Source organism: Bubalus bubalis, chromosome 18, assembly GCF_019923935.1.
Source record: "Bubalus bubalis isolate 160015118507 breed Murrah chromosome 18, NDDB_SH_1, whole genome shotgun sequence".
Lineage (NCBI taxonomy): Eukaryota > Metazoa > Chordata > Mammalia > Artiodactyla > Bovidae > Bubalus > Bubalus bubalis.
The window spans coordinates 45,475,805-45,543,247 of NC_059174.1; the positions used below are offsets into that span (position 1 = coordinate 45,475,805).

At 51.5% G+C, this 67,443-nt stretch overlaps 5 protein-coding genes and 1 long non-coding RNA gene across 27 annotated transcripts; 5 read left to right on the forward strand and 1 right to left on the reverse strand.

Annotated features, from left to right (window-relative positions):
- Positions 1-7,641: 7,641 nt before the first annotated feature.
- On the forward strand, positions 7,642-13,861 carry FXYD3 (FXYD domain containing ion transport regulator 3). Of its 2 annotated transcripts, none has more exons than XM_006065283.4 (8): positions 7,642-7,767; positions 10,797-10,859; positions 12,224-12,256; positions 12,364-12,387; positions 12,950-13,024; positions 13,111-13,147; positions 13,468-13,505; positions 13,658-13,861. In XM_006065283.4, exons 2-8 carry the CDS (start codon positions 10,820-10,822, stop codon positions 13,675-13,677), a joined length of 267 nt encoding a protein of 88 aa, XP_006065345.1. In that variant the 5' UTR covers positions 7,642-7,767; positions 10,797-10,819; the 3' UTR covers positions 13,678-13,861. The 2 variants fall into 2 exon arrangements, with proteins under 2 accessions (XP_006065345.1, XP_025125765.1); XM_025269980.3 differs by having other exon boundaries at positions 7,656-7,767; positions 10,667-10,859.
- Positions 13,862-14,867: 1,006 nt separating this feature from the next.
- Positions 14,868-28,245, reverse strand: LGI4 (leucine rich repeat LGI family member 4). 3 transcript variants are annotated; one of them, XM_025269892.3, is made up of 11 exons: positions 28,133-28,245; positions 25,258-25,287; positions 23,152-23,211; positions 22,673-22,865; positions 22,346-22,417; positions 20,910-20,981; positions 20,732-20,803; positions 20,339-20,508; positions 18,112-18,276; positions 17,523-18,028; positions 14,868-15,841 (listed from the first exon to the last, which is right to left on the reverse strand). In XM_025269892.3, coding segments are annotated over exons 2-11 (1,626 nt in total). In that variant the 5' UTR covers positions 25,259-25,287; positions 28,133-28,245; the 3' UTR covers positions 14,868-15,526. The 3 variants fall into 3 exon arrangements, with proteins under 3 accessions (XP_025125677.2, XP_025125676.2, XP_006065352.2); XM_025269891.3 differs by lacking the exon at positions 28,133-28,245 and having other exon boundaries at positions 25,258-25,603; XM_006065290.4 differs by lacking the exons at positions 25,258-25,287; positions 28,133-28,245 and having other exon boundaries at positions 22,673-22,744; positions 23,152-23,748.
- FXYD1 (FXYD domain containing ion transport regulator 1) lies at positions 25,744-31,988 on the forward strand. Of its 7 annotated transcripts, none has more exons than XM_006065286.3 (8): positions 25,744-25,886; positions 26,151-26,230; positions 28,852-28,916; positions 29,373-29,405; positions 29,960-30,034; positions 30,519-30,555; positions 31,459-31,508; positions 31,689-31,988. In XM_006065286.3, exons 3-8 carry the CDS (start codon positions 28,856-28,858, stop codon positions 31,709-31,711), a joined length of 279 nt encoding a protein of 92 aa, XP_006065348.1. In that variant the 5' UTR covers positions 25,744-25,886; positions 26,151-26,230; positions 28,852-28,855; the 3' UTR covers positions 31,712-31,988. The 7 variants fall into 7 exon arrangements, with proteins under 7 accessions (XP_006065348.1, XP_025125740.1, XP_006065349.1 ...); XM_006065287.3 differs by having other exon boundaries at positions 25,868-25,886; positions 26,092-26,230; XM_025269955.2 differs by lacking the exon at positions 28,852-28,916.
- Positions 31,989-32,108: 120 nt separating this feature from the next.
- Positions 32,109-41,144, forward strand: FXYD7 (FXYD domain containing ion transport regulator 7). Of its 6 annotated transcripts, none has more exons than XM_006065292.3 (7): positions 32,109-32,308; positions 36,827-36,856; positions 38,790-38,864; positions 39,006-39,039; positions 39,211-39,251; positions 39,493-39,583; positions 40,760-41,144. In XM_006065292.3, exons 1-6 carry the CDS (start codon positions 32,284-32,286, stop codon positions 39,576-39,578), a joined length of 291 nt encoding a protein of 96 aa, XP_006065354.1. In that variant the 5' UTR covers positions 32,109-32,283; the 3' UTR covers positions 39,579-39,583; positions 40,760-41,144. The 6 variants fall into 6 exon arrangements, 4 of the variants coding, with proteins under 4 accessions (XP_006065354.1, XP_006065353.1, XP_006065358.1 ...); XR_003104771.2 differs by having other exon boundaries at positions 32,110-32,308; positions 39,471-39,583; XM_006065291.3 differs by having other exon boundaries at positions 32,112-32,308; positions 39,006-39,048.
- A 390-nt stretch (positions 41,145-41,534) lies between these two features.
- FXYD5 (FXYD domain containing ion transport regulator 5) lies at positions 41,535-53,483 on the forward strand. Of its 8 annotated transcripts, none has more exons than XM_006065301.4 (9): positions 41,613-41,751; positions 42,297-42,347; positions 42,437-42,497; positions 44,472-44,564; positions 45,156-45,236; positions 48,745-48,858; positions 49,950-49,979; positions 50,059-50,133; positions 53,195-53,483. In XM_006065301.4, the coding sequence occupies exons 3-9, from the start codon at positions 42,437-42,439 to the stop codon at positions 53,242-53,244; spliced, it is 504 nt and encodes a 167-aa protein (XP_006065363.2). In that variant the 5' UTR covers positions 41,613-41,751; positions 42,297-42,347; the 3' UTR covers positions 53,245-53,483. The 8 variants fall into 8 exon arrangements, with proteins under 8 accessions (XP_045019393.1, XP_006065361.2, XP_006065360.2 ...); XM_044932225.2 differs by having other exon boundaries at positions 41,618-41,751; positions 42,228-42,347; XM_006065302.4 differs by having other exon boundaries at positions 41,624-41,692.
- Positions 53,484-60,308: 6,825 nt separating this feature from the next.
- Positions 60,309-62,354, forward strand: LOC112580398. Its single transcript, XR_006546436.2, has 3 exons — positions 60,309-60,397; positions 60,518-60,634; positions 60,885-62,354. It is a non-coding gene; the product is annotated as an uncharacterized LOC112580398 (long non-coding RNA).
- Positions 62,355-67,443: the final 5,089 nt, after the last annotated feature.

Sequence of the window (67,443 nt, forward strand, 5' to 3'; positions counted from 1 at the left end):
TAACATTACAGAAGTGGGAGGGAGAATAAATATAACCAATAAGTGTGTAATTATTCAGTATGGCAGGAGGTGACATATGCTAGTGCTACAGAAAAAAAAAAGAGAATAGGGTGGGGTGTGGTGGTTTCCAGATGGAAAAAGTAAGTGGTTTTAAATCAAGTAGCCACGGAAAGCTTCATGAAGATGGTGACATTTGAGCAAAGCTCTGAAGGAAGGAGGTGAGGGGAGCAACCCATGTGATATCCGTGAGAAGAATGAGTTTGGTAGTGAGAACGGCAAGTGCAAAGGTCCTGGGGCTGGAAAGGCGCCTAGTGGGTTGCAGGAGCAGCAGAGCTGTTAGCAGGAGTTAGACTGAAACCGCCCACCCTGGCCGGGCACCATAGTAACTACTCAGCAAGAGTTATTTTAAAACAGGAAGTCCTGGTAAGGAACTCGGAACTAATAAGCCACGACCAACTGGAAGAGTTTAGGAAAGGTCAAAAGAAGACCCCATGTGTCCTTCCACCTCCCAGAATCCTTCTCGTTGGCATCCTCTTGGCTGAGCAATGTGTGCACCACCAGGAAGGACCTTGAGTCAGAGTGATTGGCCAGAGGCAACCAGGAAACTCATCCTATCACCTTAAAACCTGAGACTGCAAGTCAGGTGGCAGAGCAGTTCTCCTGGGTTCCCTTACCCTCCTGCTCTCCCTGCCAGGCATCCCTTCCCAATAAAGTCACTTGCTTTATGAGCATGTATGTCTCCTCAGACAATTCATTTCCAAGCATTAGACAAAAGTCCACTCTCGGGCCCTGGAAGCAGCCCCCCTTCCTGCAATAGGGCAGCCAGTGGGACTGGAGCTGAGGAGTGAGTGAGTGAGTAAGTAAGGGGTTGAGGGGGAGGAGAGGTGATGGGGGGCCAGGTAGGGGAGTGACTTGTAAGTTGTGGGTCCTGGCGAGGATCTGGCTTTTGCCAGGAGAGATATGCAGCCAGAGGAGGGCTCTGAGCCGGGGGTCCCTGATCTGACTCAGGGGTTCACAGGTGCCCTTCTCTGAGTGTGGGGAGCAGGCTGTAGGGGTTGGGAGGGAGCAGGGAGACCAGGGAGGAGGCTGTATGATGGTCCAGGAGGGAGAGGATAGAGGCGGGGCCGGGGTGGGGAGTGGGGTTTGGTTCTGGCAATATTTTCTGGTGTCTAATTCCCTCTTCTAACCTGCTGTCTGTTCTTGGGACCCTCAAAGTTACGTGGGGCCCGTGGCCCTTTTGTCACCATTCCCCTGCCCAACACGCACAGGGTGTGGAGTCAACCTGCCTTGGAATCCTAACTCTGACCTTAAATGACTCGGGAGGTGACTGAACCCCTCTGCACTAGTTTTCTCCACCAGTAGAACAAGGCTTGCCCAGCAAGTGGTGAGTCCTGCAACCACACACACCGCAGCGTTGTTAGTTGACAATAGAGAGGCGGTTAGCAATAGTAGGTGATGACTCAGGGATGTACAGGGGCGTGCCCTTGGCTCTCCGCACTGCCTTCTTGGATGCCAAGGTGCAGGGGGAAGGGGGATGGGAAGGCTGAGATGTCAGGGCCCCTGGTTGCCAGCGGGCTGCCTGGTCAATGCCTTCCCAGGGCCGCAGGCACCGGCCAAGCTCTTAGAAGTGCAGACTCATTTCTCTGCATCTGCAGCCAAGCAGGAGCCTACCAGCCCTAGAATCTGCCTCAGAGCCTCAGGGGTCCCACCAGGCTGGGCTGGGCAGCCACTGCAGGGTGAGGCACCCACAGCTGGGGAGAGGCAGAGCAGGGTACCCACGAGTCAGGGAACTGATCCGAAAGAAGGAAAAGGCAGCTATTCGGGGAGGGCAAAAAATGAACACAGGCTTTTATCTAAAAGGGGAAAAATGTGTGTGTGTATATATATATATATAATGTATGTATTTTTATTATACATATATAAATGGACTTCCCTGGTGGCTCAGTGATAAAGAACCCACCTACGAATGCAGGAGAAGCAATCCCTGGGTTGGGAAGATCCCCTGGAGAAGGAAATGGCAACCCAATTCAGCAATTTTGCCTGGGAAATCCCATGGACAGAGGAGCCTGGCAGGCTACAGTCCATGGGGTCGCAAAAGAGTCGGACACGACTTAGCAACCAAACAAACAATGAACAAATATACATAAATACATGGCATCCAAAGTTCAATTAAATTCTGTTTGACACTTAGGTGACCCAATTCTGAATTTATTTTTTCCTCCATTCTTTTGCTGTTGTTTTTGACCTTGTGTTTTATTATTTTGTGTAAATGTTTATTTTAAAAAGTTTTTTTGCTGACTTCCCCCAACTTTTCTTTTGAATTATTTTTAACATAAACCAGTACAATGAACCCAAAAACCCTTCAGAGAGATTCACTAATTGTTAGTAGTTTGCCTCATTGCCCTTAGCTCTCCCTGTCTCTGCCTATGTTTATGATTTCTGCATCTCAGAAGTCCTCTCTGGCCCCTTCCACGTGCAGGCATTTCACAAGGCTCGGTTTCTTCCGATATTAGTTGCCTGTCAAAGGCTTTTCAGGAGGAAGTTACAAAACAAGACCAGGCTTTTTGCTAATCATGCCTTTTCCCCTGACAGCAGGCAAGCAGCCCTGGGGATCTTTCCGGCGTGATGGCTCCCATTACATTCCCCAGGGATCCACCACCTGGCCGTGAGTGACCACGGTCACTGCTGTAATAGTGGTCACGTAGGCAGAAGGCGGGTCTCAGATGGAAGGTGATAGGAGCAGGCCTGGGGCTGGAGCACACGTGGGTCACCCACTGCCTCTCTTCCTCCCATGGAACCTCCTATCAGGGGAAAATGGGGCCAGGGTCACCCCGAGAAGACAGACCTGTCCCTCCAACATCTAGTGCCAAGGAGGGATGCGGTTCAGTGAAGCCAGATCTTCCACGAGAAACCTAATGCGTAGCTTTACGTTGAAATATCCTGTTTAAATGTTCGCAGCTATAAATAGTTGCAATACTTTTGGAACTAAAGCACACACTGCAATAGTTGGGTTGGCCCAGGGGCCACCAATTTGAGATCCTCATTTCAGCGACTGAGACAGGCTGGGAGGAGGCTGTGGCGTGCCCCCCTTGAACACCTAGTCCCCTCTCACACTATAACTCCTACTCACACTCAGGACCTCTAGCCATCGGCCCACGCCCTCACCCCCAGAGATGAGGAAACTGATCCAGGCCCATCAGCAAATGTGGTCCGTCTGCTCACCTGCCTCCATTAAGCAGCTGTGCCCTCACCACCCCCGCCTCACACCAGAAAGACCTCTGAGATTGTGAGGGGAGTCATAAGAGTTCCTTTTTCTTATTATTTAAGAAATACTTCATGAGCACCACTATATGCCCTATGTATAATTCAGATGAAAATGTGGGGGGAGGAGCTGATGTGCCAGCAGGGGAGGCAGATAATCAAAAAAGCAAAGAGAAGGTTCCTAGAATATGCTTTGAAGATAGATAAGTCAAGAGGGAATAGAAGGACTTCCCTGGTAGCACAGTGGATAGAGTCTGCTTGCCAGTACAGGGGACATGGGTTTGATCCCTGGTCCGAGGAAGATTCCACATACCATGCAACAACTAAGCCCGTGAGTCCCAATTACTGAGCCTGTGCTCTAGAGCCCATGAGCTGAACTACTGAAGCCCAAGGGCCTGGAGATTGTGCTCCACAACTAGAGAAGCCACTACAATGAAAAGCTCACACACCACAACGAAGAGTAGTCCTCGTTTGCCACGACTATACAAAGCCCGCACAAAGCAATGAAGACCCAACACAGCCAAAAATAAATAAATGAATAAATAAATAAAGAAGGGAATAGAAAGCACAAAGGTGGAGACTTTCCTGGTGTTCCAGTGGTTGGAACTTCATCTTCCAACGCAGGGGGTGCAAGTTCAATCCCTAGTCAGGAAGCTAAGATCCCACATGCCTGTAGGCCAAAAAACTGAAAAGGTAAAACAGAAGCAATATTGTAACAAATTCAACAAAGACTTTAAAAATAGTCCACATTAAAAAAAAAAAACCTTAAAGAAAGGTGGCGAGAGGGTCAGGGAAGTCCACGTCTTCAGCCAGGATTTGAAGAAGGTATCAGAATGAGCTCCTACCTAGTGACAGACAGGAGAAGAATCCCAGGCAGAGGGAGCAGTTGTTGCAAAGGCCCTGAGGCAGAAACATGCTTGGGGAGGGAGACGGGGTGGCAGGTGGTGGTCCCTGACCCTTCCCCAGCTTGCCTAGTCCCTAAGATGGGGACTCACTCTAGTGACCGTAGGGCCTGATCCAACCTCGGACACATTTTACTTACTCCACAAAGTGTTAGGGAAATTAAAAGTCAGTTACCAACATTTAAAACTCAAGAGGTTTCATCCTAAAAATCAGTGTTTCCGGCTTCTTTTAGTGTGAGATGACATCCGAGAAACTCAGAGAAACTCTCTCTCTCTCTCTCTCTCACACACACACACAAGAGCACAAACCTCCAGGTAACAATATGTGTGTGTGTGCTCAGTTGTTCAGTCATATCTGATTCTTTGCAACCCCGTGGACTGTAGCCCGCCAGGCTCCTCTGTCCATGGGGATTCTCCAGGCAAGAATACTGGAGTGGGTTGCCATGCTCTTCTCCAGGAGATCTTCCCGACCCAGGGATCGAATACATCTCTCTTATGTCTCCTGCATCTCAGGCAGATTCTTTACCACTGAGCCACCAGGAAGCCCATGAGTCACCCTGTCTGGCACCTCACGTGACTCCTGGAGGCCAGGTAGACAGCAACATGCCCACAGCCACACCCCCAAAGTGGCAGGACAGGACCTGACAGTTCCCACTTTTCTCCCACAGGTGCTTAATTCTCATGTCACAGGGAGCAGCTCCACATAAGCCCCAGGAGGTGACATTCATCTGTCCATGGGTATCTCTGATCCCAGACTTCCCCCGTGACTCCGCGGTGAAAAAGTCCGCCTGCCAATGCAGTAGACTCAGGTTCGATCCCTGAGTTGGGAAGATCCACTGGAGAAGGGAATGGCAACCCACTCAAGTATTCTTGTCTGGGAAATCCCATAGACAGGGAAGCCTGCTGGGCTACAGCCCATAGGGTCACAAACACACACACATAAATGTATTTGTATATAATCATACATGCTTAATGCATACACATATATAAATAAGCAGACACACTTTAAATATGACTGAAGTCAAATCAACCTGGAAGACTAATCCCCAAAAAATTCAAACCCCAAAGGATGCAAGCGCTTACATGCACTCCACTCCCTGCAGACTTTCCCCAGGTTCTCAGTGTTCACATTTGTTCCAACCACACAGGGGTCTCAAGTCCTGCCTCTCCCCGCCCTAAGCCCCAGCCCCAGCCCAACACCCACTTGGATGGGGCACATTCTAGTCCAGCCTGCTTTGGGTATAGCCTTATAAACATCTGTCTATCCAAATGCAAGATTACGTGATTAAAGCTTCAGGGAACAAAGCTGGCAGAAGACTCTCACTGGTGGTCTCCTCAGGCTGCAACCAGCCCTTAAATATGTTTTGTCTAACCTGCATATTTTTTTTTAATGGGAGCTAACTTTTAATATAGAGAGTGCTGCATAAAGATCCAGGTTGCTGACATCTTTTGAAAGCATAGAAGCAATTAGCTAGAATTGTATACAGATTATCCTGAAATTCTTTTAACTAAACTCTTTTCCTCAATGTAGTACATTTGCAGGATATAAAATTCAGAAGGTACAAGAGGGTGTATGAGGATAAGGGAGTCTCCCTTCCCAGGCATCTCCCAGCTTCTGGGTCCTCCTTTTTAGAAGCAACCATGGGTGCCAATCTCCAAAGATACTTCATTCATTCATAAGTACATGGATATACATTCTTTCTCCCCCTTACAAATGGTAGCATACTCCTCAACACCTTGCTGTTTTTCCCCCATAACAAGATGTCTAGGAGATACTTCAGTTCTGTTCGCCAAGTTGCCATCGTGACTTGTAGTCTCACACTTGTCTTGCTTTACTTGTTCATGATTCTTGTCTGGCCCTTTTGGTAACTGAGCATGCAGACTCTGGCACAGGTAAAGGATGGCACATCCTTCCTAGCCACCCTGCACTGGTCCCCATTCAAGTTTGGATGCATGCAGTTCCCTGACTTCCCGGCAGAGGGAGACACCACTTCATTCCCAAGACCACCAAACGGGTCTTAAAAGGGACATGGCTATCTTGAAATGTCTGGGAAAGAGATGCTGTCTGCCCAGACACAAAGACCCCCTTAGCTGGGCTGGGATCCTCCCCAAATCAGGCCTCCCTTTCTCTGTTTCTAACTCCCTCTGAACCTCCTGCTTTGACTGAGCCACATCCTGACTGAGCCCCACTCTTTGTTGAGACTGGCCTCTCCTTGATGGGAATTGAGGGGAAACCCTGTCTTAGTCTAGGGCCTGGGATTGAGAATTTGCCCGAGGGACCCACATAAAGAATGTATATATCTGGGCGGGTATTCCTTGCCCCAACCTCGTCCTTCCCTGCTGAGGAGTGGGGGCCGGGGGCGGGGGGGGAGTCCTTTCTCCCTGCCCCCAGCAGACAGCCTCCAGCAGAGCCTTGACCTCGAAACCTCCTGTCCCTGTCCTGCCCTCCAACACTCGCCATGGCACCCTTTCTCTGGCCTGGCTCCGGCGGCCTTCTTCCCACCCCCGCAATGGTGTTGGGGGTCGCCTGGAGTCCAGCTGGTGGCCAGTGCAGAGCCACCCCTTTCCTGGCCCTGCCCCTCCCTGTGACCCCAATCCTCTGCCAGCCACTCAAAGGCGCCTTGTTCTCCATCCAGCCCCCAGACAAAAGTCCCTCTGTCTAAAAAGGAGGAATTGGGGGGAGGGGGCACCCCAACGGGAACCAAGTGGGGGCCTGCACAGACCCCAGCCGGAAGGAATGTCATGAGGAGGGCGGGGGGTGGGGGGGCGGGGAAGGAGGCCAGCACAGTGCAATGGTCTTATCCAGGGTAACAGGCAGCCCCCACCCCAACGCCCACTGCAGAGACATGTGGCTCCCAGCACCCTAGGGAAGAGCCCCGGCTGCGAAGGTCTGCCTTGAGCTGGGAACCTAGTGTCCAGCTCCCTAGGCCGTGATGGGCAGGATAGGGGAGAGGTCATGGTCTAAGGCCCAACAACCCCCACCCCACCCCCACCCTTACCCCTTGGGCATCCCACCCCCACCTCATGACCTTGGGCCTATTGGCCCATTTTGCTGACCCTCCAACTGTGTCAACAGCAACAAGTAGCCTGGAGGAGGACCTTAGATCTCCCACAATGGCCACCAATCCCTCCTCCAAGGACAACGCCCAGTCTAAGTAAGAAAGATTACATTATTACAACCAAAGCATGGCCTTCTCCCATCACCCCGCCAGGCAGCAGCTCTGCTATTAAAGACAGGAATATCTCCCTCTTCCCTGTTCTTTTCTGAAGGGCAGGAGATTGGAGAAAGCACCTTCCCTGCATGTGAGAGGCCGAGTTCCAGCCCTCATCCTGTTCTCCTTCTGCCCTGCCTAAGGTTGCTATAATCTTGGAGACCCCAGGGGAGTTCCCTGCCACTGGAAGTGGTGGCGGGGGGGATGAGTGGGAACTGTCTCTTTAAGAGCAGGCATGAGGTGAGAGAACCCCTGAGCTTTAGGGAGTCAGACTAGTTCTCTACCTGCCCAGGTTTGCTTAGGGCGTGGTGGCTGTGGATAAAGGCAGGACTCAGGCTAAGCAGCCCACTCTCCCGGAACCTGATCCTCCTCGCAGCCTGGGAAGCACGCAGGTGAGGGGCTGGGGCCCTCTCCCTCCAACTCCTTCTTGGCTCTGCCCCTCTCTCTACTGCTTTCTGTTAAAGACACCTAGGACCTTCCCACATCAAGGTCCTTCTATGGGGGAGCAGGTTAGAGAACGCCTTTCCTCCCCATCAGTCTCTGTACAGGGGGCTGAGTGAGCCAGCTGGGGTGAGGGTAAGGCCCACAGATGGGACAGAGTGTCCGGAAGACTGGTGGGTCTGGGTAGATCGGGGTGTCTGCATAGACCCCAGACTGGATTGGGGGATCAGAGGAGATGGGTGGATGACGATGGACTCAGGATGTCCTCATGTTGGGAATATGCGGGTCCTGAAGACCTCTAGGGAAAGGGGCTAGAGGCTTCCTGGGGAAGCTCTAAAACAGGGGGGTGGGGAGGAGATTTCAGGGACATGAGGGAGTCGTTTTGTTCATGCCTGAAGGGCCTGGCCACCATCATGGAGAAATAGAGAGACAGACAGTAGGGGGTGGATGGCGGAAACGGTCCTCCCACCACCACTGGGATCTCGGGTTGGGAGAGAGCAGAGAGGGGTGGGTTCAGCCTCCACTGCAGGCTGCCTTCCTTTCCAAGTCTTCACCCCGACCGCAGTCAGTTCTGGAACAGCCGGGGAGACCTCTTTCCACAACAGCCTGAACAGGGCAAGGGAGGGCACATGCCCAAATGCCAGCTCCCAGCGGCCAGCAGTGTGGGACAGTCAGCTGGCAACATGCAGGGGCTAGGGTGTGGCTGAGACCACCCATTATTGCCCCCTGTGCTGGGCATGCTGGGAGATCCCTGGAGATGGGGCCTATGGAGACCCCCACCAGCTAGGGGGGTTTGAAGGCTCCCATGGAAAGAAGCTTAAGCCCCGAGACTCTGAGTCTTGCAAGACAGTATAGAGCATTAAATTCAATTCACAGGGGTTCTAGGTTGTGACAGCAACGTGGGCTAATCATAGTGCCAATTTCATCAAGCTGCGAAGATTATACGCATGAATAAGTGCAAAGAGCTGAAAAGTGTGCCCGGCGTGGGGTAAACACTCAATCAGACCAGCTCTTATCACCAGCATTAGTGTTACCATGGGGGGACAAAGCCTAGTGTGTTCACTTTAGACAAGTGTCTTCCACAGACCTGAGCTGGGACCCCCTAAGCCGTCCTGCCCATACATCCACTCCAGCTCTGCCCCTGCCCCCTATTTGGCGGGGGGGGGGGGGGGGGGGGGGCAGGTCCTAAACCCCTTAATAATGTTTCCCAAAGCAACAGGCCCTTTCCTTGCAAGAAATGGATTTACAGACTGACATTGTGGGTCTGGTATACAGGATGAACGAGGAAGCTAAGAGGGCTTCCCAGGTGGTTCAGTGGTAAAGAACCCGCCTGCCAAAGCAGGTCACATGGATTCAATCCCTGGGCAGGGGAGATCCCCTGGAGGAGGAAATGGCAGCTCTCTCCGGTGTTCTTGCCTGGGAAATCCCATGGAGAGAGGAGCCTGGTGGGCTACTGTCATGAGGTTGCAGAGTCAGAGACGACTGAGAGACTGGGCACAGACACAAGGGCGCTAAGCAGGTTCCCAGGATCTGGGGTGGGCACAGAGAGATAAAGGCATCTGTAGAACATTTTGGAAACAGAAAAAGAAACTCAGGGTAGGGGTTCTATGGAGGCTAGAGGAAGTAGTGGGTGAGGGGGCTTCCCAGGTGGCTCATTGGTAAAAAATCTGCCTGCCAAGCAAGAGATACAGTTTCAATCCTTGGGTTGCAAAGATAACCTGGAGAAGGAAATGGCAACTCACTCCAGTATTCTTGCCTGGAAAATTCCATGGACTTAGGAGCCTGGCGAGCTACAGTCCATGGAGTAGCAGAGAGTCAGACACGACTGAACACACAGAGAGAGAGAGATAAACAGGGCGCTGTCTCCAGGTGTGCACAGCAGCAGAGCCGGGGATGCAATGGGCTTCCTGCCAGGCTCAGGGGAGGTGGGGGGTATGCTTTGCCATCTGTGAAATGGGGTCTCCAGGGTTCTTGGGAGGTTCCATGAGTAAAAACCCAGCAAGGTCATTTGGCGGAGCCCAGCAGCGGGTGGATCTAAGTGTTAGCTCTTGCTATCAAGATTGGGACAATCTATGCTGTGCTTTGGCAGTGGGGCAGGGGTAGGGGAGGGGACAGGGGGATGCACGGGGAACTGAACGTGACGAGGAAGGGAACAGTGGAGTGTTCTTCGTGCTGGGCAGACCGACCTGGGGAAAGAGGAAGTGTTTGCTGCCCCAGGAGCTTGGTGGGAGCAGAGGCAGGGACAGGGGTTGGGGCTGGGACTGGGGTAGAGACAGGACCCGAGGACCAGGGTGGGATGGGCGGGGGTGGGGCAGAAGCAGGATGGTGGGGTGCTGGCAGTGTGGGACAGAAGATAAGGCTGGGGCTGCAGCCAGGCAATTCTTTTCCAGGCCTGCGCCCCGCCCCTCCCTGAGTTCTCTCCACCCCACATCCTGCCCTGAGCAGCCCAGGCCCCAGCCCAGGCTCCAGCCCTGGCCCAGCAAAGTCTGGGCAGGGCGGGCAGGCTCCAAACTGTCTATGGGAGACACTCCTGGGGACCAGGCCTCCTGCCACCTGGCTCCCAACGCTCCATTTCCCACAACACCCCAAGGCCCTGAGAGAATCAGCCAGGTCTGGTCTAAATCCTGCCTTCTGGCAAGGTGACCTCAAACACCCACTTTCACCTCTGGAACCTCGATGTCCCCATCTGTAACATGGGGATAACAGTGGGCAGCACCTTCCTCATTTGGTTTCCAGGGTGATTCACTTAAAGCCTCCAGTCCACATCCAGTGAGTTATTATTGCTCCTCCCTCTTCCGGTCTGAGTTCTCACCCAGCCCCCACTGCACTTTCCCACTCCTTATCTCTCAGCCCAGTGAGTTTCAAGGCCAGGCTTTCTGCCCTGGGGTAAGCTGTGTACCCTGGGTGGGGAGCAGAGTAGCAGGAGATTGGGAACCGGAGGCCTCCGGGGGGCCCTGCTGAAGCTGGTCGCTCCCCCCAGACCCCACCAGGCCAGCAACCGACATGCAAGAGGTGGCCCTGAGCCTGCTCGTCCTCCTGGCAGGTGAGTGTCCACTCCTGGACTGCCTCTCCCCACATCCGCTCAGCTGGGTGGTGACCATGTGTGCATGTTACTCTCATGCTATCTGCCTCCCCCATGGGGTGGGGAGCTTCAGGACAGTATCTCCTAGAGGGTAGGGAGTGTCACACTGGTGATTTCAAGGAACACATAAAGGAGGACCTCTTACAGCCAAGGCTCACACAGCTCATCATCGTCTTGATGTCTCCTTGATGACATCTTGGAGAAGGCTCGGCCCTGGGCTACCGTATCTTTAACTCTCTTAAACACTTTATTACGAGTGGGAAGAGCTTCATGGTTATGTGGCAATTACTAAAACCCCCTGGGCCTCAGTTTCCTCATCTGGACAATAGCAGCACCTACTCAGAGAGTCACTATGAGCATTAAACGAGTTACAATTTGCAGACCACTAAGGGTAGTGCCTGGGACAGAATAAGCACCATGTGTCTATGCTTTAAATATAATTTTAAAAATATGAATATCCCTTTAACAAAGGGTGAATAGAGCTTAGGCCCAAAGCTAAACAGCCGACTGCTTCTAGCCAGAATTCAGTCCTAGTCTTTTGCTTTCATTGTCTTTGTTTTTATCCATTATATCAAGCAAGACTGGTATTCCAATAGGATAGTGATGTAAGTTCTTTTTTAAATAAAGTGTATTAATTTTATTAAGTTTAAGGTGTACGGAGTTTATTAAGCTCCAGTACTCTTGGCTACCTGATGCAAAGAAAAATCCTGAGGCTGGGAAAGATTGAGGTCAAGAGAAGAGGGTGACAGAGGATGAGATGGTGGGATGGCATCACTGACTTGATGGACATGAGTTTGAGCAAATTCAGGGAGATGGTGAAGGACAGGGAAGTCTGGCGTGCTGCAGTCCATGGGGTCGCAAAGAGTCGGACATGAGGTAGCAACTGAACAACAGATTAAGTTCATAATTAGTAAGTCACTTTCAGGGAAATGGGGGTTGGGATGTGGATGTGGCAGACCCAGGAGATGACGGCTGAGAACACCTGGGAGTGGAAGCCATCTGCCATCCCCACAAGACTCTCGCTCATTTCTACAGGGGGTGTGGGTCAGTCAGATGTCTGCAACATCAGGCCAAAGGCTGACTAGGTGATCGAAAGCCACCCAAATGGAAACCTACTTCGGGGTGGGGCTGAGTGGGGGAAACCCTCACTTTCAAGGTGGAATGTACAGAAATAACTAGTTTGGGGTTGAACCCCTGTGCCCTCAAGAGGAGGGGAACTGTCCATCAGGGGACCCTTTGCTGAGGCCAAGGGTTCCATGGCCTTGCTCCCAGCTTTGCCGAGGCCAGCACCTCCATCTCTCTCCTTCCCTGCTTCTCCCCACCAGGCCTGCCTGCCTTGGATGCCAACGACCCAGAAGGTGAGCCAGACTGACTCCTCCACCAGTCCACCTCTAAAGTCTCCCTGACGAGCCCTGCATCCCAGCTCTTGTCCTGGATTCATGTTCTTTATTTTTTTTCCTTGCAGATAAAAACAGTCCTTTCTACTATGGTGAGAGCCTCTGCCCCTCCCTTTGCATCCCCCACCCACCCCTCATACCTATTTTGTGCCAAGGGTCCCACACAGGTTGGATGAGGGTCTGATGGGGGTGACCTTGGGGGTGAGACTAATGGTATACTGTTCAGTGCCCCAGTTGAACAGTAAAAACAATGGATTAAGGGAATAAGATGTGCCAGTCTGGTCCTTGGGACTGCCCACATTTTCTTCCACATAGCCCTCCCTCTGCTTCTCAGGTCTCTATTCAAATGTGCCCTTTCGGAGGAGTCTTCCCTGGCCACTCTCCCTCAAAGAGCTCTCCTCTGACTTTCTGTCTCCTGGACCTGCTTATTTGTCTTCAGACCTTCTCTCTACCTAATACCACATTAAATCTCTGTTGCTTGCTGTGTGCAAACTGGAAAGTTAGCACAGGGGGATGGGGGAGCCGTCTGTTCTCTCCACTGCTATAACCCACATCAGAGGTGCCCAAGGGACATTGTCAAGTAGCTGGGGGCTCGGATGGGGAGGGCATGGGCTGGCATGCCATGCCCATGCAAACCCTCTGGGTTTCTCCTAGACTGGTACGGCCTCCGGATCGGCGGGCTCATCTTCGCAGGGATTCTGTGTGCCATGGGCATCATTGTCCTCATGAGTGAGTGCAGGGGCTGGCGGGGTGGCTGGCAGGGCAGGGCAGGGCTGGGGGTGTCCTTCCCTGACATCCTCCTCTCCCCCTAACAGGTGGGAAATGCAAATGCAAGTTCCGACAGAAGCCCAGGTAAGATGGGTTCCCAGTAGCGTGCCTGCCTCATGCTGGAGATGCTTTTCCAGGGCAAAGAGCTAAATCTCACAGGAAAAAGCCAGGCCTCTGGGCCCTGCCCTGGAAAATTCCTGCTCCTAAGATTTTTCCAGGTTCATTCTTCAGAGCCATGAATCTTCAGAGGGCCTCAAATCCGGAAATGCTTTTGGTCCCCTGGATGGTATAACCCTGTGAAAAAATAGCTAAGGAGCTATGTCAGGGCAAGCTGAGACTCCTCTAGCCATGAAGGAGAGGAGAAACAGGAAGGATCAGAGATCTCACCACTTTTCTTTCCCTAGCCACCGTTCAGGAGATGCCCCACCTCTCATCACCCCAGGTAAGACAGGGACAGAGTAGCGCTGAGAGGAACACGGTAGGGCTGGGCGGTGGGGGGGTGGGTGGAGATGGGGTGTGTGTGTGTGTATGGAGGCACCCTGGGGGGAAATAACTTGATCCACTCTCACAAGCTGACCCTGTCACCTCTCCCAGGTTCTGCCCAAAACTGTTGAGAATGGATCAGCAGAAAGAGCTCCAAGGACTACTCTTTCCCCAAGTCCTGGCTCTGCAAGGGAGCCTGAACTCCAGGATGGAATTCTCCACTCTCTCCTCAGACCGCCTGGCCAGGGCTCCATCTCACCTCTCCCTGGAGGGGTCTCTGTTCAATTTTTACTCTAAAATGATTTTTGTCTCATACCCAAGCAGCCTTGAGACTCCCTATATTTGCACTGGGGTTTGTGGTGGGAAGGGCAGAAGGTTGATGTGCATGGGGGCTGGCGCGGAAGGTGGCAGCTGAATCGCTTCACTGGGATGAGACCACAGGCCTGCTTCTGCATGACCTGGTGGATGGCATGGGGCCCGACCTCTGCCTCTGTGGCCATGGGAACCACACGTGCAATTTAAAATGCTCTACTTGGGGTATATTTTTGAGAGTGAAAGGAGCTCCAGCCAGATGAAACACTGAACCCTCAAGTGGACCCTGGGACCATCCCAGGAAAGCTAGGATGTGGAATGATCCTAGTACCCAGGAGTACCCAGATAGCTTGATTATAATAGTGAGGCCCTATGAACCTCCTAGAGAAGGAAATGGCACCCCACTCCAGTACTCTCGCCTAGAGAATCCCATGGACAGAGGAGCCTGGTGGGCTGCTGTCCATAGGGTTACACAGAGTGGGACACAACTGAAGCAACTTAGCCTGCATGCATGCATGGCCCTCCCACTCACCTCAGATCCCACTTCATTATAAAAGATGCTTCCTAACACCCAAATGTTCCTATGAGACCTTTAAATTATTCCCCACAATATAATGGCTACATGGTGTGAGAACCTCTAACCAGGCTTGAACTCCCTTACACAGTCTCCAATACCCAATGAGACTTTCAAAAAGTCCCCAAGAGCCACAAAAATGCCTTAAACCCTTCAAGACACCTCCAAATATCTCCTGGAATACACAGACCAACAATAACCCCATGATCTAACCCTCTAACAATGCCTTTATATCTCCTGCACACCCCACAAGGCCCCCCATATGAGCCCACACTCCTTAGAGACCTCGTGAAAGCTCACCAAGGGCAGCCAGCATGCACCCTGGCACACCTCCCCTCTCCTTAATACAGCTCCTGTAACACTCCTCCTCCTCCCTACCCCAACGCCATGCCACAGGAGACACGTTCTCCCAATAACCCCACAACAACCGGTGGGGCGGGTGCACAGCGCGTTTATTGAGCCCATGCACTTTCCGTCCGCGATCCTGTCACCGACCCGGGAGAGGCAACCCTGGCTCCCGGTTAAAACCCGCTCTTTCCCACCTATTCCTCGCGCACGCGCAAGAGGAACAACACGCTGGGCTTCCGCCTCGGCAGCAGGCGTGCGCACAAGCAGTAGAGGAAGTTAGCAGGCCCGGCAGGGAAAACTGCCCAGCGACTGATGATGTCATGAAGGCGTGCACTAAAAGCGATTGGCCGGATTGAGTTTAGAAGGAAAAGGCAAGCTATCGCCTTCTCAGTACTTTTACAGAGAACAGAAGGGGTGGGAGTGGGTTGAGGAGGACTTCTCCAGACCTCATGGAGCTCTTCACATTACTCTCCCACCATGATTTGTCTACCGGCTCCATGCAGCCGTCCCCCAGCCTGAGCCCCCAAGTCATCTTTGATGGGTGTCATCTGGGTGTCATCTCCCAGCCAAGATGTCGCTTAAGACTGAAAGGGCAGCTCTTGCCTTGAACTTGGCTTGTGGTCAGCATCTCACAGGACCAGCTGTCACTTCTGAATAGGGCCAAGAGGCCAGTAAAGGGGACATCCTGAGGCCCAGGAATCCCCATGCCAGCCCCCTGCCGGCCATGTCCAGCGTCCCTTCCAGCCTCAGGCACTGAGGTCTAACTCATGATGCTGGTAGATCTGTGTGGGGCCCTTGAAGCAAGCAGCGAAGAGGAAGCGTCTGCCGGCCATGGTGATGTGAGCAAAGGCCCGAGGGGCCACTATCGCCGGGGGCCCCAGCTCCTGCAGTGGTTCCAGGAGCCCCTTGTCAGGCTCAAGGTGGAAAACCTGGCTGAAGGCAAAGTCACTGCCCAGGATGGCCAGCTGGTCCTTGGCAATGAGCAGTGGCTGGAAGACGTGGGCCCCTCGAGAGGGAAGTTTCTGCAGCAGGCGAAACATGGAGCCATCCCAGCGCATGACCTGTGGGAAGGGGGCCGCTCATTAGGGCTGGGGTCCCCAGGGCCAGGCCTTCCGGTCAGTGGTCCCCTAGGTTCCAGAGGACTTGAAATAGCTCAGGAACAGAGGCCTGTAGGTCCACAAACTCCCACAGCTTTCTCATCTTCCTAAATGTCACCAACCAGCTGCTCAGCCCACAGACTTGGAGTCACTCTGGACCCTTCTCTGTCCTTCAGCCCCACATAGAATCAGTCAGCCCTGGAGTCAGTTAGTTTCACCTATGATGGTATGCACTTCTCCCATCTCCTCTGGCGGCACTCTGGCCCAACCACAGTCACCTGCCTCCTGGACAATCACATAACCTCCTCCCTGGTCTTCTTTGTCTCCTTGCTCTTGTCCCTGTGCCTACAGTCTGCTCCCCACGCAGACACCCTGTGAACCCCTGAGTCATATCAGTGCCTCTCAGGCTAAAAGCCCTGCCCGTGGCTATATCTCGCTCCAGAGAGTGCTAGAGGGAGTGGGCCATCAGCCCTGGGGGTTCAGGGTGTGGTGGCTGTGGTTAAATGTAAGTACTGGGGACTTCCCTGGTGGCAGAGTGGATAAGAATCCACCTGCCAAGGCAAGGGACATGGGTTTGACACCTGGTCCGGGAAGATTCCACACACTGTGGAGCAATTAAGCCTGCAAGCCACAACTACTGAGCCCACAAGCCACAAATATTAAGCGTGTGTGCCCCACTACTGAAGCCCACGCGCCTAGAGCCTGTGCTCTGCAACAGGAGGAGCCTCTGCAGTAAGAAGCCTGTGCACTGCAACGAAGACCAGCCCCTGTTCGCCACAACTAGAGAAAGCCTGAGCAAAAAGCAACGAAGACCCAGAACAACCATAAATAAAAATTTTTTTAAAAAATGTAGGTACTGGAGTGTGTCATTTTGGGAGTAGAATCAGAATCTTGGGGCCGGTGTCAGTGTAGGGAGATGGAGAGAGGTTTAGGGTCAAAGGTCCATCTAGTCAAAGCTATGGTTTTTCCAGTAGTCACGTATGGATTTGAGAGTTGGACCATAAAGAAGGCTGCTGCTGCTGCTGCTGCTAAGTCGCTTCAGTTGTGTGAGGCACCAAATAATTGATGCTTTCGAATTGTGGCACTGGAGAAGACTCTTGAGAGTCCCCTGCACAGCAAGATCAAACCGGTCCATCCTAAAGGAAATCAACCCTAAATACTCATTGGAAGGACTGATGCTGAAGCTGAAGCTCCAAAACTCTGGCCACCTGATTTGAAGAGCTGACTCATTGGAAAAGACCCTGATACTGGGAAAGATTGGGGGCAGGAGGAGAAGGGGATGACAGAGGATGAGATGGTTGGATGGCATCACCAAATCAATGGACGTGAGTTCGAGCGAACTCCAGGAGATAGTGAAGGACAGGGAAGCCTGGTGTGCTGCAGCCCATGGGGTCACAAAGAGTCAGATAAGGCTGAATAACCGAACAACAACAGTCTTAAGGGGTCACAGTCTTGGAGTTTGCGTTGGGATAGGGTCAGAGCTCAAAGATCAGCATATTAGGAAGGTCAGCTGTCAGGCAGTCAGCCTTCAGAGGCCAGCGTGTGAGGTTGGGTCAGTGCTTAAGAGGCCAGCCTGGAGTGGGAGTGAGCTGCTGCCAGTCAGGTGGGGCTTGTGCCCACCCCGCAGGACTGCGCCCAGCCTCACCATGGAGTCCCCGATGTAGCGTGTCAGGCACAGGAATACGTCCCCGCCGGCCTGGAAGTGGCGCGTGGCATAGACGTCCTCAGCCTCGGGGATATCCGTCCGCCGCTCGAAGCGGCCCCCGAACCAGTGGAAGAGCACGGGCCGCTGCGAGGCGGAGGCCAGCAGCAGATGGGGCCGGCCGTCCAGTTCGAGGGCCTCGACGTCCGTGTCCCGGTGCCAGGCATGCAGGCTCTGGCGCGGGTAGAAGCCGGGCCCGTCCCGGCACAGCAGTGTTGTGCTGCCCGCCTTGGAGGCGTCGGCCACCACGAAGCAGGGCTGCCCGTCCAGCCACAGGAGCTCGGCGTCATTGGGCCGCAGCAGCCGCCTTGGGGCCAGGGCCTGCAGTGGGGCTAGGCGCAGGTCGGGGCCGGGCCGGGCCCACAGCTGCGAGCCTCCCCACAGGCGGGCGGCCAGCATGAAGAGGCGGGGGCCCAGCACCAGCGGCTTGCAGGACACCACCGAGGGCGCTGTGGGGAGCAGGGGAGTAGGGGGCCCTGTTAGACCAGCTGGGCAGGCCACCCGGCAGGTGGGAGGATGGGAGGGGGCTTACCAGACAGCTCCTCCTCCTGACGGAAGCGCTGCAGGCTGTAGTCCCAGGCCAGGATCAGGCAGCGGCCGGCAAAGGGCTGTGCCAGGACAATGTAGGGCTCCTCCTGGTAGGAGAAAGCCTCTACGCCCAGCGCTGACTCTCCCACCGTCTGGAACCAGGACAGCTCTGGAGGTGGGGGGAGGGGAGAGAGTCAGACAGGCCAGGGGGACCCCCAAGGGTCCTCATCACCTAGCCTCAGCTTGCGCATCTTTGCAGTGAGGACCGCCATGGTGCTGACCTCATGGGGATACACAGTGGAATCTTTTTATCTATGGACGTATTAATTCACAACCACACGGTGATAGTCTATTTTCTAAACTGCGTGGCATCATCAGATAATTAGAAACAGCACTTTCATCATTCATTTAACTTCATAAGATCCCTGTGGGGTATATTCTGTTATTATATCCACTTTGCAGAGGAGGAAACTGAGGCACAGGGAGCCAGCCGTCCAGCCAAATCCATCCTTCCCGTTTTCCATCACACAGGGTTGCATCTGGCCCCAAAGCCACCCAATCAGAGGCCGTGAGCCCAGCACTGCCCCCACGCCACCTCCTGACATGTGGCCATGAACCAGAGCAGAGTGATGGTGCTAGTGCTCGCCTTGCGTCTAGGAGGACGGCTTATCCTGGACTAGGTCCCTTTCCCCTCCTCCTGTGAACTGCCAGGTGGATACGGTCACGACTTGATTTCAACCATGGAAAGCAGGAGAACACCCAGGGGCTACCCCACCGGCCTGAACTGCTCTCACCTCAGACCCTTCTGTTTTCTTTGTTTCATGGTATTTAGACCCTCTCTGTTACAGCAACTTAGCATTGATGGTAACAATGCACCCAGATTGTCCAGTGTGGTGGCGGTGGACTCCAGGTGACAATACGTCATTCTACATGCCAGGCCCTGCTTCTAGGGGCCCGGGTTGAATGAACGAACCAAACAGCTAAGGATGCCCATCCAAAGGGGATCTTTTAAAAAATGGCCATCAAATCATGTCACTCTGTGCTCAAAACCCTCCCTCTGTGGCTTCCCACAGTCCTCTGGATAAAGTCCACCTTCTCTGTGACTTTCGAAGTTCTGCAGAGTGAGGCCCTTGCAGGTGAGACACCTCATCTGTGTCCTTCTCTTCCTCACTCCTCCAGGCCAGACCTTCCTCCTTCCATCCTCAGTCAGGACAAGCTCTGTGCTGCCTTGGGGGGGTCACTGCACATGCTGACCCCGTCCTCTGTCCTCCACTTCGCTACAGCCACAGCTGGCGCTTCCTCTTTGGAGAAGCCTTCTCCAATGCCCCAGGAAAGGTAGGACCACCCCCTAAACTCCCTCATCATCCTCTGTGTTTATCACAATGGGTACCATGGATTTACTGTGCAATGTTTTATTTAATGCCTGACTCCCCACCTCCAGGACTGTGACCCCATGAGGCAAAGGCCCCGGGTTATCTTGGTCACCACAGTGTGCCCACTGCCTCTTACAGAGCTGGTCACCAAGTGGACCTCAGTAGGTGTTTGTTGAATAACTGAACCAAGAGTGACTAAGTTAAATTGCCTTGTTCTATGAATTCTGAAGACCAAACACTTGTCTTACATTTTGAGGAGGATGATGTTAGTAATGATCTTCAGGTCTGAACTCAAAGTTTCACTCCTTCCAGACCCTCCAGCTATGCCTGGGCCCCCACTCTGACTCAGGGCTCCCATATCTCCATGGGTTCTCTCCCCCAATCCTGGCCCTGACCCTTCTGTGCTACCCCCATCTCAGCCCTGGTCATTCTAGGCCAGCCCTCTCTGCTTGCCTCTGGCTGTGAGCCCTGTGAGGACAGACCCAGGGCTGGCTTCATCACTCCTGTGTTCTCTGCTTTGCCCAGTACCCATAAAGGTACCAGAATATATTTGCGGAAAAGCAAAGTGATCGGAGGAAATATTTTTTACGTGGTCAATTTCGTATTAATAACAACAACAATGAGAATGAACATTTATGAGGGCCTCCCCTCCCAGGCCTTGTGCCAAGTACATCACTGAACTCTCTTGCATGAGTCCTGTGTCATGGTGTATTACCCCTATTCACAGGTAAGAAAACTGAGGCTCGGGGAGATGCTTGCTCAGCAGACTCTCAGCCAGGAACTGGCAGGGCAGGGAGGTGAGCCCCTCAGCCCTGGCCGCCCCTGCTGTCCCTCCCACCCCTCCAGGAAAGCCCCCACCTATGGCTCTGCACTTGAACGTCTTGGGGTCCACGTGGCGGAGCTGCATGTGGGCCAGGGCGGCGGGGCCGGCGCAGGCCCCGGTCCCCACGCTGGCGTTCACGGTGGGGATCCACTGCAGCAGCCAGAGCACGCGGCAGTCACACTGGAACGGGTTCCCGCGGAGGTCCCTGGGGCAAGAGGCCGGGGAGGGGCTGCGACCCGGCTTCCAACCCGCTGGGGGCCACACTCCCCACCCCTTCCCAGGCTAGGTCCCCACCGTGGTGTGGAAACTATGTAAAAACCATCACAGTCATACTCACTTGTGCCAACCAGGAATGGGCACAGATGCCCCCTTCCCCCACCCACACGTTCCCCAATCACCCCAACCCTCCCATTCCCCTTGGGCCTCACACATGAGTCAGTGTCTCCAGGCCCCGGAACAGGAACCTGGGGAGGGTCTCGAGATGGTTATTGGCCAGGCTCCTGGTGGAGGGAGAGAAGGAGAAGCCATCAGCAGCTCCTAGGATGATGCCAGGGTGATGGGTGTGGGGTGCCTCCCAGGGTGGGCTGGGGCAGTGGAAACACGCACAGATGTGTGAGTGAGCGAAGTCCTCTGAGGGCGTTCTTAGAGATGGAACCAATCTCATTGTCCTCAATAAAGCTGTGGAGGGAAGATGCGGTCAGGGGGAGGTCCCCTGGTTCCCTGCTGTAGCCGCACAGTGGTTGGGGAACTCGCCCTGTTGCCACAGGCCATGGCAACATGTGAAATTCTCTCCCAACACCTTGCATCATCCCAGGGAAACACCTCCCAGGAGCCTCTCTCTTCACCAAGGTCTCAGCCTGCAATCCCAGGAGCCAAGAACCTGACCCTATGGTCCTTGCCAGCTTCACCAGGAACCATCACCACCACAGCCACCATGACCAACACCAGTACTAACACCAATATGACCACTCATACCTGCACCATCATCCGTTATGTCCAATGCCTCTACCACCATCATCAACCCCAGTACCCAAAACTGCCGTCGTCACCAACCCCATACCACGCCACCACCATCACCAACACCAACACCACCCGCTATTCCCATCATCAATACCAACATCAATAGCATAATCATCCAACCTCACAAAAGCAACACTGATAAGCATCACCAAGAACATGTCTTTCATAATCAACACCAAAACCACTGCCTCCATCGTCACCAACACTGCCACCATTATCACGAGCACCAGCACCGCCAGTCCCAACAGCATCACCCTCACGCTCACATCATCACCTGCCATCAGCGCCACTACTGCCGCAGTTTCTGCACGTATCTACCTTTACCGTCACCACCAAACCCAATGCCAACAGCATTGCATTACACCAACATCCTACCCCAAACCACCGCCACCACCAACACCAGTATCATAATCACCAATGTCCACAGCACTGATAATTATTGCTAACACCAACCCTTCAGACTTCATCATCAGTGTCCATCTGATGGTCCAAGAGCACCATCACCCTTGGGTCCACCATTTTTATCTAAATCATCCCCACTCCATCATCCGCAATAATGCCACCACTTCCCTGTGAGCACCATACCCATTACCATCACCACCAACATTACTGCTGGCGTTGTCATGCCGTCAACACCACCACCACCATCGTACCACCATCACCAACCAACTCAGAGTCGCTGCCCCTTAATTTGAAACATTTCCTCATATCTGGCCTCTTTGTACCCTCCCTGGTCTCCTGAAAGTCGGGTAGGACCAGAACCAATCATGGGTTACCCAGGACTTGGTGCATCTTGAAACAGAGAGGGCCGTGGAGGCAGGCTGAGATTACACAGCTGAGCAGGAGCCCCAACCCCACTCAAGAGGCCAGCCGTCTTGCCCCTCCGAGGCGATCCCTTGTCCAGACACTTCCTCCCCAGGGCAACAAGCTCCTCCCTTCCCCCCACTCTAGGAGCCATGGAGGGGCGCCTCCTTCCTCTCCCAGGCCCCCATTCCTGCCCCCCATCTCCTGGCCTCACTTACAGGTACTGCAGGTGGGATAGGCCTGCAAACGCATCATCCTCAATCACAGAGAAGGAGTTGGATGTGAAGAGGCTGGCAAGGAGGTAAGAGAGAAATTTTTCCAGAGTCACTGCTCCCCACCTGACATGTTAACCTTGGCTCCCCCCAACCCCAGCCCACGTGGGCATGATCACACACACAGGCATGCAGTATGAGGATGTGGATCATAAAGATACTTTCACAGACACGCACAAACACGTAAGTGTGCACACTCGCCCCACCCGCCACGTGCATGTGCATGGACAACCCCTCCCTCCGGTGGTCTTCACTCAGCCGGACCCCACTCACAGCAGGTGCAGTGACGGTACCCTCAGGAAACTGCCGGCCTTCAGCTGGGTGATTCGGGTCCTAACGAATGAGCTGGGGACGTGGGCAATGGTGGGTGAGGAGAAAACCGCTCCAGTGCGCCACTCCCATCCCAGAGCCGGCTCCTGTCCGAGGGGGGCAGGAGGGAACCTGATCCTGGGTGTGTGTATTTCCCCTGCATTCCAGGGGAGGCGGGCATTTGCCCTCCTCGCTTGGCAAGGATCCTGGCAGCACTCCGCACACCCCATGGTTCTCCCTCCCCCCAGGTTCTCCCCCCAAGATGCCCCTGTCCTCTGGAATTCCCATCCCCACCCCTGCTCCCTTTCAGATCCCAGTAGCCCCCTCCCAGGACTCCCAACATCCTTTGCTGCCCCCTCCCAAGATCCTGACGGGTCCTCCAGCCCCCCGGGGTCCCAGGACTCCCATCCCCAGCCTCAGGCCCCCAGAGGGCTGACACTCACAGCGACAGAAGGGTCGGGGAGAGGATCTCGGGCAGGTCCACGGAGCCCTCACACAGAGCACTGTCTTTGGAGCAGGAGCAACTCAGAGGACACTTTCCCTTTGGGGGTCTCCAGGCCTCCCCCACCCCCAGCCCAGCCAGCAGCAGCAGTAGCAGAATTCCCACCCCTCCCATGCCCCCTGACCCCCGCCGAGGCAGCGGCTTCTCTCTGCCCTCCCAGTTCGGCCCAGGTCTTGGCCACTACATCTCCCATGCCAGGCGACCCTCCATGCCGCCAGCTGGCACGCTCTGCCCCAGCTTCTCTCTCCTCTTTCTCAGTCTCTCTTCAGTCTGTCTTTCTTCCTCTATGTCTTCGGTGTCTAAATTTCCATTTATGTCTTTTCCCCTGTTTTTGTGTCTCTCTCCTTTTCTGTATTTCTGACTCTGTTAGTCTGTTTCCCACTCCCTATCTCTGTCTCTTTATCTGAGTTGTCTTTCTCTTTCTCTTTTTCTCTGTCTCTGTCTGTCTGTTGGCCTCTCCTTCTGTGTGTGTGTGTGTGTGTGTGTGTGTGTGTGTGTGTCTGTCTGGTGTCTTTATTTCTGTCCCTCTCCCCCCCCCCCCCGCCCCGCCACCCTTCCAGCTCCCTGGAAGTTTCTTCCCCTCCTCCCACGTCCCTTGTCCGGGAGGTTTGGGAAAGGGACTCTCTGGGCACTGGGCACTCAAGGCAAAGCAGGGAAAGGAGGCGGGGGTCAGAGGCCATAGGAAGAGCAGCCCCTGGGGAAGGGGCCAGAGGGCCCCATGGGAGGGGAGGGGCCACTGGGGGCTGAGCTGCCCTGGCTCCTCCCAGCCAGCCCCCTCCCCAGACACCCCACTCCACTCCACTCACGGAGGGTGAGAAGGATGTCACCAGGGTGGGGACCGGATGGCTCTGTCGGCAGGAGGGGGAGTGGAAGGAGAGACCACTAGGGGCTAGAGCCGTCCAGGCCACTCCCAGTCAGCCCCCTCCCCTGGCTCCAGGAGGGTGTGGTGGGTACTGCCCTGAGGCTTCAAGGGACCAGCTCAGGTCCAGCTGCTCCCTCTGGTGGCAATGCTCGGCAGGACAGCCACCCTGCTCCAAACCTGCAACCTTTCTTGCCCCTCCCGAAGTTAACCCCTTGAGTGCCCACCACCCACTAGGGGTAGGGAGTCAAACCGAGGGAAAAAAGGATGAGGATGCCACCCCTTTCTTTAATATTGACTCTGTACCACTCCCTGTCCTACCAGTTCATCTGTTAGCTCATGCTGCCTCACTACAACCCTCCGAGGCTGGGACGATCATACGGCTATTCTACAGATGGAAATACTGAGGAGAGGGTCCAGTCATTTGCGATCTAGGTTATCTAACTGGGGCAAAGCCAGGGAGCAAGCCCAGGCAGCTGGCTCTGTGGCTTCTCTTCCTTTGGAGGTCAGAACCTATGGATATTGGCTGTTTTCATTTTGGACCAAGCTTTTTAGCAGTCTGGATAGATTCTATCCATTAAATAACAAAAGGAAATAAATGACCCTTGTTACTCAACCATCAATGTGAAATAGCAGTAATAATGCTCATTGAGAGCTTGCTGTGCATCAGTCTTGACACAAATTTACTCGGCTCTCCCCTGTCCCCCCAACAGCCTGTGAGGTGGGTAGTATTACTAACTCCCACTTTACAGATGGGAAAACTAAGGCATGAGGAGAACACAGCCTCTGTTGGCACTGCTGCACACACCTAGAACCCTTGGAGGACAAGGGGCTTAGCAGCATCTGCTCTGGCGGGGCCACTCAGATCTGGGTCCCTAATCCTTAGTTTGCCCATCTGTCAAATGGGGCAATTGTGGCACCCACTTCTCAGATGTGTAGATAATTCAGGGAGAGGATAGAGAGGGTTTAGAGCAAAGTGGGTACCCAACAGGTTGGGGTGAATTTTGGACCAAGCGCTTATCCAGCACCTGAGGAGCTCTGTGATTTGAGCAAGGCCCTTAAAGTCTCTGGAACTTCAGATGTAAGGCAAGGATGAGAAACTTCTTTACAGGGTCTATGAAAAGCTAAATAAAGAACTTAGGGCCAGGGACACAGAGTAAAGACAGACAGGCTTAAATCCATACTCACTGAGTTCTCAGCACAGCTGGGTTCTTACTCCTGTTTACGATAAGAAGAATCACAAGGATGATGATGGTGAGAGCTTTTTTTTTTTTTTCTTTTTTGGATCACTTACTGTCTGCCAGACTTAACTGTGTTCTAAATGTTTTCCATGGGTCATTTCAGATAATCATCCGGACCTCCCTCTGAGTCGAATACACTTGTTATTTTCATTTTACAGAAGAAGAAACTGAGCCACAGAGAAATTAAGTCATTGGTACATCACCAGCTAGAAGGCAGCAGGGCCTCTCCTCTCTGGAGCAGCTGGTTCTGAAGGGGAGGAAACCAGGTGCTGGCTAAAGCTGGCCAGGTGTCCCCTCCCTCCTGTCCCCCTGACTCCTTACCACCCCTCCCCAAGGCTACGTAAACATTAGGGTTATCATTAACCGGGACTGCTGGTGACCCTGGGGTACAGGGCCATCGAGGGCAGAGGCTCAGGCAGATGGGGATGAGGGAGCTTTTTGAAGCTGCCAGGGTCCTGTGAGGCCACGTGCACATGCGCTCATGCATGCATGTGTGTATTTGTGTGTGTGTGAGGGCCGCTTGTGCCTGAGTGTGAGTACATCTACCTGCTGCTGATCTGTCTCCTACAGAGCCAGGTACCTGAGCCCAGGTCTCTTTCAGACAGGGGCAATTTCTACCCTTAACCACCAGAGGGACCTTGGGAGAAGGATCTCCACTTTGCTAATCCTTGGTTTGCAGATCTCTAAAATGGGGTTAATAATAAGACAAGATTGGGTTCAGAGACCTCTGAGCCCGGCCCAGAGTGATATGTGTGGCCTTAGTGACATCTCCTTTTTGTAGGATGGGAAACCGAGGCACGGAGTAGTCTCTTGGGCTGCTCAAGCTCTCTCACTCCACAGGGAATGGCAGAGTCCAGAGCTGATCCCCGATTTCTTGGTCACCAGAGCCTGTGAGCCCAGCCCGCCCGTGAGGATGCCAGGTGCGTTGTCCTCCACGGGGGTCTGGGGGGGCCACAGGATCTCAGGGACAGGGTGGTTTGGGGCTAAACAGATCAATGCAGGTTTGGTGGTGTCTCCGAGTGTGTGAACACAGTGTGTCAGCCTGTACATGTGTCACCGTGTGGCCAGCGGTGTGCCTGTTTGCCCATGTGTGAGGATGTGAACACAAGCATCTGTGTGTGTGTCTGTTTTTATGGTTATGAAACCACAGCGTGGCTGCTTATATGGCTGTGTCCTTGACAGTGTTTCTGCTTCTCTGTGAACCCACATAAATATGTGTGTGTGTGTGTGTGTGTGTACAAATGGACGCAGTTTGTGTTGCCTTCACATGCCTGAGATTGTGTAGGAGTGCTGACCTTAAGCCCGGTGACCTTAAGCCCAGGCTGGACCCAGTTCCTAGGAAGCAGCGCAGAAAATCATTGACACCCACCCTCTCACCCTAGTTCAGAAGCTGTAATATGGCTTTGAATATATTCAAGTGTAGTGTGTGCGCATTGGTTTATTTCTGTACAGAGAGTGTGTATCTTTGTGACCATTTGTAAGTGTGCTTAAAGCTGTGTGGCCAGCTGGGTCTTTGATTGTGTCTCCGTATGGGCACCGCCTTAGTGAATATGTATGTGTTGTGTGTGTATACAGATGTGTCTGTCCTGATATTTTGTGACTGGTGTAAGAAGTGCTGGTGTGTGTGTGTGTGTCTTTGGGCTTCTCCCTGGGTGTGTAATTCTGAATTTGTATTTATGTACATGCATGTATTTGTCTTGTTTTGTGCCTGTTTATCTGGGTCTTTGGGTTTCTGTGTGTGTGTGTACCCATGGGAGGCCTCATAGTCAGCAGCAGACAACTTACTCGCACACTGAAATGCCCCCCAGACAGCCCTGTGGTCCTGATGAGGGCCCTGCAGAGCACGGGGGTCAAGGGTCAGTGGATTCCTAAGCTCTTAGGCCAGGTGACCTTAAGCCCAGGCCGGGGCCCAGTTCCTAGGGAGCAGCACAGAAAATCATTGACACCCACCCTCTCATCCTAGCTCAGAAGCTCTCTGAGCAGTTTGTGAGGCTGGTGTGTGTGTGTGTGTGTGTGTGTGTGTGTGTGTGTGTGTGTGTGTGCATGCCTGCCTGAAATCCAGCCTGCCTGCCAGCACCTCCTCTCCCCAGCTTTCTCCACCGCTGACTGCCTACTGTTCCTCCCTCCGAGCTGAGAGAGTTAACCTAGCGGGCCAGGGCGGTCTGGGCTGGGGGCCGCCCCCTGGCCCCCCTCCAGCCCGGCTCCAGTTACAGCCTCGGGTTGGGGAGGGTAGGGGTGGGGTGGGGCTGGGAGGGGAGACCGCTGAGGGCAGCGCAGCCAGCTCTGGGCCAGGGGGTACAAAGTGCTCGGCCCCGGGGCACAGCCGGACGTTTGGGGGCCTTCTTTCGGCAGGGGACAGTCTGACTGGGGTGAGCGTCCCCCACCCCTCCCCTCCAGGGCCTCACCCCTGGCCTGGCTGGGCCGCCTATTTTGGGAGCAGGAGCCGCTTCCCAGGCAAGCCAGACCCAAGAGGAAGGGAGTGTGGTTGGGACGTTGGGGTTCCCTCAGGGGTGGAAGTGTGGGTGCAGCTCTACCCTGCCCCTGCTGTGGCGCGTGCACACTGGCTGGGTGTGGGTTTCGCACACTCATGTGTGTAGGTCGGTTGCCTCACTGATTGAGGGCACCGGAGGCCCAGATGGGGACTAATGTGTGCCTGTGTCTCCACCCCATGCCTTGCTCCAACCAGAAGTTTGGGGAGCAGGCGTCGTCCCCATTGCAGCCCCACTGTGCGTCTGTATGCATGTGCGCATGCGTGCATCGTCCCCACCCCTGGCATCTGTCTTCTATCTCAGCCCCACCGGCCTGAGCCTCATGTCACTCGCCTGGTGCTGTCCGCTGGTGAAAGATGTCACCCAGAGGCAGGCCAGGGGATGTTTTCCCTGTTCTCATTGCTTCCAGAAGAGGAGAAGTGGTGGCCTTTCCCACGGGGGCAGCTGGTGGCAGTGTGGCAGCCCGGCCTCACCCGGGCAGGGTTGTGCATGACCCCCAAGTGGGGGGAGGAAGGCTGTTGCCATGGTGGCCTGTGCGAGGCAAATTCCTCCAGGGTGAAGTGGGAGATATTTATACCCAGGGTCAGGCAGAGAGCAGGCCAGCGGCCGAGGGCAGGAGAGCCGGGCTGTTACGGACACAGCGAGGCCGTGGTGTGCGGGCAGGTGGCCCTTGGGCGTTTCCTGGCTGTCTCGTCCCTGGCAGTGTCTGTCTCTCCACCTGGGTGGGGTGAGGCATCTGCTCTCCCCTGCCAGGGTAGGTGCGGGGAACCTGGGGCCTACAGTGGGGGAGGCCCCGGCCTGCGGGAGATCCTTGTGGACTGTGTGTGCCTCACCCCGTCCTTGCTGCTGGATGACCCCCTTTGTGTGGGTTGTTTTGGTGACGCTGTTTCCTGATGAAGCAGGGGGCGCCTCTGTTTCTCAGGGTGACCAAGCCGGATGATAGATGCTTTTGGAATTAAGTCCCTGGACTGTCTCTGACTTAACCGCTTGGGTTCAGGCCCCAGTGGTGGGAGAATGAGGGCACGCATTTCCTGACCTTTGGTATTCCCCAGGACAATGGCATCTCTCAGCCACATCTTGGTTCTTTGTGTGGGTCTCCTTGCCATGGTCAACGCAGGTGAGTCTGGGGGAGGCAGCCCACTACCACCTCAGCCCCAGGGGTGGTAAGGGTAGAGGAAAATTCTGCAAGAGAAACAAGCTGGAGCCTCCAGTCTGAACTGAGTCTCAGTGGGGTCTCACGTGGGGTCCAGTCACAGGCTGGTATCTGGGGGAGGGGAGAGGATGCCCCAGGTTGGGCAAAGGGGGAGGGTGGGATGGAGGCCGGCTTCCCGTGAATGATGGAATCATAGACAACCTGGAATGAGATGGAGAGCTGAGGCAGTCAGGTGCCTCCTGCCCCATTCCGGACAGTGCAGAGAGGCAGCCAAGACCCAGAGAGGGTGGGCAGCCTACTCAGAGTCCAACAGTCCCCAGACTCCTGCCCCCAGAATGTAAAACTCCCACAGGGTCTCGTGATGCTGCTCTCTGTCCAGGGTCCCAGGAAGCATCCAACCCTGATTTCTTCTCTTTCCAGAAGCACCACAGGAACACGACCCATTCACCTACGGTGAGGGAGGGGCATCTTTCTCTGGGTGCTGGGCTTGGTTAGCCTGCCCTACCTCTCTCTGTTTCTGTCTCCATCATTCTCTAGACTCTCGGTGTTTACATCTTTGGCATTCTCATTCTTTATCTCTTGATTTGGCTCTCTGACTCTTTCGGTCTCGATCTCCCTTTGTCCCTGTCTCTCTGTGGGTCTCTGTCTCTCTATTTGGTCCCTCTCTGTCTCTCTGATTCTTTCTCCTTTTACCTCTTAGTATCCCACGGCTCCTCCTCTGTTGCCACCTGCCTTTCTCCCCTCCCTGCCCCCCTTTCCCTCTCCATCATCCTTCCTTACTCGATTGCTTCCTCCCTCCTCCTTGCCCTGTCCACCTCCTACCTTTTCTCCCTGATCCCCCTTCTCCCACATAGCTCCTTCCTCCTCCCACTGATGTCCTTTCTCTCCTCTTCCCCATCCTTCCTCTTTGCCCCTTCCTCCCCATTCTGCCCCTTTCCTATCCTTCCTCCTCCCCTCCCTGCATTCACCCTCCTCCCTGCATTCACCCGCCTCCCTGCTGCCCACAGACTACCAATCCCTGCGGATCGGAGGCCTTATAATCGCCGGGATTCTCTTCATCCTGGGCATACTCATCGTCTTGAGTGAGTCCCCCTACCTTGCCTTCAGTCGCTTCCGGTGTCTGCCCCAGCCCCGCCCAACCTCCCGCTCCGCCTTCAACCCCGCCCCATCTGTGCTCTTGGCCCCGCCTTTGTTTCTGTCCACCCCACTTTCCTCCCTGGGCCTTGCACCTGTTCTGCCCCTGCCCTCAGCCACGTCCCAGTTTCTGCCCTTCCCCCATTCCCGCCTCCGGCCCCGCCCCGTCCTTATCCTGCCTGCCCTCGGGCCCGCCCCGCCTCTATCCCCGCCCCGGCCCCGCCCCCACTTCTAGCCCCGCTCCCGGCCCCTCCCCGTTCCTATCCCCGCCCTGGACACGCCCCCCACTTCTATCCCCGCCCTCGGCCCCGCCCCTGCCCCACCCTTATCCTTAGCCACGCCAGCCCGGGCAAGCGAGATCTGTGGCTCGCTGTGCGCTGTGCGGCTTAGAGGAGAATCTCAGCGCACTCCTCTCCACGCCCCCATCCACAGGCAGAAGATGCCGGTGCAAATTCAACCAGCAGCAGAGGTAAGAAGCCTCTCTGGACCCTCATCTCCTCCCGCTCTAAAGGAACGTTGGGGGTGAGAAGAGAAGTCCACTCAATCCACAGCCAGACCCTTTGGCAAATATGTATTAAACACCTACTACGTGCCCAGCCCCAAGCCAGGCCTTGGCACCAAGCCACGAGTTAACTGCCCTCTCTGTCTGAGCTTCCAGCCAAGTGGGGGCGGTGGCCATGGGTTCCAACAGACCCACAAATATAAAACCACAAAGCGTGATAAGTGCTGTGAAAGAGTTGCGGCGAAATGAGATCACCTCACTTGGCGGCCCAGTTTAGCTCAGAGTCCCTAGCTCTTTGATTTATGGTTAAATAAAATTTTAAAACCCAAGCAACGTATGAATATCTTCTTCCTATTAAGATACTTGTAGATGTTATTATAAAGGTAGTATTTTATTGTGTCCCATGTACAAGATGCTATTTCATTATGTGTTATTTACCCCTCACACCATCTCTATAAAGTAGGCGCTGTTATTAACCTCATTTTACAGATGAGGAAACCGAGACATGGGAAGGTGTTCACATGCCCCAGATCATTCAACTGGAAGATGAGGGCTCTGGGTTTCTAACCTAGGCTGTCTCCAGGCAATCTGCCCTCAAGTCGCTTTGGCTATATACCTCCTCTTCCAAATTCTAGTTCCTTCCTCAACACTCTGGGAGGTACTCGCTGTTATCGGCTTGGAGCATCTCCTGCCAAACACTTAAACTGCTCCTGGGTTGCACTGGATTTTCTGGCGGCTCCAACCTGCTCCTTGCCCATCTGTGGGTCTCAGTGGATTGGTCTGTGAAATGGGGCCGGCATTGGGGTCTTCCGAGTGTAGCTGTCTCTCTCCTTTTCCACCCCCCAATTCTTGATGCATCTCCTTTCTCAGGACTGGGGAACCTGATGAAGAGGAGGGAACTTTCCGCAGTTCAATCCGCCGTGAGTTTGGGGAGACTTCGGGTGTTTGGGAATGCGAGTTGGTTCCAAGAAGCCCTTTGTTGGCCCTCCCTGGGCCCGGGGGGTCGGGGATCGGGGCTTGATCTGCCCTGCCGTGCTCCCATCTTTCAGAGGAGCTGGGGTGCCCCTCTTGACTTCCGGATTCTCTGTCTTCCCCCTCAGGTCTGTCCACCCGCCGGCGGTAGAGACACCTGGCGCGATGGGCCCCAGCCAGGTCCCGCAGCTCTAACTAGGCTGGGGGAGAGAGGAGAGAGGAGGAGGAGGGGGCAAAGGGCTGGGATAGCAGGCCTGGAGGGCTCTCCTGCCCCTCACCCTTTTCACCCCCACAGGATTCCCCTGGCACTTGACGCTTCCCACCCACCTTCTGCACGCCCACCACCACCTGGACTGCCCTCTTCCCTAGCCCTGCCCCCACAGACTCTGACGCTCAGATTTCCAATAAAACGTGCTTTTCTCTCTTGACAGCGCTGTGCGAATCTGTCAGTCCCTTCGCGGTGGAAAGCCTGGGCGCCCCCTTGGCCCCGGCAGAGGGCGCCCCCACCCTTGGGGAAGGGGCGGGGACGTCGGCAGTGGGCGGGGGCGGGGGTGGGGGTGGCCGGGACGGGGGCGGGCTCTCCGGGTCCCCATTGGCTACGGCCCCCCGAACACCAGGGCTCCCCCCCATCTACCCCTGACAACAGTCGGTCCGGCTTCCAGCTGCTGCAGCCAGCGCTCCTTCACCGCCTCTACATCCAGCCGCCCCTTGCTCCAGTCCGGCATGGCGACCCAGGTCCCCACAAAGGGTGAGCGTCGCCTGGGGAGAGGGCGCAGCGGGGCTCCGGGATCTTAGAGCTTGACAGAGGGTCTGGGGGACAGCCCAGTACTGAAAGGGGAGGGGAATGGGGAAGGGGATGTCCCCTCCTCACATGGGCGGAGGCCCCTGCATTGCACCCCTCGGTACTCCATTGGGCACCCTCTCCCGGTGGTCTCGGTTCCTGTGCGGGACCTGTGGTTGGAGAGCGGCGGTCCCGGGAGAAAGGATGCTCGGACCGGTAGCTATAGCAACCATGCAGCTGGTCCAGCGCAGCGGTGGTAGTGGACTCGGAGAAATGGGCTTCGAGGGTGGGAGCCGCTGGGTTTGTAGCCACAGAGGTTCGCCCAGATTTCACGGTCCCTGCGGCACCATGGGGTAAGGGGACGGGGTCCATGTCCCTCTTTTTTTTTTTTCCCCTCCCTCTCTCTCTCTAGTGCTGGCACCTGTGGTGGGTGTTTCCTGAAATCTCTGACAGGCAGGTTCAGAGGGAAGCGAGGAGAAAGAGGGAAAGACTGGAGCTGTAGGAAATGAGAGATGGAGAGAGCAAGAGAGAGGGAGACAGTAAGGAATATAGAAAGAGACTGACTGAGACAGCCTGGAAGAGATAAGGACCGAGAGACCGAAGGAGGCGTAAAGACACAGAGGGGGAGAGAGAGAGAAGAACCGACAGCGTGAGACGGAAATGGGAAAGAGAAGGAGGGGTGGCACAGGGTGGGGCCTGCACCACTGCAGTGAACCCCCATTTGCGGGGATGGGTGGCAGGACCCTCCTTCCCAGCCCTCATTCAAGGGTGTTGTCCAAAAGGTGCATTTGGGTGTGCAAACAGATGCCTTCCCACCTCCCTCCAGTCACACAGAGATGGACATTTCACACCATTAGCCCGACTAGGCACCCCTGAAATACTCGCTCCCCACAACAGTCTCCCTTTCTTGAGCTTACTTCTGCAGAGGAACAAGGGGGAAGAATGCTTTCATGGTGGAGGAGAGGAGGGCAGGGAGGGAGTTTCCAGCCCTGAGAGCAGGGTCAGGCAAGAGGCCATCATTGCTGAGGAGCCTCTGGCACTGAAGGGAACCCCAATTCCACTCTGATCTCTCCTTCCCTGCCCCCTTTCCCGGCAGGCGGGGGCTGCTGCACTGAACCATATCTGCAGAATTTGAAGCAGGGCGGGGAGGGGGGGCAGTGGGGGGGCGGCTGCAGAGGCTGGAAGCCACCCTAGGGAGAGGGGGCAGGGTTGAGCCAGCAGCCCTGGCGGGAGCCCAGCACTTCTTTTCGCAGAGATGGTGGTTAGCAGGATCGATGACAGCAGACGGGCAGAAGTGGGAGGAAGATGCCCTGCCTCCCTTCCCCCCCATACACCCTTTCCCCAGTCACAGCAGGAGAGGGGACCGCAGGTCTTGGGAAACCCAGGGGCAGGAAACGCATGCTGCCTGTCATAAACCGCTTAATGAAATTAATTAACAGATCATTAGGGAGGGGGACGGCTTCTTTGCACCCCTAGCCTCCACCCCCACCCTGTCAGAGAGCAGGAGGGTGTGTTGGGGGCAAATAGAAAGGAGATGGAAAGGCACAACTGGGCCTTGGTCCCTATCCTTAAAAAGGACCCTCGGCTTGGCCACAAGCCAGTTGTTCAGGGGCAACAATAGGAGGTACAAAGGGAGCAGAGGGAATCAGGGTTGGCCCCAGAGTTAGAAACTCGACCCTCAAGTCCCACACAGGATCCCATTCAGCCTGGGGTACCCAGATCCATCACCTCTCCTCACCTCTCAAGATGCTCCAGTTGCCATAGTAACCACCTCCTTCCTGATTCTCCTTGGCAACTGGCCAGGAGTGGTTCACATTCCTTCTCCTGCCTCCTGGCTCCACCCTTAGCTCAGCCTCGCCTTGAGGACCCAGATTGCTGGGACAGCAGGAACTAGAGAGGAACTTCTGCATGGAGCAAGGAGCACCCCGGGAGGGTGGAACCAGAGAGGAACCAGAGAGGATTCTGGGGCAGGCGCTCACCTTCTGGGGCAGGGCTTCTCAGATGGTTTGGGGAGGCAGGATGTGTGGAAACGCAGGATAATGCAACCGTTCCATCTCTGATGCTGCCTAGCAGGGGTTCATTCATTCATTCATCCATTCATTCTAGAAAAGTTTTTTGAACAACTTTACAAATGCCAGGATTAACGCAGAGATGAGTCAAATAAATTTACTCTGCATCTGGTAGGGGAGCTAAGACAGAGCAGAGATGACTCTAAAATAATATTTTCCCATCTTGATGCTTATGAGTACCACCTTCATGATTTTTGCCCTGTCCAAATGTTCCCCACACTGATATTTAACATTTTTTCCTTCAAAGGATTAACTTTTAAAAAACTTTGTTAGCTTTATTTTATATCAGCTCCACAAATGGAAAATCAGGAATTTTTTTTTTTTTTGTCTTACATTGAAAGCAAGTATTAAAATTATCTTAAACAACCAATTTCACTTTTCTGGGCCTCAGTGTTCCTCTTTAGTGGAAAGAGAATGAAGATAATGCCTATATCACAGAACGGCTGTGAAAATTAAATGTGGTAATATCTGTAAAGTGCTCAGAAGAGAGCCTGGCATGGAATCAGTGCTATCAAATGCTGCTTAGATACATAAATAAAGGAGAAAATCAAATAATGTCATAACAGTCTACTTAGATATTATTACCTGCTGAAGACACTGAGCCCAAGGCCTGTTTTCTCTTGAGAGATTAACAAGGGTTGGAAGGTGTAGAGATATATCAGCTCCTTTTTAAGAATGTCTCTTTGAAGACTGGACAGGGAACTGAAGAGGGTGAACTTACAGTGAATCAGTGCTATTCAGGGTCTTGCATCAGTCAGTTTAAGCTACAGTATGCAGTACCAAGGGCTTCCCTGCTGGTTTAGCAGTAAAGAATCTGCCTGCAGATGCAGGAGACACAGGTTTGATCCCTGGGTCAGGAAAATCCTCTGGAGAAGGAAATGGCAACCCACTCTAGTATTCTTGCCTGAAGAAATCCCATGGACAGAGGAGCCTGGCGGGGACGGAGTCACAATAGTGTCAGACCCTACTGAGCTACTAAACAACAACAAATGAAGTACCAAAAATCTCAGTGATTTCTGACAACCAAAGTAGATCTCTTACTTAGATTATGTGCCCACAATGGGTTGACTAGGGTCTCTACTTCCCAAAGAAAACTGGAGCAGCCACAATCTTGAACATTCATGTCACCAAGCCAAAGGCAAAAGAGAGCTCTTGCATGGGCAGTTAATGCTGCAGACCACACTCATGGTTCATTGGCCAGAATTAGTCACATGTTCTCCTTCCCAATCTCAAGGTAGCCATCCTTGCTGAGCCTGGATGGGGGAAGGACACTAATGACAACATCTGGCATCACCCTGGCACTCCCAGTACACCCTCCTCCCCTAGTGGGGCATGTTTTGCAGAATTCCACTCTAAACAAGACAGGGTGTACTAAAAGCTGTCAGTGTATTGGGGAAGCATCAGGATGGGTTTTGTGAATGGGAAGGATGTTCTGAGTTTTCCTGGAGGAGACTACCATTTGAGACAGGGAGGTGGGAGATAGGGAAAAGTAAACACACATACACACACACACACACACACACATACACACATTGGTGAAAGTGTGAGTTGCTCAGTCTTGTCCAACTCTTTGCGACCCCATGGACTGCAGCCTGCCAGGCTCTTCTGTCCATGGAATTCTCCAGACAAGAATACTGGAGTGGGATGCCATTCCCTTCTCCAGGGGATCTTCCTGACCCAGGGATTGAACCCAGGTCTCCTGCATTGAAGGTGGACTCCTTACTACCTGAGCCACCAAGGAAGCATTATCCACATGTTAGCATTCAGAAATCAGGGTGAGTCTTCTAGCAGATGAGTATGTTTTTATGTGGTACAGTTACATACATATACACGCATACATGTACACACTGGGAAAGTTACTACAAAATCAATTTTGAATCTTTAATTTGATGGTGTCTGAGAAATAAGTAATATAGGAATAATATAAGTTTTTGGACAGTTCCTCTCTGCTGGATTTGGTGGCAGGAACAAGTGGATGAGAGCTCTCAGAAGACTGAGAAGTTGTAGGGAGTATTCAGGGGAAGCTGATACATTGAGCAGTTAGTTCTCCAGTGGGATTCATACTCCCAGCATCATATGCAAAAGAGAGTGTATATGTGTTTCTCAAGAAATGAGTCCATGCTTGCATTAGATTTCCTAGGTCTAGGATCAGGACTGCCATGTACAGTTAGGTATGTTGGGCATTATATAAGGGCAGGTACCGACCAATGGAGTGAGTTGGGGCTGGAATCCAGCTTATGCTCCAGTCTTTAAGTTTTGTGTCCTGCCGTGAGGCTACATTGTCCAGAGCAAGGGGTCTCAATGATCTGATTTCTACACAGAAACCACTAGGCCAGTGGCCCCATTAGGATCCTCAAATAATTAAGAAGCCAAGTGTTGAAATGTTTTTCCCTCTCTCTCTGCCTTCTTCCCACAGTTCCTCAGGATCCTGACCCATTTTACTATGGTGAGTGGCAGATTCTGCGAGGAAGGTACCCAGGGGCTGGATGGAGGGGTGGCTGTAGATCCCCACAGGCCACTGCTGAAGTGGCTTCAGCTATGGCTTACATGTTATGTGCTGGGTCACTAGCCACATGACCATGTGGATATAACTGACATCAGCGTGGCCTATGGAGGGTTGAATCAGACTTGGGGAGGGGGTACCCTCTATGGACCCTCCTCAGGCTTCACCAGCACTCTGGGCTAGTTTGCTGGGGTCATCAGAGAAGCCAACCACTCTGACACCAGGCTGGCTGAATTAGAATCCTGGCTGATCCACTCACTAGCTGTGTGGCCTTGAGCAAGCAACTCTGTCTCTCTGGGCCCTTCTGCAAATAAGAACACTAAGTTTTCACCCATAAGGACTGTGGGAAAGATTTACTCAGATATCATTAAATCTGTCCATAGCACTGAAGCTCAAAAAGTGACTCCAGGTCTAGCAGACCTGACCCCAATTCCCTCTCTATATACCCTCCTTCTCTCTCCCTTTGTTCACTCATACTCTTCTCCATGTTCTAAGTTGTCTCCTGCCTCAGGACCTTTGCACTTACTGTTCCCTCTGCTGGAATATGCTTCCTCTAGCCCTCCACATAGCTAGCTAAGGCTCCCTTTTCTTCTTCAGGCCTCAGATCAAATAATGACTGTCAGGAGAGGCCTTCTTGAGTCCCCAACAAGAGAAGCCACACATAGATCTAGGCATGGTCCCATGACTGAGTTTTGTGGTTTTATTTTGTTTATCACAAATGAAAGACAACTCCCTGAGGGCAGAGGCCTGGACCACTGCTGGTCCAGAGTGAATATTTCTATAGATATGTACTGTGGCATATTAGATAAGAATAATTCTTATGAAGGAAAATAAAAGAAAGACTGAGGTTAAGAAATGTTGAGGAGAGGATGGGAAATTCTAAATAGGACAGCCAGAGAAGGGGTCACTAACATTTGAATAAAGTCCAGGAGTTGGTAAGGGAGGGATATTTGAGAGAGGAGCTTTCAGGAAGAGGGCCCAGCAAGTGCAAAGACCCTGAGGTAGGACCATGCCTGATAGCCTCCAGGAACTGCAGGGAGACCCGTGTGCTTGGACAAGGGAATTGAGGAGGAGAGTGAAGTGGAATGAGGTCTGAGAAGGGATCAGGACAAGATGGTACAGGGCCTCATGGGGTGTGGGAAGGACTTTGGCTTTTCTTTGCTATGAGGTGGAGGTTAGAGGGAGTGGAGTGGTGTGCTCTGAGCTCAGGAGGACTCTGATTGGACTCAAGTGTTAACAGGATCTCTGGCTGAGGTGCTGAGTGGGGGGATGGATGACGGAGAGACCACAGAGAAGGCTGTTTGCTGAAAAAAGTAAATATATGCAGTAGAACAAGGGTCCCCAGTGGTTGGGCCAAGGACTGGTACCAGTCAGTGACCTGTTAGGAACTGGGTCGCACAGCAGGAGGTGAGTGGCCAGTGAGCAAGCGAGTGAAGCTTCATTTCTATTTACAGCTGCTCCCCATCACTGGCATTACTGCCTGAGTTCCGCCTCCTTAGATTCTAATAGATTCAGGAACCCTATTGTGAACTGTGCACACGGGGGATCTAAGTTGCCCTCCCCTTATGAGAATAATCCTGAAACCATCCCTTAACCCCTGTCTGTGGGTCTTCCACAAAATCAATCCCTGGTGCCCAAAATGCTGGGGACCATTGCAATAGAAGAAGGTCTTATCTATATCTATGGCCAAAGAATCCAGAGAAGGGTAGTGGGGAGAGGTCTAAGGGGAGCACTTGGTGTCCAAGGGCCATGTCTTTGATCCTCATATGAACCCATGGGAGGAGCCTGCAGCCTTGAACTGAGGCTAAGGCTCCAGGGTGGGGGGGGGGTGGCTGAAAAGCCACCCCACTTTGATGACCTCCAATGTCTTCCCCAGACTATGACACTGTGCAGACGGTGGGCATGACTCTGGCTACCATATTGTTCCTGCTGGGCATCCTTATTATCCTCAGTAAGTGTGACCCTTTCCTGAGCTCCAAAGCCCCTCCAAGAGGGTCCCTGGGGGTCCCCAGGCACCTACAATTCCCCTACTGGCTTTTGTCCAGACCCTTATGTCCTGTCTCCTTGTTCTATTCTCTGTCTCTCCTAACAGGCAAGAAGGTGAAGTGCAGAAAGGCGGACTCCAGGTCTGAGAGGTCTGGCAGCAGAGGGGAGAGAAGGGGAGGGGTGGGAACAGCCTGGGAGCCCCCAGGGGTGCTGCCATAACCAAAGGGATCCCAGAGCCAGCCAGGTGTTTCCCAGAAAGCCTGCTCAGTTGAGTCTCTTGATGCCTTTCTCTCTCATCTTTGCTTCCACAGCCCAACATGCAAATCCTGTAAGTCGGAGCTTCCCTCCTCAGGTGAGGGTGTGAGAGAGTGTGGTTCTGCGAGGGTGAGTGGGAGTGGGGAGGGGAGTCCAAGGGGACGTTGTGCTGGAGCTCCCTAAGAATGGGGCCGCCAACAGTGCGGCCGAGATTCCACACATCAAACCTGTTAAAGCATAAAGTTAGTGGGATGTGACATGGACTCCTAAAGAGTCCTTGAAGCTGCCCAGAAACAAGTACCTAATCTTATAAAAGCAAGGATGAACTCATTCTCCAGAGGAGAGAGCCACAGCCTGTGAAGAGAGGGGTCCCACGTGGGAAAAGAACGTTGGCAATCAGAATGAAGGCAGAGTTGAGCACTAGAGAAGGTAGGAAGATAGAATGATTTCTTGACTTTCCTGTTCAGTTAGGACAATCAGGGATGAAATGACTGAGAAAAAGGAAGGGAAGAGGAAGGAAGCAAGGGGAAAAAGGGATGGAGGGAGGGAAGAAGGCAGGCAGGCAGGCAGAAAGGAAGGAAGGAAGGGCTTAAGAATAATTGTATCAAAAAAACAGAAGGAGAGACATATAGAATGCAGATTTTAAAAATTGATATTGGGGAAGAAAAGAGAGAATATAGGAGGGAGTGGGGTGGAGGGTGGTGGAGGATGGGGGTGGGGGTGGAGGGTGGAAGAGGGATGGAGGATGGGGAGTAGAGAGTGGAGGGGGTGGTGGGTGGAGGAGGGGGAAAGTCAGGGCAGGTGCATAGAGGCTATATTGGAAGGTGGAGAGAGATGTAGGATGTAGGAGCAGGGATAAGCATGTAGATGAAAGATTGTGACTCCTTGGGGGTGTTCATTTTAATTATGTAAAAATATCTCGACCTGTTTTTGGTGGAACTGTGTCCTTTCCAGGGACTTTTAAAAAACCAGAGATGGGAATCTCTTTGGCTCTTTTGTTTTTAGAACTAAAAAAAAAAAAAAAAAAAATGGGCCTTGGGGTAATCAACATTTGGAGGATTTGATGTTGAATTTCATGTGTTTTGTTTCATGTTTATTTTGTGAGATTTAAGAACATTAAGGGGTCACTTTGTGAATGATGAAGGGGTTGGCCCAGACACCTGACCACAGTCTAAGAGTATATATGAGATTTTGACCCATGACAGTTGAATGATGGTCCCAAGTGGGTGGGAGACAGGAGAATTCCTGTTGTATACACAAGTTCCAGAGATGGGGTGTTGGAGTGTAGGAAGAGGTTGGGGGCTTGGCAGAGGGATGGAGACTCTTCTTCTGGCAGGGGGACACCCCAGAAGAGTCCAGGGTGGGCCAGGGGTCCCCAGCTTCATCACAGGTGTCCTGTGGGATAGGACAAAAGCTACCAAGGTGTCTCTATATGGACCAGACATTGGGGTGCAGGGAGGCAAGACAACATCCCAGGGCTAGCTCAGGGGTGACAATCTGCAGGCCTGACCTCAATGCTCGGGATGAAGAGCCCACTGCCACCCTTTTTGTCACCGACTGAAGCTCCCCGGCTCTGTCTCTCTCTCTCTTTCTGTCTCTCCCCAGCACCCGGAGGTGGCGGCGTGTAGAACCAGTCGTGGTCACCTCCACTGCAGTCCCTGCCTGAGAGCAGGAGCCTGAGGATCGGGTGGAGGCGGTGGGGACCCCAGCCTGGCCCCCCTGGCAGCGCTCCCCTGAATGAGCCGCCCCACCCACTCCAAGGCTGGAGCCGCTGCACCTCCCTAGGCCTTGGCAATGACGACCCCCTGCATCCCAGATCCGGAGACTCAGGCCTCCATCTCCTGGGGTCCTCGAGTCCACGCTCAGCCCCCCACCGTCCCGGGGTGCTGCTCCCCGTGACTACCCTGTCTCCTCTTAGAAGATCCGGTCCCCTGCACCCTCGGTGTCTATGTCTTGAGCTTAATAAATCTGCGTTTGGTTTTTCCCCCTCTTCTGTCTGTGTGTTCTCGTCTGTGGGGAGGAAACGGGGGAGGGGGCAAAATCGAACCTGGAGAGCTATTCCCCCATGCCCAGACTTATCCCCTTCCTCTCCTTTCCCTCCGCCAGCTCCCTAGTGGCCTCCTCCTCTCTCGGAACCCCTCAAACTTCCCCTCCCTTCCCTCCATGCCACCACCCCCCCAACCCAGCTGCCCATCCCCGAGACCCCAGAGTAGACCCCTTCCCCTGCTCCCCTTGCCTCCCCAAACCCCACCCCGCCTAGACCTGCCCGCCCCGCGGTTCCCACCCCCAGCCTCCCCTAGGCGGGGTGGGTGGAGGCCTCCGCCCTACTCTCACCCAGGCCCCCGCATCGCCCTCAACGTCTCCCCCTCCTGCTCCCACCCCGGGCTCTGAAGCCAGGAAACCCGGGAGGAAATGACTGAGCCCGTCTCGGTCCCCGCCCGCCAGCGCGCTCCCCTGGCCACACCCTCCGCCTGGACGCAGCCGCCGCCGCTGCCCTCTCCCTACGAGGCTGCCGGCTCGGGACCCCCCGGCGCTGACGTGAGTGTCTCCTCCGACTCTCCTCCATCCGCTCCCCTCTGCCCAGGCGCCGGGCTCAGGTGGGTAGAGACCATCCTCTCGGCGCCTCTCCGCCCCCCATTCATGCTCACTCTCGGTCCCGCTGCCTTCGGCACCGCCATGTGGGCACCGCTCGGCTCCTCCTGCCTCAGTCTCCCCAGTTCGCCTACCTCCCTCTCACTCGCCCAGATCTGCCCAGCATCCTGCTCTATTGTCCCTGCTGGGAGGCCCTCACACCAACTCACTTTTTCCTCTGAGATCAGAAGCACATTACTCACTCTTCCTCTTTCCCCCTCCTTGCTGGCTCCTCGCTCTGAGGACAGCCCCAGAGGGAGGGCCGAGGCCCTCCTATCTCCTCTTCTGTGCCCCAGAGCCTTCCCCTTGCCCAGCAGGGTCAGTCCCAGCCGGCCCATGAGTGCTTCTCCACTTCGTGGGGCAGGGGGACTGCCCTGGGCAGTGGCGGCCTCTTGGAGCCTGGTGTAGACTGATGCTTTTTGTTATCTTTGGGGACCTGCAGAGGGAATGAGGGATTGACTGCTGGAAACCTCCACTTCTGAGACCCTCCCCTTGGCCCCCTTCCCCACAGCCAACCATCAGCCCTAGCAGGGGTCTCTGAAGCCGGAGGGGCCTGCTCAGGGTAAGGAAGGGAGCTGCAGGATCCCGGGGGTTGCCCTGTCCCTGCCTCACTGACATCTTGGCTGACCCCAGCTCTGACTTGCTCTATAGATGTCGCCCTCTGGTCGCCTGTGTCTCTTCATCACCGTTGGCCTGATTCTCCCCACCAGAGGTAAGGCCCAGCCCTTTCTTTCCACCCTGCTGCAGAGCCCCCAGCCCCACTTCAAGTGCCTGTGTTGCTGGGTGGCTGCCTGGTGAATCTGGGTTCTCTCTCCTGTGTCCTCAGTCTTCTACTGAGCTGGCACCAGGAAGCGGGCGCCCCAGTAAGGGGGCCAAGGTTACACCCTGTTAGATACCTCAGACCTGGGTGGCTGCTTCCAGTGAGTCTGGCCAGGGCCTGTCCTGCTGAGCATCCTCCATTTGACTTCCAAGAAGAACTCACAGAGTTTGATTTGGCGGGGAGATGGGTGTAGGTTTTCTACTTGGCAGCCAGGAACCCTCGACTCACAGCACAGGAGCTTCCTGGTTCCTCTGGTGATATATGATTAGGGAAAGGGGGTGAGCTGAGGCCAGTCCAGGAAATGGCAACCCACTCCAGTGTTCTTGCCTGGAGAATCCCAGGGAAGGGGGCGCCTGGTGGGCTGCCGTCTCTGGGGTCGCACAGAGTCGGACACGACTGAAGCGACTTAGCAGCAGCAGCAGCAGCACCCTTGCCTGTGAAGTGTCTTCTGAAAACAGTATCTACGGGGGATCCTTGCAGGTGCTTTCTGCATTGCAGGTGCTTGTTTCAGCTTCTGCTCTAATCTATGATGCTATTATGCCCATTTTACAGATAAGGAAACTGAGGCTCAGTGAAGGAAAGTGCCCTGGGCCAGAGGCTAGTGTGTGGAGGGGCTGGGCTCTAACCCCGCAACCCAGAGCAAACTCTGCACTGAAGTTGCCCCATTTCTCTGGGATAAAATGGTTTTCATGTGTTCATTCAGTCGTTCAACAAGCGTTCACTGAGCAGATCTTATTCTAGGCACTGGGGAAACAGCAAGGCATAAAACAGGAGCTTACATTATAATTGGAAAGGCAGACACCAAATGCATTCAGTAACTTATATTGGGTTGGCCCATAACATCTTATGGAAAAAACCAAACGAACTTTTGGGCCAACCCAATATTATATGCTAGAAGGTGAAAAATGCTATGGAAAGAAAATAGAGGAGACAAATGAGGCTTGCTTAAATAGAGTGATCAGGGAAGACCTCACCAGAAAGTGACATTCACCAGAAAGTGACATTTGGGCAGATACAAGGAGAGGAGGGGATGAGCCAAGCAGGTATGTGAGGAATATGAGTTCTATCTGGACAGTGTGAGTGACAGCAGACAGGCCGGGCCTGGGTTGGGATGAACAAAGGGTGGGGTGGAAAGAGGAGAGGTCAGAGAGGTGACAGGAGATTGGGTTGGTAGGGGGGGGACACTTATGGGCCACGTGAGGGCTTTGGCTCTTACTCAGAGCAAGGTGGAGCCGAGGAGGCACTCAGCCAGCAGCCTGATCTGAATCAGGTTCACAGGCTCCCTCTGGCTGTGTGTGGGGAGCAGGGAGACCAGGGAGGAGGCTGTGCGATGGTCCCTGAGGGAGAGGATGGAGGCGGGGCCAGGCTGGGGGCAGTGGAGATTGATAGATACGATATCCGATATCTGATATCCAGCACAGACTGCATGTTAAGCAGTAGGCGAGATTCTTCCCACCTCCATCTCATTTCACCCTCTCTACAGTCTTGAGAAGTAGATTCAAGAATTATCTCCACTTTGCAGAGGAGGCAATCAGGGCTCAGAGGGAGGGGTTTCACTTGCTCCAGGTCACACAGCAAGGAAGTTATTGGGAACAGAATTTGAGATCAGGCCCCTGGCTGACTCTAGCACCTGGGCATACTTGCCTTAACTGCCTCTCTCATCCCACAAGGATGGACAGGAGAGGCGGCTGGAGGTAGGGTGCTGCGGTGTTAGCATTTCTTAAAACATTTCCACCAAAGCTGATCGATCAACTGCTGCTCAACCAGCAGACCACCAAGTTTTCAGAAGGGAGGGGAGGGTAGGAGTGTTGGTGAGAGAAGGGGGACCAAAGGCTCCCCCCTGACTTCTCATCCTTGATTTTCCAGGACAGATAATAAAGGAGGTCATAACTCCAACAGATCCAGCGACTGAAATCATTCATGTCCCTACTTCAGCCCCAGATGACGAACAAGGAATGGGTCTGTCAACATCCTGTCACAGCAACAAAAATCTCAAGCTTGAACCAAATGAGAGTTTTTGGGTTTGTGTAACTGAAAAGTCCAGGGATAAACCTTCAGGCATGGCTCCATCTAGGCTCAGTTCATCCTGCTGCTCACAGCGCCACAATGAGAAACCTTGTCCCTTCCTCCTCAAGCACTTAGAGCACAAATGAAGGGACAGTCATGGCTCTAAATACTTACCCTGCATTCACTCACTCAGTCCTCACGCAGGCCCTCTGAGAAAGAAATGAGCACTACCCTCATTTTACAGGAGGCTCAGAGTCACTCGCCCAAGGAGTCACCAAAAGTCAGTGACACGCCAGGGATGAGGGTCCAGGAACCTGGCTCTGAAGTTTACTCATGACCCTGTGGGGCCCAGGAACACCGACTTGCCCTGCCACCAGCGGCACGTGAGAGGGTCCCCCTTTCTCACCCCCACAGCGACATTTATCCGTGGACATCTTTGATTTTAGCCAGCCTGGTTCAGGGAGAAGGACCCTGGCTGTTTTCTGCAGGTCCATGATTCACTCCTTTCTCACCCTCCCCCCCTTTCTCTTCTGCCCTGAGTAGAAGCAACACCAAACCAGATGACGATGGAAGCGGAGGTGCTGCTAACAACAGGTCAGGGGACGGACAAGAGCACGACGCAAGGTAGACCTGGGACTAAAACAGCAACTACTTGAGTTGTGTTTAATTCTCCATCTAGGGCAGCATTTCCCTGAGTACGTTTCTCAGAGCATCCGTTTGGGGAATTAATACATTTTTTCCATTTTTTTTTTTTTTTTTTTTTTGGTTTGTGGTTAAAGATATTTGGGAAACTCTTGAGTTAAACACGCTTCTATCTGCTGGGACTTCTCAGAGTCATAATAAAGCTTATTTGCAGCAGGCATCCCAAGAGGGACCATCTATCTGGTTTGCAGCATTTCCAAATTTGATAGACTCAGAGACCCTCTTTTTTTTTTTTAATGTAACTTGATTTAATTAATTAATTAATTTTTATTTTGGTTGCACTGGGTCTTGGTTGCACTGAGTCTTCGTTGCAGTACTCGGGCTTCTCTTTTTATTATGGAACATGGGCTCTAGAGTGCTTGGGCCCCATAATCGTGGCCCTTGGGCTTAGTTGCTCTGAGGCATGTGGGATCTTCCTGGACCAGGGGTCAAACCTGTGTCCCCTACATTAGAAGGCGAATTCTTAACCACTGAACAACCAGGGAAGTCCCTCCAAGACCCTGAATAAAGATTCAGGTCCCTTCATAGGGCTGGTGCGGGAAATGTGCCTGTGGGTTTATCCTTGGTGTGCTAAGTCACTTCAGTCGTGTCCGACTCTGTGCGACCCCATAGACGGCAGCCCACCAGGCTCCCCCGTCCCTGGGATTTTCCAGGCAAGAACACTGGAGTGGGCTGCCATTTCCCTCTCCAATGCATGAAAGGGAAAAGTGAAAGTGAAGTCGCTCAGTCGTGTCCGACTCTTTGCGACCCCATGGACTGCAGTGCACCAGGCTCCTCCGTCCATGGGATTTTCCAGGCAAGAGTACTGGAGTGGGGTGCCATTGCCTTCTCCTATCCTTGGTGTAGATCTTCTTAATGTTAGAGCAGGAGCTTTTCAGTTACAAAATTCAGAAAACCCAACTGCAAAAAAAAATTATTAGCAATATATGCTTTGTTAAGTACAGAGGCACTAAAGTCAGGCACAGCTGGGTCAAAGAGCTCAAGCACTGTCATCACGACTTTCTTCCTCTCTCAGCTCTGCTATCTTCATTCTGAAGAGGGCTTTCCCTTCTTTAGTGGCAAAAGTGGTCTACTAGTTCTAAGTTGCAATTACAAACTCAGCAACTAGAATGCCTCTCTAGCTACAAGGCGTAGAGCTGGCTCTCATTGGCCCAGATGGGGTCACGTGCCCATGACTGACCAATGGGAGCCTGGGAAATGAGCAGCTCCTATTGGTCAGGGCTGAGTCCTGTGCCCCATCATGGGGCTGGAAAACCCAGTCAACTCTGTGTGAACCAATTAGACCAAGAGTAAGGGAAGAGGTGACCGACCACAGGACAAGTGAGTCAATGTTACCAGAGGTAACATTTGAGAAAGGGAGATGAGCAGAAATAAAGGTAATAGGTGGTTTCTAATGCCTGTGTGATGGCCCATATTTGAGAAGCAGCCCCCACTGGAAGTCCTATAGCTTAGGCCACTCACAAGCTGGAATGCATGCATGGTTGCTCAGGTTGGGCACTGCACAAGGGCACTGTGGGGAAAGTCCTCCCCCTGTAGATTTTTTTTTATTGTTATCATTGTTATAACTTCCCAGTGATGACAGTAAAGCATCTCTTGCTGACAGAGCCTGTCTATTAAAACAATTTTACAACAGATGGAAATACGGTGTCTTGGGGGAAGGGAGTTTTTTTTTAAATTTTGTACAACCATGGGGGTGGGGGTATAGCAGCTGTTTCCACATTTTCCAGTTGAGAAAACATCTTCATATTTCTGGATTCTCTTACTCTGAGTCCTTGCTGACCTGGGTTACTCTATGTGTTCTTCTATATCTCTGGTTATACATGATGAAAATTCAGCTGGGCCGAGGGGGTCAAGGAGCCAAGAGGAAAAAGCACTGCTGAATCTCAAGCTTGCCCAGCCCCCACAGAGCTTCTCTCTCTCCTGCGTCTTTGTTCTCTCATGCTGGAGCTTGTCTTTCACCTGGCAAGGAAGTGGCTCCATCACCTGCAGGCTCAGAACTTCTGAGTTTCACCCAGCATCTGCTGAAAATTTTAACTTGGAATTTGAAAGGTCCCAGCGAAGGATGGGGCTTCCCAGGTGGCTCAGTGGTAAAGAACCCGCCTGCCAATGCAGGAGATATAAGAGATGCGAGTTTGATCCCTGGGTCGGAAGATTCCCTGGAGAAGGGCACGGCAACCCACTCCAGTATTCTTGCCTGGAGAATCCCCCGGACAGGGGAGCCTGGCAAGTTACAGTCCATAGGGTAGCACAGAGTTGGACACAACTGAAGCCACTGAGCGCTCCAGGAACGGATGAGACTGGGTCGCATGCTCCCCCTTGTGGCTGGGTTACCATAGGAGACCGAGATGGTCTGGGGAAGCAGCATTTCCCCTGAGAGCAAGGTGGACGGACTGATCACAGAAGAGGGGAGTCAGAGCCAAGTAGACGATACAACAATGTGCTGCATGCACTGTGCTAAGCTTTTACGTGATCAGTCATTTAGTACCGATCACTATCACAGAAGAGGGGAGTCAGAGCCAAGTAGACGATACAACAATGTGCTGCATGCACTGTGCTAAGCTTTTACGTGATCAGTCATTTAGTACCGATCACTATCCTACATGGTAGGAGCTGTTGGTACCCCATTTTACAGGGAAGAAAACTGAAGCCCAGAGAGGTTACTCGGCAGGCCTTAGGCCACACAGTGCAAAATGGCAGAACCAAAATTTGAGCCCAGGCTTCCTCACACTGGGGGAGGGGGCAATAAGCCCTACATACCGCTGAGGCTGTCCTTTTACATTTCCTGTGATCCTTCCATCTTTGCCCATGACTTTGCTGCTCCCTTTTCTTGGAAAAAGCTTTCCTGAACATCTTGTGACCTTTGGCTGTCGGTTCATGTTTAGGAAGCGAGGCACTGAGGCTGGCCTGGGGAGCCAGTCACGAGGCAGTTTCTGTGCTTGCTGACTTCACATCTGGGCATCCGTCAGGGGTGACCACCTTACTGGGGATGCTTCTCAGTGCCAGAGGGGCAGGACTTTCCTTGGGGATAGTCATGTTTTTACAAAGAGTCTGGGAGCAGAGGTGATATTCAACATGTTTTCGAACCAGTATCTTCAAGTTCTGGGATTGGGTCAAGATCCTGGAGGCCCTTGTCTGGGTCTGACAGATGTTACCGTTTATTCCTGATCATGGGGCCATCCAGAAGGTCAGAGAGGGGCCAGGGGCTCCTCGGGGGTTAGCAAGCTAGCCTGGGCTGGTGGTCTTAGTCAGGGTGAGCACCTGCCACTCCTGGCTGCCTCCGTGGGTTGGCGGGGGGACCTGTGCCACCTCACTGAATGTAGGTGTGGGAGAGGGGCTACTCCCAAAGAGCAGTGGTGTCTCTCGTTCCTCCCCCGGGTCACTCCTGCCCTCCACCATCCTCTGGCTGCTCTCTCTGCCGATCCCACTCAAGGCTCCACGCCCTCCAAGACGAAATCCCCTGCCGATTCCACTCAAGGCTCCACGCCCTCCAAGACACGATCCCCCAGCAGGCACGAGAGGAAGAACTCCATCCTCAGACAGCCTGGTCAGTAACTCCCTTCTCAGACTGGACACAGGCTATTTCTTGTTCACTGTGTGTTCTTAGTACCTCAATACTGCGCAGCACAGAAGAATGCTCAGTAACCAGGTGTCGGGTGAACACCTGACTTCAGGGCTGGTATTCTTGTGAGTGAGTAAAGGGTGGGCACACAGTAAATGTCTGAATAGATGAATGAATGTGTGAGTGTTGCATAGAGATGACTCCAAAACCCAGTGGCTTAAAATGACAATCATTTATTTAGCACTCAGGTCTGCAATTTGGAAGTCTAGTCTGAGCTTGGCTGGGTGCTTCTCTGGTCTCAGATGGATTTACCTGTGCATTGGAGATCAGTTTGGAGTCAGCAGAGAGCTCTGTGTATAGGGGCACCTTGATTCTTCCCCTCCTGGCCTTATCTTCCACTTCCTGTGCAGCCAGCCTCAGTGAACAGATGGAAATGAAACAGCCATGGATCACATAGAGAGTTCATTCACTCATTCATTCAAACAATATTCACTGAGCACTTATTGTGGGCCAGGCTCTCCTCTAGGTGCCAGGAGTACAGAAGTGAATGAGACAGATGAAAATTTCTCCCTTGGAGCAGATGTTCTCGTGAGAGAGAGACAGTAAATAAGGATCATAATAACTGTATATAACAAGTTAATAATAGCCATATATTAAGTTGCTCTCAAGAAAAATGAAGGGGAAAAAAAAACGATGCAACAGAGTTAGGGTGAGAGAGTGGTCAGAGAGCATTTTCTGTAAAAGGCCAGGGAGACCTCACTGAGAAGAAGCTAAGGGGAACCATGTGGATGCCCGAGGAAGGGAGCCTCTGGCAGTAGAAGCAGCCAGTGCAAAGGCCCTGGGGTGAGTAGGGTTTCGCACAGTTCACCCATGGGGAATGGGGGTGGGAGTAAAGCACAGTGAGTAAGGGGATAAGCGAGGAGAAGAGTTTAGAGGTGATGGGAACCCGACTGGGTCCTTGTGAGGACTTCAGGTTTTGCCCTAAGTGCACCAAGGCTGAGATCCAGGTGTCTCCTCTCTGACTCTCTCACTCTCCAATTCGGTCCATAAACCTTTGCTCCCTTCTTTCCCTCCAGGTTCAAAGGAGGATGACCCCTTCTTCTATGGTAAGTTACTCTTGGGAGGCTGTGGGGGAAGGAGGCTGAAGGCCCCTCTCATCACACTCCTCCATTTCTCTCTCTGCAGACGAGGACACTCTCCGGAAACGGGGGCTGATGGTAGCAGCAGTGCTGTTCATCACAGGCATCGTCATCCTCACCAGTGAGAATGGGGGCTGGGTGGGAGAGGCATCAGGACTGGGAGGGAGGAGACCTTGGCTTACAGTCTGACCAGATGGGATTTGAAGGCCCCTAACAAGGTCATTTTAAAGGAGACATATCCATATAAACCGGGCTTCACAGGTGGTTCAGTGGCAAAGAATCCACCTACCAATGCAGGAGCCACAGGTTCAATCCCTGGATTGGAAAGAGCCCCTGGAGAAGGAAATGGCAACCCACTCCAGTATTCTTGCCTGGGAAATCCAATCCAGACAGAAGAGCCTGGTGGGCTACAGTCTGTGGGGTTGCAAAGAGTCAGACATGACTGAGTGACTGAGCACATCCATGTAAACCACCCCGGAATTCAGTGGTTTAAGATGATAACCATTTACTGAGCTCTCATTTTTGCACTTTGGAAACATAGTCTGGGCTCAGCTGGGTGGTTCTTCTGGTTGCCGCTGGATTTATTCATGCCTCTGAGGGCATTTGCGGGTCAGCAGGGATCTGTTTGAATGGGAACCTCGTGTCTTCGCCTGGTGGTCTTCTCTAGCAGACCAGCCTGGGCTTGTTCACACGGCAGGGGAATGCAATGGTGCAACTCTCCAGGAGTAACAACACCTGGGAGCTGTGATGCACAGCCTGAGGCAGTGAGGGGAAGGAGCAGCTGCACCAGGGCCTGGTGAGAGATGGAGCTGGAGGAGGGGGCCCCAAACAGGAGCTGTGGCTCCAGAGAGAGGTTTCCAGCCACTGCTTCCTGGCTCCCCAGGAAGGAGCAGGGCAGGGGTCAAGAGGATCAGACACCTCAGCCTTGTTCTCTTTTGTGCCCTCGTCTGTCCCACCAGGCTGTGCTCAGCCTCCCAGGGCCCAGTGTCAGGCAGGAAAGGGGGACAAAGGGAGGATTTCAAGCAGAGAAACTAATTTTTTAAATAATGCTACAGATTAAATAAAATACAAGGGCCACCAGTTAGCAAGCTCTCAGATAAACTGTATAACCTACGCCAAGTTTTATGACCTCTCTTGTCCAGCTTCCTCATCAGGAAAGGGGGCACAGCCATATCTTTTTGCCTTAAGGTGGGAGGCAGAACATGGATAGAATTAAAAAGAGATCACTGACACGTGCCTGATTGGTGTTGAATAAGGGAGTCAAGCACTGTTGCCTCAGTTTTTCAACTTGTGTTTATAGATCCTGACTTTGTGCCAGGCACTGTGCTCTCCCCTGTGGGAAAAGTGAGGCTCAGAGAGTTGCAAAGTTTGCTCAAGGTCACAGAGCACATAAAAATCAGGGAAGGGCTGGACCTATGTCTGTGTGAGGGCAGAGCCTGAATGTTACCTCTAGGACTCTAAATTGTTCAGTGACATTTGTGAGCACCTACTCTGTGCCCGGGCTTCCCAGGTGGCACTAGTTGTAAAGAATTCACCTGCCAATGCAGGAGACACAAGAGATGCAGGTTCAATCCCTGGGTCTGGAAGATCCCCCTGAGTAGGAAATGGCAACCCACTCCAGTATTTTTGCCTGGAAAAATCCCATGGACAGAGGAGCTTGGCAGGTTACAGCTCATGGGGTGGCAAAGAGTCGGACATGACTGAGCACACACACACACACTCCCTGTGCCCTCCTGTGCTGTGATGCTGGGGACCTTGATCCCCACCATTAGGGAACTCACAGCTGGTAGGAGATCACAATAAATAGGTCAATGCTTTCATGAGCAGTGTGAATACAGAAAAAGAGACTTGCCAAGAGGAAAATAAAGATGAGATTGAGAAGGATGAGAAGAGGCACTTCCTCTTAAGAGGTCAAAGCAGAATGGATTCTGATGATGAGAAAGATGATTTTAAAAACCAGGCAGAGGGAGCAGCAAGTGGAAAGCCCTGGAGGCAGGAATGAGCTGAGCTTGTTAAAATAACCAAGGGAAGAGGCGGAGTGGCTGGGAAGGTGTGAGAGAAGAGGAGTAGGAGATGAGTCCAGAGGGAGGGAGGGGTAGGTAAGGGTGGCAGCTGGGAGATAGAAAAGGGCTGTTTTCTGAAGTTCCCTTTGTTTTCTTTCTTTAAAAAAAAATTATTTAGTTGGCTGCTTTGGTGGCTCAGATGGTAAAGAATCTGTCTGCAATGCAGATCCCTGGGTCAGGAAGATTCCCTGGAGAAGGGAATGGCAACCCACTCCAGTATTCTTGCCTGGAGAATCCCATGAACAGAGGAGCCTGGTGGGCTACAGTCCATGGGGTCATAAAGAGTCAGACACGGCTGAGCGACTAACACACACTTTCACACATTTTGTGTCTTAGTTGGCTATAACATGCAGGTTCTTAGTTGAGGCACGTAGGATCTAGTTCCCTGACCGGGGATTGAACCTGGGCCCCCTGCTCTGGGAGCAGAGTCTTAACTGCTGCACCTCCATGGAAGTCCCCCTCCTTTGTTTTCTAAGATCCCCCTCATTTGCTTTGGCCCAACCCCCTGGCCTTCCGGCTCTCCTTTAATCCCTCCTGTCTACTCCTCCCTCACTCAGGACCTTAGAACTGACTGTTCCCTATGTCTGGAACACCCTTCCTCCAGATGTCCACGTGGCTTCCCTCTCATCCCTTTCAGGTCTCTGCTCAAATATCACCTTCCCAGTGAGGCACGTCTAGTCATCACGAGGATTCCCCCAACTCCTGGGCCTCCCTGCCTCCTTCCTTGTTTTATTTTTCCTCATAGCACTCATCACTGACTCATCACCGTCCGTACACTTGACTTAGGTCTTTTCTCATTGTCCATCTCCCCCACTGGTAAGTCAGTGCTCCCAGAGCAGGGATTTCCTCCATTCGTGCTCCTGGCCGTGTCGCCGTGTCCCCAGTGCCTAGGTCACTGCCTGGCCCAGAGTAGGTGCACAGTAAATATTTGCTGAACACGAGAATGACCCCTGGGGACCCTTGAGCCAGCTCTTCCCCATCAGCTTCTTGTCACTTGCTCAGAGTTGCCTTGGAGCCTTCTGAGGGACAGGGCGGATGGGCCTCATCCTCCAGCATCCAGATCACACGTAATAATCAGTATTGTTCTGACTCACGACTGAACTGTTTCTTTCACCCCAGGTGGCAAGTGCAGACAGTTGCCCCGATTGTGCTGGAATCGTGACAGATGAGTCCGTAGGAAGCAGGGGCTGACGATCTAATGGGCACCCCGAGACTGAGCCCCCACTGGCTCGCTGTGACCTTGCAGGACCTACAACAGAGCCCAGCCTGAGAGAGAAGAGGTGGATGGAGCCAGATCCAGGACTGATGGCCTGAGTCCCCTGCTCTCCCAGCCCTGCCTGCCTGAGGACTGCCTGCCCCTGTTTATCCATTGTGTTCAGACAGGAAGTAAAGCCCTGTGTTCTCTGTCCCTTGGTCTCTGATCATTCTTGACCAGGGAGTGGAACAAAGTGGCGGGGGCTGGGGCAGGGCCCCCAGGAGAAAGATGGGAGGGTCACAGACTCCAGAGCCTAGGTGAGGGATACGGTAAACCAAGCCAGCAGGGGTGAGGTGGGAGGGATGAGGGGTGGGCCTCTGGAAGATTTGACCAATAGAGAGTCAGCGCTGGATTCTGACCATGGCAGATGGAGACCCTCTGCAGGTGTGTGTGCAGAGCCAAAGCCAGCTTGGCCCCTGATGTTGGGAGGTGGTGCTGGTAACTGGGCAATTACAAATGGAGGCCCCAGGCCCACGGCAACTGGCTTTTTCCCCACTCTGGGTACCTCCAGCACGTGAGTGTGGATACCCCACCCTGCACATCCAAGCTCCAGCCATACTCCTGGTTCCCTCTTGGTTTAGGGTGTGTCCACAAGAAGGCCACTAGAGTGGGCTCAGAGTAGTTTGGGTGGGGAATTCCAGGGTCCTGGGGTCCCATAGCATGGTCGAGAAGGGGTATAGGCCCCAGTGGGCACTTCCTGAAGACCCTTGGGTTCTGTTGCCTGTGGGGAGGAACTCAACCAGGTTAGTCAAAAATAGACCCTTGGAATCACAGGGCTGGGGGTGGAGACCTCTGCCCAGGGTCAAGGGTCATTGTGCCAAAGCAAAGAGACAGGGTCCAGTTCAAAGTGGTTGCATAACAATGTTTCACAAACTTCTAGTCACAGCCTGTTCACAGGTTACAAAATCAGTTTAGTGGGCTGTGAATAGCATTTAAAAAAAAAAAAAAAAGAAGGAAAATGAGTAATAAAATAGAAACAAAAGTATCAGAAAAGAAAAGAATATGATTTGGGGCTTCCCTGGTGGTTCAGTGGTAAAGAATCTGCCTACCAATGTAGGAGACAAGAGTTTGATCCCTCATCCAGGAAGATCCCACATGCTGTGGAGCGACTAAGTGCCACAACTATTGAGCCCCACTGGGCAGCTACTGAAGCCTGTGTACCCTAGAGCCTGTGCTTTGCAACAAGAGAAGCCACTGCCATGAGGAGCCTTTGTACTGCAACAAATAGTAGCCTCCGCTCGCCACAGCTAGAGAAAACCCCCCCCCGCACAGCAACAAAGACCCAGCACAGCCAAAAATAAATAAATTAAATTAAAAAAAAAGAAAACAATATGACTATGTATATATATTCTCTTCTCAATTTTTGCCACATTTTCATCACACCTGTATTATTATTCATTTATTTATAGAGGAACTCTCATTTTAACTTAAAAATATTTTTAAAAGCACACTAATATATGGAAAATCTGTATTGTTTCATATAAATAACAGGTAGCCCTAAAGATACATTCAATTAAAATGCATATATTGCATATGCTATATTTTGTATATATGTCTATATGTGACATATGTGTATACATATGTATAACATATGCATATTATATGTGTGATATGTACATTATATGTACATGATATATGGTAGTAGTACTGTCGGTCACTTAGTTGTGTCCAACTTTTTGCAGCTCCAAGGACTGCAGCACACCAGGCTTCCCTGTCCTTGACTATCTCCCAGAGTTTGCTTAAACTTATGTCCATTGAGTCGATGATGCCATCCGACTATCTCATCCTCTGTCACCCACTTCTTTTAGTCCCCTCAATCTTTCCCAGTATCAGGATCTTTTCCAATGAGTCAGTTCTTCGCATCATGTGGCCAAAGTATTGGAGTGGAGACCTAGTACTGCTTGATATGAATAGAAAATAGCCATAAAGATAAATCCAATGAAGACAAACAAGAAAAAAGATATATTGTGTTTGAGCTGGATACTGAGTTGCTGACTGAGGGCTCTGAGTTGGAGGCCAGAGTCTGATCCATTGGAGGACACCATCAGGTGTCAGGGATGTGGTCGTTACCTTACTGCCCAAAGATACTGCAGAACTTGGGAGGCCCAAGACCACCCTCACTTCTGATGCCGACTACACGGCTGGGTGTGCCCAAGACCACCTTCAGATTCAATAATTCACTAGAAGGACTCACAGAACTCACTGAAAGCCATTATACTCACAGTTATGGTTTATTGGGCTTCCCTGGCAGCACAGGCAGTAAAGAATCTGCCTGCAGTAAAGTAGACCTGGTTTCGATCCCAGGGTTGGGAGGATCCCTTGGAGAAGGGAATGGCTACCCACTCCAGTAGTCTTGCCTGGAGAATTCCATAGACAGAGGAGCCTGGTGGGCTACAGTCTCTGCGGTCGCAGAGTTGGACATAACAAAGTGACTAACACACACACACACACCCCAGAAGAGCTCCAGCCGTGAAACTCCCGGGTGTTCTCTCCCAGTGGAGCAGTGGACAGTGCTAAGTTCTGGCAGCAGTGTGTGACAATGCTGCCAGTCGGGGAAGCTCCCACAAGATTTGGTGTCAAAGTTTTTATTGGAGCTCAGTCACAAAGACATGACTGACCACGTGTGTGGTCACCTTACTTTCCGGTCCCTCTGGCTGATACCTGTGACTCAAAGCTGCTGCCATCAATCCCATTGTTAGGAACTAAGCTGGCCCAAGGCCCCCAGGTAAAGAAAGACACTCTTTGCAGGCAGGACATTCCAGGGGTTTAGAGATTACCTTCCAGGAGCTGAGCACAAAAGCTAGCTGTCTCTACTAAACAGAGTTTTCTCTTATATCATTAAAAGATATTCAAGGGCTTCCCTGGTGGCTCAGTGGTTAAGAATCCACCTGCTAATGCAGGAGATTCGGGTTCAATCACTGATTTGGGAAAATCCCTGATCCATGGGCCACAGCTATTGAGCCTGTGCTCTAGAGTCCAGGAGCAGCAACTACTGAGCCCATGTGCTCTGAGGGCCCTGCGGCCTGTGCTCTGAAACCAAGAGAAGCTGCTGCAATGAGAAGCCACCGCAGTGAGAAGCCCGCACACCACAACTGGAGAGTAGCCCCTGCTTACCACAACTAGAGGAACGCCTGTGCAGCAACAAAGATCCAGCACAGCCAAAAATAAATAGTAAATTAAACTATTTTTAAAAGACATTCAAGAGGCAATTTATTCTTGTGATGCAATTCAATGTGAGTTAATATTGTTGGGGGCCTAAAACCATTTCCTGTGCCAACACTGGTGCATAGCCTGGACTTGAGGAATCACCAGCTCAGGGGCACAGCTGATTGCCTCTCAGGAAGAAGTAGGGCAGAGCTGACCTACTTCATTCATAACTAGGGGAATTATGTTAGGTGTTAGGTGTCCATTCCCCGCCTCATGCCATATTCCCATGGGGTAGAGATGAAAACACTGATACTGTGTTTTGAAGATGCCCATGATATGGAGTTTTGGATCCAGATTCAGCTCTGCCAATTAGAGGCTCTTATATGAAATTTGGAGGTTTCCCAGGTGGCTCAGTGGTAAAGAATCAGCCTGCCGATGCAGAAGACACATGTTGGATCCCTGGGTCAGGAAGATCCCCTGCAGGAGGACATGGTAACACACTCCAGTATTCTTGCCTGGAAAATCCAATGGACAGAATAGCCTTGTGGGCTCCATGGGGTCACCAAGAGTCAGACATGACAGAAATGACTTAGCACTCATGCATGCGTATGAAATTTGGAAGGCCAAAGAGATCATCTTTTTGCACAATTGGCTACTTTCTGCTGGTAAGGAGGTTGCCAAGGTGATGAGTTTGGGACCACATCATTCCAGTATCTAGTCACTAGCTTTGTGGACATTAAGAGGCAGTTATACATGCATGTGCACACACACAGGGGATTTCTAAATGGCCAATAAACACATGAAAAGATGTTCAATATCACTAGTCATGAGCAAAAAAGTAACTGAAGATAAGAATGAGACAGTACCACATGAAGAATGGCTAAAATTAGAAAGACTAACAATATCAAGTGCTGCAGAAGATGTAGAGCAAGTAGAATTTTCATACATTGCTGTAAATTGGAGTGTAAATCAGTACAGTCACTTCAGAAAACTATCAGTTCTTTAATACTTATTTATTTGCGCTGTGCCAGTTCTTAGTTGCAGCATGTGGGGTCTAGCTCTCTGACCAGTGATAGAATCTGGAGCCTCTGCTTTGTTAGTCTGGATCCCTGAAGTACCAGGGAAGTCCCTATCAGTTCTTTAAAAAAGTGAATGTATGTTGAACATATGATCTAACAATTCAATTCTTAAACATCTGTCCAAGAGAAAAGAAACCAGGTGTCCAGAAATGAGTTGTACTATACAAGTGTTTATAGCAGCAGTATTTATAATGACGAAGAACTGGAAATGGTCTAAATGTCCATCAGCATAGGTGAGTGGATACAAACTGTGGCAAACTTAGTGATGGAACACTATTCAGCAATGAAAAGAATTCCTGGTACGCATGACAACGTGAAGGAATCTCAAAAGCATTGTCACGAGTGAACGACGCCAGATAGAGAGGAACCCACACTGTATAATTCCATTTATGTGAAGTTCTAGTGTAAGCAAACTGAACTGATGGTAACAGAAGTCAGAATAATAGTGGCCTCCACTACTGCCACGTTGCCTTTACTATGAAAGCAGGAGGCTAATGGAGAAGGGATATGGGGGGACTTTCTTGAAGGATTAAAGTGTTCTATACCCTGACAGCGATACAGATAAACTGAATGTACCTATTGATCAGAATTGGCTGAACTGTATACTTCAGATAGTGTATGGTGGCTCAGACAAAAGGAATCTGCCTGCAGTATAGGAGATATGGTTTCAATCCCTGGGTTGAGAAGATCCCCTGGAGAAGGGAATGGCAACCCACTCTAGTATTCTTGCCTGGAGAATTCCATGAATGGAGGAGCCTGGTGGGCTACCATCCATAAGGTCTTGAAGAGTCATACACAACTGAGTTACTATCACACTTTACTGAATACAAAACACAACAAACTTGGAAACAAAAGGGCTATATCCTGGGCTGTGATGACTTCTGGGTCCTAGATCAGAGATCAGAGATGGAGCTGTAAGATTCTGAAGATGGCATATACAATGGATCCTCTCTCCTGGGGTGGAGGGAGAAGCTCTCCAGGTGGATCAGTTCAAAGAATATATATATATATATATTTTAGGAGCTGTGTGTGTGTGTGTGTGTGTGTATATATATATACACACACACATTTGATTTTGCTCCCAGTTCCTGGCACAGCTCCTAAAAGCCTTCTAATTTCCTAAGTGATAGGAAATTACATTAAGAGTATCCTTTATTCTAACATTTGGTCTTTGATCTCAGTTCCTGACATGGAGCTCCTCAAGCCTTTGGAATTTCCTAAGTGATAGTGGTGTCTTTTGTTCTAATGAAGCTGTGCCTGGTGCGCTCTTGGGTGGGGGGCTGGTCACCAGAAAGATCAAGCCATGGTTAGAAGCTTAGAACTTTCAGTCCCACTCCCTATCTTGTGGGCAGGAGAGAGAGGCTTAGAAATTGAGTTAATGGTTGATTATGCCTACATGATGAAGAAGCCTCTATAAATATCCCCAAAGTACAGGGTTCAGAGAACTTTCAATTCATTAAAACATAGCAGGAGGGTGATGCACCCAAATTCCAAGGGGACAGAGGCTTCTGTGTGCTCAGGACCCTTCCAGATCTTCCCTTATGAACTTCTTCATCTGTACCCTTTATTGCATCCTTTATTATATAATAAACCGGTCAATGTAAATGTTTCCCTGAGTTCTATAAACTATTCTGGAAACAATTGAATCCAAGATCTGGGGGAGTCATGGGAGCCTCCAGTTAGTAACCAAGTTGGACACAAGTTGTGGGTAACCTGGGGACCTGCTAGGGACTGGCATCTGAAGTGGGGCTCAGTCTCATAGGACTGAGCCCTTAACCTGTGGTGTCAGCATTAATTCTGGTTAATGTCAGAGTTGAATTGAATCATAGGACATCTAGCTGATGACACAATTGCTTGGGGAGGGGGGAAAAAACCCCACATTTGGTATCAGAAGTGTGGCAGTAGCGTGAGGATAAAGGAAAATGCAAGAAGGAGGAATGAGTTTCTCATTACAGTTATGTTCTGAGAATCATTTGCAAAGTCTTAGCCTAATGGCACCCCACTCCAGTACTCTTGCCTGGAAAATCCATGGACAGAGGAGCCTGGTAGGCTGCAGTCCATGGAGTCACTAAGAGTCAGACACAACTGAGCGACTTCACTTTCACTTTTCACTTTCATGCATTGGAGAAGGAAATGGCAACCCACTCCAGTGGGGGAACATACACCAGTCATACATTCTCCAGTGGAGAATCCCAGGGGCAGGGAAGTCTGGTGGGCTGCCGCCTATGGGGTCCCACAGAGTTGGACACGACTGAAGCAACTTAGCAGCAGTAGCAGCAGCAGCCTAGAACCCACTCCACTAGCCTTTTCTTTTCTTTTCCCACTAGCCTTTCCAAAGAACTTGTCAGCTCCTAATCCCTTGTATCAAGCCAGCTTATTTTTCCCTTAAATTTGACAGTAATAAACAATCTCAAAATCTCAGTGACTTTCAACAATGAAGATTTTTTTTTTCTCACTTACATTGCATGTCCATCATGGGTCAGCCAATAGCTATAATGTGACCTAAACTGATGGAAAAGCTATTATAGAAATATTCCTACTTATCATTGCAGAAAGAAAAGAGGACAAGATGAAATACATATTGGCTGTTGTAGCTTCTGCCAGGAAGAGATACTCATCATTTTTGCTCAGATTTCATTGGCCAAAACAAATCATAAGACTATAGATGTGGTCGAGAGAGCAGGAAACTACAACCTTCTTATAGGGAGGGAACTGGGTGTTGAACAGTAATATAGCTTGCTGCACAGGAAGTTTCTTATCTCATACGGCAAGAATTCTGAAAACAGAAACTGTGTTCAGTTGCAAGAGACATAAGCCAGAAACATCAGTGATGTAAACAAGGTAATTTATTTCTGTCTTACATAACAGAACTCTGAAGCATGTAGTCCAAGGCTGGGGAAGGGGTTCCTTGATGTCTTGAGGAACCAGGCTCCTATTGACTTACTGCTCTGTCATCCTTAGAATGTGGCTCTAATCCTCAAGATCACAAAATGACTGCAGGAGCCTCAGCCATCACACCACATTCCAGGAAAAAAAAGCAAGAGGAAAAGAAATAATTGGGGTTAACCACTTGGACAGGTTAACCCATATTTCCCAGAATCCTCCCCTTCCCCATGTGCTTCTGCTTAGGGTGGGCCATGAGAGATATTCTAGTGGGAGAATTGCGGGGTGGAGATTAGAGCAAAAGCTGTTTTGTGGCTCACACTGGTTGTCACTGATCTGCCCACTCACCACTAGATGAATCAGCTCCTTTAAAAGAGTCGTTTCAGGATCCCCACCCAGAGACTTCCATTAATACTTACTTCTGATTGGACACTTCTATCTGCAGAAAGAAACTGGGAAATGTGGTCTTTCAGCTGAGCCTACAACACCCTGACTACCATCAAGGAAAATGATAGCCCAGAGGAATCTGTGGAGATGGTGAGAAGGAGGTTGAGCTTCTCATTCTCAACAAGTTGAGGGAAGGGAGCTCAAGCAATTTTAATTCAAATACAAAAAGAGAGGGGGACTTTGCTGGCCATCCAGTGATTAAGACTTCAGCTTCCAGTTTGGGAGGTGCAAGTTTGATTCCCTGTCAGGGAGCTAGGATCCTGCATGCCTCACAGCCCCACAAAACCAACCCACAAACAAAAACCAGAACATAAACAACAAAAGCAACATTGTAACAAGTTCAATAAAGACTTTAAAGATGGTCCACATCAAACAAAGCAAAGCAAAAAGAGAGAGGGTAATTCTTAAGACTGGCGTCTGCTGAAACCTCTGGGACACAGCAGCACTGGGTCTCAGACTCGGAAAAGACACCCAGAAACCTCTCCACTAGTGCCCCAGGGCTCCCCCAAAGGCTGTTATCTGCTGCCTGCACCCCTTCTGGCCTGACGCCTCTTTCCACTGTGTAGTATCTGAGCTGAAGCCTCACCCTCTACTCTGACATCAGGGGCGAGGTTTCTTGCCAAGAGCTAATGCAGTCTTTCTTGTCACACAGCCAGGCTCCTGAGTACAATACTGATGAGCTTCGGGTTCTAGGAGAATTAAGGCCAAGTCACAGTAACTGGAAGAGATCTACTTTGCTCATGTGAGACTAAACTGTGCTTTTCTTGGGCACCGGGAGCATCCTCCAAATGCTTGCTTCAGGCAGGGGTGCTGCCTCTGAAGAGGCTGGTGAGTGAGTGAACTCTGGCTCCTGCTGGTGGGACATTAAGCAGGATTTCAAAAATTCTCTGAGTGGCTTTGTGACGTGTCCACTTGGCAAGGTTAACCTACATATTCCAGAGTCCTCCCCTTCCCTGTGTGCTTCTGGTGAGGGTGGGCCACGAGGGACGTCCTGGGAGGGCTGCTGGGTGGAGATGAAGGCAACAGCTGTTTTGTAGCTCATACTGGTTGTCACTGACCTGCCCATTCATTTCTTTGATGTCAGGCAGCAAAAGAGCCTGTGAGTGCTCCTGTTCCTCCCATATCCAACTCCTGGGCCTGGTGTGTGTTTAGCCCTGTGATCAGGGGCCCTGGCTCTGCTGCGCATGCGCACCACCCAGGTCAGAGGTGACAAGAATGATGTGATTAACCTCCTACCCTGTTGGTGGGAATGTAAATTGGTGCAACCACTATGGAGAACAGTATCGAGGTTTCTCAAAAAACTAAAAATAGAGCTGCCATATGATCTAGCAATCCCACTCCTGGGTGTATATCTGGATAAAACTGTTATTCAAGAAGATACACGCACTCCTATGTTCATAGCAGCACTATTTCCTATAGCCAGGACATGGAAGCAACCTACATGCCCATCAGCAAAAGAATGGATAAAGAGGATGTGTGTGTGTGTGTGTGTGTGTGTATGTGTTTGTACATATATATAAATGGAATGCTACTCAGCCATAAACAAAGAATGAAATAGTGTCATTTGCAGCAACATGGATGGACTAGAGATTATCACACTGACTGAAGTGAGTCAGAAAGACAAAGACACCATAAGATATCACTTCTATGTGAAATCTAAAATAGGACACAAATGAATTTATCTACAAAACAGAAATAGACTCACAGACGTGGAGAACAGACTCATGGTTGCCAAGGGGAGGGAGGTAGGATAAGGAGACTGAGAGTTTGGGATCCACAGGTACAAGCTATTATATATATACTGGATAAACAATAAAGTCCTACTGTGTAGCACAGGAAACTATATTCAATAACCTGTGATAAACTATAATGGAAAAGAATATGAAAAAGAATATATATGTGTGTGTAAATATATATATTTTTTACTGAGTCACTTTGTTGTATAGCAGAAATTAACACAACTTTGTAAATCAACTATACTTTGATAAAATAAATTTAAAAAATCAAGAATGATGGGGTTCAGTCCACCCTTGTGGATTTCAGATTCAGATTGTTCTTGCACTCCCTGACTTTATATCTATCTGCCCATCCTATACCAAGAATTTCAAGTTCCAGCACCAAACACAGCAGCCTTGCAGAGACAGCTTACTCAGTTCCCATAAGGGGGAAAGGTGAAATCCCTATAACAAATCGTGTGTGTGTGTGTGTGTGTGTGTGTGCGCGCGAGTGCATGCACATGTGTATGTATCAGTGGTTTTGCTTTGCTGATATAGAAGTGGATCTACAAGTGGTTCCAGAAGAACAGACCCTTAAGGATGAGTTTTGGGTTTTTCCAAAATTGGATCTCTGATCTAATCAGATTTGAAGTTGTTAATGACCCTGATTCCAGCGGTAAATGGGCCACTGAAGTCCGTGGCATGAAGTGGCAGAGCAATTACTCAGATCAATACTTGTAGTTTCCTGTATCAGTTTCTATAGGAGATAAGGTCCTGGGTGACTCCACATTTGCTTCCATAGAACATTTCAGTAAAATGAGGAAGCGTGCTGGATTGGTTAATTGCTTCTAACTGTGCTGGAAAACATGGGGGAAAAGAAATGATGAGCTCAGAGCTTTAAATTCCTAGTCAAGACCTGTATAAGGGACTTGGAAGCTTCCACAGTTTGCACCAAAAGAAAATTATTTCTCGTTGTCACAGGACCAAGAGTTCTGAAGACCAAGTTTCAAGTCTGATACTGTGGGTGACCAAATTATAACACAAATTGAACTTCCAACCTCATGGGGTCTTTTTTGCTAAAGTTAGGACACTGCTTGGGAAAGACTGAAAAGTGAAAGTGCTCGTCACTCAGTTGTGTCTGATTCTTCGAGACTCTTTGGACTGTAGCCTGCAGGCTCCTCTGTCCATGGAATTCTCCAGGCAAGAATACTGGAGTGAGTTGCCATTCCCTTCTCCAGGGGATCTTCCTGACCTAGGGATCAAACCTGGGTCTCCCACACTGCAGGCAGATTCTTTACCACCGAGCCACCTGGGAAGCGCTAGGATCCTGAAAATTGGGCTTAGGATGTATGAGAAGATTCTAATAAGGCTGGGTACCTCCAACCCCTTAATGCTGCCATCTTCTTTGCCCAAAGCAGCAGCTTACACCCTACTGTACTGGTCTCCCCAAGGCAATTTCACGGTAAGACCCTGATAATCCTACTTAGAACCTACTCCCTTTTCTTGCTCCTAACACCGATAACTAGATGAGTCTCAACAGAACCCAAACTGCTACTGCTGCTAAGTCACTTCAGTCGTGTCCGACTCTGTGTGACCCCAGAGACAGCAGCCCACCAGGCTCCCCTGTCCCTGGGATTCTCCAGGCAAGAACACTGGAGTGGGTTGCCATTTCCTTCTCCAATGCATGAAAGTGAAAAGTGAAAGTGAAGTTGCTCAGTCGTGTCCAACTCCTAGCGACCCCATGGACTGCAGCCTACCAGGCTCCTCCATCCATGGGATTTTCCAGGCAAGAGTACTGGAGTGGGGTGCCATTGCCTTCTCCACAGAACCCAAAGGATGAGATCATAATATGACCCATGAGGAGGTGTGATAAAATACCAAAACAATCTCCAATTTCCGTTTGCCAATCTATATCAAGAGAAAACTGGAACATACGTATGGAAATGGGTCTTAAGAGAGGTGCGTCAGGTGGAAGGATTACAAAGTGTCTCAGGCCAAATGTATTGACATTGGTCCACTAAGCAGAGACTCTGCATTCAGAGGTTGAGGTTGAGGAGCTGGGAAGTGCTCGGACAGTTGGCTTGGTTGTTTGACTGGTGTGTGTTCCCAAAGATGGCCTGGGTGGAAATGTCAGAAGTTCCTCGGTACCCCGCAGAGCATGAGTTGGCAGACTTCTTCTGTCAAAGGCCAGATAGTACATGTTTTAGGTTTCCCAGGCCAGTGTCAGTTGTGACTATTCAAATTCTCCTGTCATAGCCGGAAAGCAGCCAAAGATGACCTGTAAATGGATAAGCACGGCTGTGTTCCAATATGATTTATGAACACTGCAATTTGCGGTTCATATCATTTTTTGAAATGGCACAAAATATTATTTGATTTTAATTTCAATTAAAAATGTAATAACCCCTTATAGCCTGTGGGCCACACAAAGACTGTGGGCTAGAGTTGGCCCCTGGATGGCAGTTTGCTGACCCCTGCTGTGGGGGATGATATCCCAAGGCTTAGGACCTGGAGGACACTATGTTAATAAAAGAAGCCAGACACAAAGAGACAAATACTGCATGATATGACTTCTAAGTGGAATCTAAAAATGTCAAGCAGAGAGTGGGGTGATGGTTGCCAGGAATTGAAGAGTGAGAGAAACAGGGAGATGTTGGTCAAAGGGCATAAAATTTTAGTTATAAAAGAGGGAAAAATTCTGGAAATCTAGTATACAGTGTGGTGATTATAGTTAATGATACTGTGTTTATTAGAGTAATACTGAAATTTGCTAGCAGAATATATCTTTAGTGTTCTCATCCACAGAGAAAAGAAAGGGTGACTATGGGAGGTGATGCTGGGCAAGATTGAAGGCAGGAGGAGAAGGAGACAACAGAGGATGAAATGGTTGGATGGCATCACTGACTCAAAGGACATGAATCTGAGCAAGCTCTGGGAGTTGGTGATAGACAGGGAAGTCTAGTGTGCTGCAGTCCATGGGGTCACAAAGAGTCGGGCATGACTGAGTGACTGAACTGAATTGACTGCTGTAAGATGATGGAAATGCTAATTAGCTTGATTTTGTCAATTATTTCACATTTTGTATATGTATCTATTAGAACATCATATTGTACACTTTAATTGTAGACTCTTTTTGTTAGTTATACCTCAATAAGGGCTTCCCTGGTGGCTCAGATGGTAAAGCATCTGCCTGCAATGCGGGAGACCTGGGTTTGATCCCTGGGTCGGGAAGATTCCCTGGAGAAGGAAATGGCAAACCATTTCAGTACTCTTGCCTGGAAAACTCCATGGATAGAGGAGCCTGGTAGGCTACAGTCCCTGGGGTCACAAAGAGTCAGACACAAGTAAGCGGCTTCACTTTCACTTTCGTACCTCAATAAAAGGGCTTCCCAGGTGGCAGTAGTGGTAAAGAATCTGCCTGCCAATGCCAGAGATGCAAGAGACATAAGGTGAGTGTGATCCCTGGATCACAAATATCCCTTGAAGTAGGAAGTGGCAACCACTCCAGTATTCTTACCTGGAAAATTCCATGGACAGAGGAGCCTAGTGGTCTACATAGGTCCATAGAATCAGAAATAGTCTGACATGATTGAAGTAACTTAGCACACAGGCACTCACCTCAATAAAACTGGGAGGAAAACCACACAGGCTTAGGCAGATTGAAATGTTAAGTGGCTTTGTCATTTAAGACTTGATACCCACACACACCTGGAGGGTCAGGGGGATACAACTTTCACCATAGCTGTCAGAAATAAATTCATGATGGAGAGTCTGAGCATCCTTGAGGACCTCTGGGGTGGTGCTTCTTTATAGGTCAGAAAGAAATTCTAGTGGAAATGGCTATGATTAAGTGGGATCTATCAAAGCAATAGACATGCTAGAACCCAGAGGTAGCATGGATCCTGGTGGCAATTATATGCCAAAGATAAGATGGGCATGGTTACCATAGTGAATAGTGAAGCCAAAACAGTAAAGAGCACAGTGTGACTGGAAGAGATCTTCAGCATTCACTAGTTTATCACAGCAGTACCTGTAGAAATGAAATAAGTGGGGAACCTACTAAATAAAGTCTTGCTTGATCTGACTAAGTGGAGGAGTTCTGGGTTTGGTGAACAGAAGCCTAACCTGAATGGTCAAAACAGAGAGTCACAAACCCTCAATCACCCCCAACTTGAGCCCTTGATCAAAGGAGAGGCCACTCCTTGAAGAAGAGCCCTGTTACACTGCCAAAAATGTATGCTGTTAACCTTCCTTCCAGACTTCTCCAGAGAGACCTGTGTCTATTCACCAGGAGCTTGTGCAATCATGTCCAACTCCTCACGACTCCATGGACTGTAGCCCACCAGGTTCCTCTGTCCATGGGATTCTCCGGGCAAGAATATTGGAGTAGGTAGCCTTTCCCTTCTCCAGGGGTCTTCCCAACCCAAGGATTGAACCCAGGTCTCCTGCATTGCAGGCAGATTCTTTACCATCTGAGCTACCAGTGGAGCCATGTACAAAAGGAAATAATCAAACTTTCTAAGGATTACTGGACACAGTAATTACTGACTCTAACTCCCAGGATCCCAAAGCATTGCTGTGGTCAGATGATTAGTGCAGTCTAGGGGCACAGACTTCTCACAGAAGGCCTAATTGGTCCCTGAATCCACCTTCTAGATATTTCTTCAATGCTGAAATGCATCATTGAAATAGACATCTCGAGCAACTAGAAGAATCCCAATACTGATTCCCTGACCCATGGATGAGGGATTTTATCATAGGAAAAGCCAGGTAGGAGCCACTGGAACTCTCTGTACCTATAAAAACACTAAACCAAAGGCAATACCACATTGTTGGAGGGAT

Bases quoted from the DNA above. Each gene is read 5' to 3' on its own strand.
- FXYD7 (XM_006065291.3), top strand. From the start codon at position 32,284: ATGGCGACCCAGGTCCCCACAAAGG. The intron at 32,309-36,826 runs GTGAGCGTCGCC...TTCTTCCCACAG, and splicing joins GACCCAGGTCCCCACAAAGG to TTCCTCAGGATCCTGACCCA. The intron at 39,049-39,210 runs GTCTGGCAGCAG...TTGCTTCCACAG, and splicing joins GCGGACTCCAGGTCTGAGAG to CCCAACATGCAAATCCTGTA.
- FXYD5 (XM_006065297.4), top strand. From the start codon at position 41,567: ATGACTGAGCCCGTCTCGGTCCCCGCCCGCCAGCGCGCTCCCCTGGCC. The intron at 45,237-48,744 runs GTAGACCTGGGA...ATCCCACTCAAG, and splicing joins GGACAAGAGCACGACGCAAG to GCTCCACGCCCTCCAAGACG. The intron at 48,859-49,949 runs GTCAGTAACTCC...CTTTCCCTCCAG, and splicing joins CTCCATCCTCAGACAGCCTG to GTTCAAAGGAGGATGACCCC.
- FXYD1 (XM_025269954.2), top strand. From the start codon at position 27,956: ATGTGTGCCTGTGTCTCCACCCCATGCCTTGCTCCAACCAGAAGTTTG. The intron at 28,554-29,372 runs GTAGGTGCGGGG...TTCTCTTTCCAG, and splicing joins ATCTGCTCTCCCCTGCCAGG to AAGCACCACAGGAACACGAC. The intron at 31,509-31,688 runs GTGAGTTTGGGG...CTTCCCCCTCAG, and splicing joins TTTCCGCAGTTCAATCCGCC to GTCTGTCCACCCGCCGGCGG.
- FXYD3 (XM_006065283.4), top strand. From the start codon at position 10,820: ATGCAAGAGGTGGCCCTGAGCCTGCTCGTCCTCCTGGCAG. The intron at 13,025-13,110 runs GTGAGTGCAGGG...TCCCCCTAACAG, and splicing joins GGGCATCATTGTCCTCATGA to GTGGGAAATGCAAATGCAAG. The intron at 13,506-13,657 runs GTAAGACAGGGA...CACCTCTCCCAG, and splicing joins CCCACCTCTCATCACCCCAG to GTTCTGCCCAAAACTGTTGA.
- LGI4 (XM_025269892.3), bottom strand. The intron at 20,804-20,909 runs GTGCGTGTTTCC...TCCCTCCACCAG, and splicing joins CTTCGCTCACTCACACATCT to GAGCCTGGCCAATAACCATC. The intron at 18,029-18,111 runs GTAAGCCCCCTC...TGCTCCCCACAG, and splicing joins TCAGGAGGAGGAGCTGTCTG to CGCCCTCGGTGGTGTCCTGC.